This window comes from Calliopsis andreniformis, unplaced genomic scaffold (genome assembly GCF_051401765.1).
Source record: "Calliopsis andreniformis isolate RMS-2024a unplaced genomic scaffold, iyCalAndr_principal scaffold0001, whole genome shotgun sequence".
Taxonomy (NCBI): Eukaryota; Metazoa; Arthropoda; class Insecta; order Hymenoptera; family Andrenidae; genus Calliopsis; species Calliopsis andreniformis.
Genome location: NW_027480422.1, coordinates 40,404,386 through 40,476,474, shown reverse-complemented (window position 1 = coordinate 40,476,474; position 72,089 = coordinate 40,404,386).

Genomic DNA, 72,089 nt, shown 5'->3' with positions numbered 1-72,089 from the left:
TACACTAACATTGTCTTTTATTTTTTTACAACTTGGCTAATAATTTAAAAATCTGAAAAAATTCCACAATATGTGTCGCGATAGTTAGCGTGTCCCTAATTTTTTTCATAATTTTCCATCCAATACTTTAGGAGGAATTTGGCAATAACGTGTAAAGGTCTTCAGTTTCTTGTACAAGCCTCGAGCACGGTGAGTAGCAGACGCTCCGCGTAGCTTGTGACCTGTCGCTGGTCGGCCGAGCGCTCGCTATTCGTGCTCTCTGATTGGTCGGGGTTTTTCGTTAATAACTTGTTAACAAAGCTTCGGAGGACATTTTTGCAAAGGAAAATGTTGTTTAGAATCACCCCAGGAATCACCCATTTCCGGCTCCCGCACTTAGTTTGGGACACCCTGTATAACACTGTTCGACAAATTTAGACTTTTTTTCGATTTTGTAAACGTGAATAAACATTTCTTATAGATTTCGACGTGCTGATTACGAACCTGCAAACCGTTTGTTTCCAGAACGTACAGTTTTTGAAAAAATGACAAATTTTCAACTTTGAGATTTTTTTGTGCTTTTACCGTAGTAGTTATTTAGTTGCTCTTTGCACGAAATGATTCTGTGGACTCTCCCGAATAAAATAATATAAATAGTTATTAGATTATAGACGTCGAAAGAGGTTTACATAACAATTAAAGTGAAAAGGACACCCGAAACGCACCCATTTTTGCTGATATTTTTCACTTTATTTCAAAAAGTAGGGTTCTAGGAGAAAATTTGACTATACCACGCGATAGAGCAAACCTTTCTACGAAGGAAAGCATCAGGCGAATGTCTAAAATTGTTTTTGTTTTCAATATAGAAATAAAATAGTTTGGCGAAACGCGCGGCGGCGACAGTGGTACTCAATGACGGCGGCGCGCGCGGAGAACGTCTCGCCTACCGCCTGCCGTTCAGCAGTCCCTATACGCACACGGCACTCTTATCTTTTGGCAATATTACACTTAATTGACGTATTTATATGAATATATTATTTAATTATTTATAAATTATTGTCTCACAAATACAAAAACATTGACAATTAATCTACGTATCTAAATCTACTTTTTACTACAGCGAAAAGAGAATATGAAAGTGTATTACTTTCTTACGACGTTTACAAAGATTGGACTGACTTTAATATTTGTAGCTGTGTATGCTTTCTTAAACTAACAATGTTATAAAGATTTTTTACTATTTATATTAGATATCTGGACAACTTAGCGTTATTACCAAGCATCTATAAGATATACAGTCCTGAACGACCTTTCCCTATCTTCGCTTAGCATTTTTCCGCAGTATAGAAATAGCCCCTGCCGGAGTGTCATTACGAAGTTATATCGCAATACGTGCGTCTTGTGAATTGTATAGTGTTTTATATTATTATTATTGTTATTATTATTATTATTATTATTATAATTATACAATTAATATTTGGTGTGTATAGATTTTATTCGGAACATTTGTAGTGTTAGGTATTTTATAATTTAGTGGTAGTATTAACTTAAGTGCAATTAGGCATAGTGACAATGTCTCGTGCGTGTATAACTATAGCAGATAACTTTTGTTATGTGTGTGGTAAAGTAATTTTTAAGAACTCGCGAAGAACTATTACGAACTCCATCAAGGAAGCTTACGAAAAGTATTTTAATTGCAAACTTGGTGATCAAGACAAAGAATGGACACCTCAAGCAATCTGCTCCAGATGCGCTACAGCACTATTAAGCTATAAAAAAAAAAGGGAAAAAAACCATGCCTTTTGATACACCGATGGTTTGGATGGAACCAACAGACCATGCCTCAGATTGTTATTTCTGTCTCACAGACATACGTAGACACACTTTTAAAAACAGAGGAAGAATTTCATATCCGACTGTATCATCGGCTACACGACCAATGTCTGCAGAAGATAACACACCTTCAACACTTCCAGAAGCCACAACTGCCATTTCATCTTCGAATTCTGGTGAAAACACGGCTGATGAAGCCGATCATGAACTTTTAATGGATAACCGTATTCATTTAATTAATCAAACGAATTTAAATGACTTGGTACGTGATTTAAATCTACCAAAAAGTAAAGCAGAGCTTTTAGCCTCCAGATCGCAGCAATGGAATCTTCTCACACCAAAAACGTCCATTACTCACTTCCGAAAAAGGAACGAAGATTTTAAAGAATGTTTTCTTACACACGACAATATATGTTACTGTCCTGATGTCGAAATTGTATATGCCAATCTAGGTTACGTATATCAACCCAAAGAATGGAGACTCTTCATAGATTCTTCAAAAACAAGTTTAAAGGCAGTATTATTGCGCAATGGCAATTTATATCTTTTTGTACCAATTGCATATGGTGCGACAGTAAAAGAAACGTATGATACTTTTAAAACAATTCTACATAAAATTAATTACAAAAAGTATAATTGGCATATATGTGGAGATTTAAAAGTTATAGGCATATTAATGGGTTTACAAAGTGGGTACACAAAATACTGCTGTTTCTTGTGTGATTGGGATAGTCGAGCAAGGTCAGACCACTATGTCGTTAGAAAATGGCCAACAAGAAAAAGCTTCCGTCCCGGAAAAAAAATTTACAGAATATTAATGTAGTCAACAAAAAGAATATTTATTTGCCGCCGCTTCATATTAAACTGGGAATTATGAAAAATTTTGTAAAAGGTATGGACAAAAACGGAACAGCGTTCAAATATTTAAAACTGAAATTCCCAGCTTTGTCCGAAGCAAAAATAAAAGAAGAGCATTTTTATAGGGCCACAAAAATTCGAACATTAATGCTAGATGAAGAATTTACTGAAAAAATGTTACCTACAGAAAAAAAGTGTGGACAACGTTCAAAAATATCTGTAAGAACTTTCTTGGCGCATATCGATCACCAGATTATGAAAAAATTGTCGAAGAATTACTCCAGGCTTCCAGAGAATTCGGATGTAATATGTCTCTAAAAATGCATTTCCTACACTCGCATATGGACTCCTTTCCTGAAAATCTTGGAGATGTAAGTAACGAGCAAGATGAACGATTTCATCAGGACATTAGTGTGCTTGAAAAACGTTATACCGGCAAAAATAGTACTGCAATGCTGGCAGATTACTGTTGGCAATTACAAAGAGAATCAGGAGAATTACACAAACGTCAGTCGGGAAGAAACTGCTTTTAGGTACGTATATTAATTTTCACTGTTTTTGCATTTGTGAGAAAATAATTTATAAATAATTAAATAATATATTTATATAAATACGTCAATTAAGTATAATATTGCCAGAAGATAAGAGTGCCGTGTGCGTATAAGGACTGCTGAACGGCAGGCGGTAGGCGAGGCGTCCTCCGCGCGTGCCGCCGTCATTGAGTACCACTGTCGCCGCCGTGCGTTTTGCCAAACTATGTTATTTCTATATTGAAAACAAAAATAATTTTGGACATTCACTTGATGCTGTCCTTAGTAGAAAGGTTTGCTCTATCGCGTGGTATAGTCAAATTTTCTCCTAGACCCTTACTTTTTGAAATAAAGTGAAAAATATCAGCAAAAATGGGTGCGTTTCGGGTGTCCTTTTCACTTTAATTGTTATTTAAACCTCTTTCGATGTTTATAATCTAATAACTATTTATATTATTTTATTCGGGAGAGTCCACAGAATCATTTCGTGCAAAGAGCAACTAAATAACTACTACGGTAAAAGCACAAAAAATCCCAGAGTTGAAAATTTGTCATTTTTTCAAAATTGATTTTTTCAAAAACTGTACGTTCTGAAAACAAACGGTTTGCAGGTTCATAATCAGCACGTCGGAATCTATAAGAAATGTTTATTCCAGCTTACAAAATCAGACCCGTGTTGAACAGTGTAAGCGGCCTGAGTTCCACTAGATTATCTTTGACGGATATTGATTTGTATTGTTTCTTTAGTTTCTCGGCTATATTTTTATTTCATAGAAACATACAAATTCTTTTGTTTGAGATATGTGAGAGAAATCTAACGTCACTAGGTTCGATTATTTTGCTCATTACAATGATGTAATCTTTGATGATAATTCTGTCTTTTGAGTCTATTATAATGGCCTGGTCTCTTTGGGAGAATGAATGAGCTGCCGCAAACGCATATGTTTTGGCTGTAGACCCGTTTTTATTGAGATTAGGTGGAATATGTGAAACAATAAGTTCTTGACTTGTAGCGTTACTGATGCCTGGAGAACTCCTGTACTCAGAAGATTCTATATTTGCGGTTATACGCTGTTCTGAAGTCAGCGTAACACGCTGGTTGTCTCACTCATTCAATTATTGCTAAAACACTTTCTTATACTATCTCACTTTCTCACTTACTATGTCATATAACTGTACCGGACCGCCTCACCGTAGGGTTACAATGCCAGGCATTCCCACTACGGCATAGAACGAAATGATTGTAAATGAAGGGGCTATTCTTTCAGACAGTATTCCTTAGAATTCGTGCAGAGATGGGCAGCTTGACGAAATTCTGATTTGCCTTGGATATACTCGCGTACAGTTATTAATGACCGTCTCGAATCTGCCTTGATTTCGTGAGAACGGACAGTAGTCACTTCAAATTATGTCCACTGGAACCTCTTTCCAGCTGTTTTTCTAGGTACCCTTGCCATCGGGTAGCTGCTTGCTGAAACGCGTTTGTTGGTACAAATCTGCTCACAGCCGAACATAAACGCGCCTCAGGAGAAGACCATGAATGTCCTCCCACGATATGAGTTCTTGCCATCGATCAATTACACCAAGTCGTGTTACTTGGCACGAAGTTGCTCTATTCGTAGCATTTAACACGACTCTGAAATGTTCAACTACTGCCCACTTTCGAATCCCAACAAGAATTTTTACTTTCATCTTCCGGAGAGTTCCGTCAAACTACCTGTCGCTTCTTTCAACCGCAATGACCATATTCTGGCATTCTGGTCCAGCGGCGCGCTTTACTCTATTACCCTTACCGTGTCCTCCGCTTACCGCGTCGCCATACTTTGTTCAGACATCGCTAATACTACAACAATCATAGCACTCCAGGCGCAATCGCTGGAACAACTCAACGCAACAATAACTACAATAACAATGATGACAATATATGTAAGAACTATTGGAATTCACCGATAATATGCGGCCTGAGACGGAGCTTACAAGCGTGGACTACGGGACTTTTTATTGCACCCCCACTTAAAGAAGGGACCCAGATCACCTAGGGGCGTCACGAACCAACGAGTTTAGTTCGAGTTCGGATACAGCCGCCGTCAAGAGTCAAAAGTCAATAGACATTCTTGCTTTTTCTATAGTTTGTTCACTTCACGCTAGGATACGTGTATTATTATTATTATCATTAATAAAGTATATATATATATATATATATATATATAAGTATATATATATATATATATATATATATATATATCGAAAATCAGTAAACTTTTACGCGTAATATCTTAAAAACTATTTGAAAAAAGGTGTATACATTAATGTTTGCTGAATTCGTCTTGAAACGTACTATCTATTGATCAAAAAATGTATATATAATCCCATTTAAAAAACCAAACTCAACTTTCATATCTCTGTAAACAATAAGAATAAAAAAAAATTGTTACGGCCAATAAATCAGCCCCCTCTTGCCATTCAATTTCATATAAAAACTTTTTTCGTATCTTTAATAGGTTAGCAAATAATCGACTGTCCAGGATTTCGTGGGACATACTGTATATCCGATAATAACCCTTAGAACGGAAGTCAACAGCGATAGCTGTGTCTAAACACATTCGAACCGTATGAGAACTCGAGTAGGACTGTGTTGAAATCTTGATTGGTAGTTTCTAATACTATTATCTTCAAGTGTACATGCTGAATCTTTGACTATATAATTAATTTCTACATAGTGTTAAAAACATGTTAATTTTTTCTCGTTTCTCGACATCTTTTCTTCATAGTTTTAACATTTTATAACAAATTTACTTTTTTTCGAATTAGTACGTGCAACTGAAGTTATTCACTTATCGTTTGTGGATACTGATGTTAGATACAGACTTAACTTCAAACTAATTTTATCGTATGTTATAACGCTGGAACGACAGCCTTCTATTTTTCGAAGTAACACTGAGGTTGTGGACAATCCCCAGAAAATTTTATTATTTCTTTAAAAAAATTATTTTTTTATTTTCTTTGGGTATCTAAAAAAAAAGATAATTGCACGACCTCGTTTCTTTTTACAGAAAAGAAAGTTTTCAAGTTTAGCTTCAAAGTATATGTTAAATAGATTTTCCAGTTTAAATTTTGCGGTATCGCTAGCAATTATAGGGTGTCATTTTAAGGTTAAAAATACATTTATATTCGTTAAAAATACACTTATACGTGTTCTATCTGATGTACTATTTTAACGAGTGAGCGGATTATTTGCACATTGTGATAGGTCTGCTGATCTGCTATTGCTGTGACTGTGACGCATGTCGGTATTTATGCTTACAGTCTTCTTCAAAACATCATTTCCAGAGCATTCTTTGGCTCAACGAGTTAGTCCGTAATCATCGATGTTGCCATATTTTGTCTCGAATTTTCGACTGGCTTCATCTGACCACTGATCTCTATATCTGGATACGCAGTGCAGTTTAGCTCGATGAAAGCAATAAAGGTGCTGCTATGTTATTAGAATGTGGAGGATCCAAGATTTTCAATTCACTTATATGTTCATTTTTTTTGTACATTTTACATAATTCCGAAAATCTAGTATCTTGTGGATTATAGAAAATTTTTACGTAAAAATGACTACACTGAAACCGAATAGCTGTCGAATGACGTCGAACGGCGTCAGGTAGTATCGGATAGCGCTATAAGTGTACATGTAAGTTGGAAATCATAGTACAGTAATGTTGCGGACGAGAGCCGTTTTGTCTACACGGACGAGAGCCGCGGTCTATCTCCACTACCTCGTTTGATACGTGCCGCCGAGAAACCAATTCTTGGAACCATCGCGTTCGAGCTTAACGCCCGAGAATAAGGAGGCTATAAAAAACAAGAATAGCATTAGGAATTTAAATAGGAAAAATTGAAGTTTTGTTATTCGGAAACGGATTCTGATTATTTTCAACAAAGATACATAAAACTTGGTTTGTAGAAAGAAAGGTCATGCTCATCGCGTTATACAGTAATGTTACGAACGAGAGCCGCGACTAGATCCGAGCACGGTTCTCGTCCTGGTAGTCGATTCCATAGCCACGACCAGACACGAGCGTGGCTCTCGTCCATGACTGGTAGTCGATTCTATAGCCACGACCAGACCCGAGCACAGCTCTCGTCCGTGACTGGTAGTCGATTCGATACAGTCATGACCAGACCTGAGCGTGGCTCTTGTCCGTAACATTACTGTAGAATGCTACGAAAAGTTCTCCAATTCACTAACTCCCTATTATTCACTCATATTTTTGTGTTTAATTATTCAATGACTGAAACTATTAAGAAAAAGAAAGTGTAACACAAAAAGTATATAAGTTCCGTTTAAAATTTTTAGAAATTTTTATTTTTTTATTCTCAATATCTTCTTTTCGACATCGATTAAATATAATATACATAAATTCTGTTAACCAAATTTTCATTTACTGTCATTTTTAGCTCCGTCGCAAACAAAAAGAAATCGTGGATTGTCTATTAGTAATAGCTTATGCTGTAAAAAAGTAGCATTAAATAGTTCTTATTATTACAAGTAATACAGGATATACAGTATGTCCCACGAAATCCTGGACAGTCGATTATTTCGTAACCTATTAAAGATACGAAAAAAGTTTTTATATGAAATTGAATGGCAAGAGGGGGCTGATTTTGTTAGGTTTGAACGACCCGCGCATGGCGGTTTCTTTTGTTTCTATGTATCGTATTTGACTAGATTCATGTTGTTAACGATGGCGTGTGTGGTAATGCCTGGTGATGCTTGTTGTATCTCTAAGACATTATAATAAAAGAAAGGCAAATTAAGTGTAATGCTGGATGTGATATTCATTTACATTTGCGCACCCTAACTCTTGCTAAAAGGTTATGGGCCCAGAAGAAAGATCGCATTAACGTTTAAATCGAAATGAAACGTTAAAAATTGAACACGTGCTCGCGTAGAGGTTAAGTGACGAAACGTGAACAAAAATGATGTCGTCAAACATTGCACGCATAGAAGCGCTAACGAGAGAAAATTATGATACGTGGAAAATGCAAATGCGTGCATTATTAATTAAAAATGACGCGTGGTCATACGTTAGTGGTGAAATCCGGAAGCCGGAACGAAGGGAAGGAGACGAACAAGCGGTGGCAGCATACACAACTTGGAAGAAGAACGATGAAAAAGCTAAGTCTAATATTATATTGTCCATAAGTGCTTCGGAATTAAAACAAATTAAATTTTGTGAGACGTCGCACGAAATGTGGTCACGGCTGGAAGAAATTTATCAGTCGAGAGATCCAGCGAAGAAAGCAACGTTGCCGAAACGATTAATACTTCATAAAATGAAGGAAGACGATGATATTCATGTGCATTTAAATAAATTTTTTGATGCTGTTGATAAACTGCAAGAAATTAGCGTAGACATAAATCCAGATGTACAAGCGATTATGCTACTGTATAGTTTGCCGAACACGTTCGAGAATTTTCGATGCGCAATCGAATCAAGAGATGCGTTGCCAGAGCCGGAAGTGCTACGTGTGAAAATTGTTGAAGAATATGATGCACGGAAAAACCAAACGGTTGATGTTGTGCCGAACGCGATGATTGTTGGTAAATCGCGTGGAAAACCAAATTACTCGAATCGGAATAAAAACGTAAAATCGGAAAAAGAAGTTTTTAGATATAGATGTCATCGATGTCGACGAGTAGGACATAAAGCCTCGGAGTGTGATAGAAAGTTTGATAATGCGCGGCCGTTTACGAAAAACGAAAACATTACAAGTTTATATGCGGCGAATATTGTAGAAAAGGCTTTGCATACCGTAAATGTAAGTCGCGATAGTTGGTGTGTCGATAGTGGTTGCACGTCACATTTATGTAAAGATGCTGATGATTTGTCGAAATCGGTCGATTCTTATTGCCATAAACTTAACCTAGCGAATAATACGTCGACGAGTGTACGTGCGAGAGGAACGGTTTCGTTAAGCGCGTTAAATGAAGGGAAATGGAAACAGTTTAAATTAAATAACGTTCTACATGTTCCCGATCTTCGTACTAATTTATTATCCGTATCTAAAATAACTGATCACGGGTATGACGTGGTGTTCAAACGAGATCGCGCGATAGTGGTTGCTAAAGTAGGAAACGTTATCCTTACAGCCAATCGCAAAGATAATCTGTATTATCTTCGAGGGAAGAAGCAGAGCAGTTCTCATAACGTCACGGAAGAGGAACCATGGACAAAAATGGGCGCTCTGGAGGCTTGGCATTGTCGTCTGAGACATCTAAATGTTTGTGATATGAAGGAAGCAGCGCGAAAAGGTACAATTGTTGGATTAAACTCCAAGGATTTGCAAGGTGAATGGAATTGCGATATATGTATCCGCGGAAAAATGACCCACTTGCCCTTTCCTAAGGCTAGTAATAGAAAAACGGAAATGCTAGAGATAATTCATAGCGATGTGTGTGGTCCCATGCGCGTACCTTCGCATGGTGGTTCAAAATATTTTCTCACTTTTATAGATGACTGCACGAGATGATGCGAAATATACACACTACGGAGCAAGGATGAAGTTCTACGAGCATTTAAAGAGTTCATAGCCTACGCGGAGAATATTACAGGGCGTAAAATAAAATACTTACAGTCGGATAATGGGACAGAGTACAAAAATCGTGCATCTGACGATTCATGAAAGCTCATGGGATACAGAGAAGATTTTCTGTCGTATATTGTCCTCAACGAAATGGACTGGCTGAAAGAAAGAATCGGACTATCATTGAAATGACCAGGTGTTTACTTTTACGGTCTAATTTACCACCGTCTTTCTGGGCCGAAGCAGTATCTACGGCGAACTATGTGCGGAATAGGTGCCCTACCAAAAGCCTATCAGGAAGAACTCCATTTGAGGCATGGACCGGGAGAACACCGGATATCAGGAATTTAAAAATTTTTGGTTGTACCGTCTACTTTATGGATAGAAAGCCGAATAAGGGGAAGTTTGATCTAAGATCAAAGAAAGGTATCTTTATAGGATACTCCACTGACTCCAAGGCCTACAGAATTTGAGTTCCTGATGAAAGAAAAGTAAGGGTGAGTAGAGACGTGAAATTTGCTGAAAAATTCGATACACGCACAGAATATAATTATGATGAATTCTTCACGAAAAATCAGTACGAGTTCTGCACGAAAGATGAAGACACGACAGAACACAAGAAGCGTCAGGAAGTAGAAATTGAAATATCTCCTATTGAGGATAACCAAGATCAACAAGGACAAGATGTACAAGAAGATATTGAGGAAGACATATATCGGGAACAGGAAACTGCAAGAAGAGGTCGAGGAAGACCTAGAATTGTACGCACCGGATCAAGGGGAAGACCACGCAAATTATATGCTGAAGCTGAGACGAACTATGCTGACGAGGAATTTGAACTTGCCGCGGAAATCCCATTGAAACAGGCTCTATCTGGAGACAACAAAGAAGAGTGGTATCGAGCAATAGCTTCTGAAATTGTATCAATTTTGAAAAATGATACGTGGGATCTAGTTGATCGACCTACGGACAGGGACATAATTGGAAGCAGAGTGGTACTTACGAATAAATATGGAACGAACGGAGTACTAGAGCGAAGAAAGGCAAGGGTGGTTGCGAGAGGTTTCGCACAGCGTCCAGGCGTTGATTTTAATCAGACGTTTGCACCGGTCGCTAGACTCAGCTCTATCCGTGCAATGAGCGCTATAGCTACAGGGTATGAGATGGAAATGCACCAGATTGACATAACCACTGCATATTTGAATGGAAAAATTGAGGAAACAGTGTTTATGGAAGTGCCAGAACAATTGAAAGAGACGTTGGAATACATACTCAAAACGAGAAATTACGATATTGAAACGGAGAAGAAAATCCGGAAGATGCTCAAGGAATTAAAAGGTGGCAATAAAGTATGTCTCCTGAAACGCGCACTATATGGTTTGAAGCAGGCCGCACGGAATTGGCATAACAGGCTAATAAAGGAATTAAAGACGTTCGGAGCTGTACCATCTAGCGCAGACCCATGTATGTATTTTACTGGTCAAGGAGAAAATTTGTTAATTGTCCTGATCTATGTAGACGATTTACTTATTGCTTCTCGGAACCGAAACAAGATAGACAACTTTAAGAGATTTTTAGCCCGCTCATTTAAAATTAGAGATCTAAAAGAGGTAGACCATTGTCTCGGAATTGATTTTGTACGTGACAGAGAAAGTATCACCATGAAACAGAGTGGTTATATAAAGGGTTTACTTGAAAGATTTGGATTGTCTTCAGCAAATATGGTTTCTAGCCCTATGGACACAAACTTAAAGTTACCCAAATTGCAGGAATGCAAAGAAGAATTACCCTATAAAGAGTTAGTGAGATCACTAACATATTTATCTATAGCTACGAGACCAGATATAGCATATGCTGCGAACGTTCTTAGTCAGTATAACACGTGCTATGGAGAAATACACTGGATAGCGGCGAAGCGCGTCCTCCGATATTTAAAGGGAACAATGGATTTCGGAATTGTGTACAGTCGTAACAAGGAATCACTCATTGGATATGCGGATGCAGATTGGGCAGGTTGCACGCATGATAGGCGCTCTCATACTGGCTACGCGTTCATTCTTAGCGGTGGAGCGATTTCATGGGAGTCGCGCAAGCAGAAGACGGTTGCTTTATCCTCCACAGAAGCGGAGTATATGAGCTTGTCGGAAGCCACGAAGGAAGCGATATACTGGAGGAAATTATTGACAGATTTGAGACTCGCGGAACTATCGGATATCACGATTTTTGGAGACAATCAGGGTACTCTTCGATTAGCTGAAGACCCTGTATATCATAATCGGACTAAACATATAGATATCCGACACCACTTTGTATGCGATGCGGTAAGAAATAACCTAATAAGTTTGGAATACGTGTCAACTGATCGTATGGCAGCGGACGTTTTAACGAAGCCTCTGCCAGGAACTAAGCATAGTGAATGCGTTGGTTTGCTCGGTATGAAGGTAGTAAAAACTGGCGATTATGCACGTCTCGAGGGGAAGTGTTAGGTTTGAACGACCCGCGCATGGCGGTTTCTTTTGTTTCTATGCATCTTATTTGACTAGATTCATGTTGTTAACGATGGCGTGTGTGGTAATGCCTGGTGATGCTTGTTGTATCTCTAAGACATTATACTAAAAGAAAGGCAAATTAAGTGTAATACTGGATGTGATATTCATTTACATTTGCGCACCCTAACTCTTGCTAAAAGATTTATTGGCCGTAACAATTTTTTTTTATCATTATTGTTTACAGAGATATGAAAGTTAAGTTTGGTTTTTTAAATGGGATTATATATTTTCTGTTTGATTAATAGATAGTACGTTTTAAGACGAATTCAGCAAACATTAATGTATACACCTTTTTCAAATAGTTTTTAAGATATTACGCGTAAAAGTTTACTGAATTGAACAAGATTGCATACTGAGGAGCAATTTTAAATAAACAATGTTGATACCCCAAAGGCAATTTTGCCCACCCTTGACTTAACTATTCGTACGGAGTGGCGAAGACGTGGACCGTTCTGTAAAAAATGGTACATACATATTAATTACAAGTGTGAAAATTATGAAAGATTGCTGAACATTTTCAACAGCTGTTTTTTATCTTCGTTTAATCATTGAGGGGTTAGATCTGGGTTATATCCTGGGCAATAGTGGATGGACTGGCATTCTGTAATAAAATTTACGTAAATTAAGTGTAAAAATTTTAAAAGTTGCTGGACATTTTTAGAACGTGTATCTTACCTTGAAGTTTTATTGAAAACATTATTGCTTTTTGCAGTTTTGAGCAAGCAGTCAACTTCGAGCATTCTGTAAAAAAGTTCACACTAATTAATATTATGAAAATTGCAGGAACTTATTGCACATTTTTTAAATGTTTACTATACCTTCTTCTATTTTTTTATAATGTATGTTATCTTCCCTAACATCTTGGGTTTCCTCAAGTACTTTTATCATTTCTTCCCCTATTTTTTGTAATGACCCATTGCCTTTTGTAAGTAAATGTACTATATTTTGCATTAGATTTAGTAAATGCTGCCTTGTCTCCTTCGTCACGACTTTTCCTGTCTGATCCTCTATATCGGCTTCTGTTTGTTCCTTTTTCTGGGTTTCCATGGGTGTGTCTGCTTGTTCTGATTGTTCTTGCACTATTAGTGGACTTCTTTCTTCTGGTTCCAATTCCGGTTCCTCTTCGTCCGTGTCTTCTGTTTCTTGCATGCCAGTATTGCATAGCTCTTCTTCAATGCTGTTTAAGTCACGTAACATTTCAGACACCTCATTGACGTTAGACATTTTCCAGTGATACTATTTATAATTTCAGTTATCTCTGATTCAACAGTGTTATTTAAATCTTCGCTATCCTATGCCTTCTCATTGGGAAAAATTTTATTTCAACAATTCCTTATATCCGATGAAGTGATGGAGGTTCATGATGCATATACTAAATCCATGCATAATTTTATATTAAATTTAGAATAAAATTCAGAAACGCCCTCCGAATATTGTAGGACGTAGCGCAACATTTGATGACGATATTTGTTCTTAAATTTTGCAATAATGCCTTAGTCCACTGTTTACAAAATAGAAGTCGTGTTAGGCGGCAAATGAACAATTTCAAAGAAGTTATCATTACATTGTTCTTCAATCTTGTGCCCCTGATAACTGTCGACAAGTAATATTACTTTATCCTGGAAACCATTTTCTAACTGGAATTCTTTTTACTGATGGTTTAAAATGGTTTTCAAATCAATCTCTAAAAATGTCTTTTGTGACCCACGCCTGTTTCTGATCCTTATAAATTACAAGCAAGTTTGTGCAGTTTCTTAATGTACGTGGTTTTTTTATACTTGTGGATAAATAGAATGTCCAACTTATGGCTTCTGTTCACTTCTGTTGCGCATTGCAACAGAAACTTACTCTGACACGGTCCTTTTTAACTTTCATCCCACCGAGCTTTGTTCCTCCTTCACGAACCAAGGTTTTTGAAGGAATAGCCTTCCACATTAAGCCACTTTGTCAGCGCTGGCCTTTTCACGATACGCACGAAGTGGGCGAATGTTATGGCGCTGTTTAAAGTTTCGCACCTACCCCAAACTGGCTACAAATGATGCGGGAGCACCGAATTCATCCGCTATTTCTCTAGCCTTTTCCTGCAGCAAAAGATCCGTCAATGGATCACCCATCCTCCTCCGACGTACGAAACACTGGAATAAGCGTGATTCGATGCTGTCATAGATTGCTTTTTTTATTAGTTTCTTTTTTAAGGTCTGAGTGTTAGCGTTTGAATGTAACGCGTTCATGTTGTTGTGCGTCGCGGTCACGCTACAGCGCGGCGCCACTGGCGCTTATCATCTTTATTGCGGACTCGCCTCCGTTAAGTTTTGTCGGTTATAGTCGATGTCACCATGTGCTTCGATGATTGTACCTCTTATTCACGTCTTATAAGTTCTATCTTAATAAACAATGTGTTAGTCGATATCCGTGTTCGCCCTTATTTAAATCATGGCCTCCAACACTGAGTGCCCTTTTACTGCAGAGCTAATAAATCTTTGGTATCTCGACGAATACGGCGAATAGTAGTAACGGTAACATGATAGCACTACATGAAACACCATATTCCAATTGTTCCAATATTTTTAATTTGTCTTCGAAAAACAAAAAAACCTTAGTTTTAGTTTTTTGAACTTGTGCCATTGTAATAGATGTAGTCACAAATGTACACAAACACACAATGACACGATGATACGATAATACACAACAGTGGTACACTTCACCGATGTAGACGTTCCAAAAATTCCTGAAGAACTGATGGAAAAGTAACTTTAATGATTCTCCGTAACCGTCACAGGGTTCCAACCTTTATTATTTAAATATCTTTATTATAAATAATTGGAATCATGTCGTATTTGATATCATTTTTATCGGCAGAGCACAAGGAATCGATTGGTGTTACTTGCGTGAAAATCTGTTTGCAAATATGAAACTTCAATTTTTCCTATTTAAATCCCTAATGCTATCCTTGTCTTTTATTACGTCATTGATTTCGGGCATCGAGCTCGAGCATCGACGGTCGAGCGAGACCCTTTTTTTTTGCTTCTCCTGTTGTGTACCAATTATCTCAGCGACCGAGAACAAAGGAAGTCGAATCGACTACCAGTCACGGACGAGAGCCGGGCTTGAGTCTGGTATTCTCATAAGGTGGCGGTATTTCTATTGCTCTTATCAGCGGCCTATGCTCAGAAGCTCCATCTATCGTGTCCAGGTGCATAGAGCAGTGCGTCTGACGCGTACTGTGATCGTTTGCGAATTACCGCGAACTGTGATCCATTGATGTGTTAACAGTCCGTCAATGTCTACATGGATGTACAGGAAATTTTGATCGGTGGCTGGGAAGACTTATCGATGCTTAATGCGTCGTTGAATCTTGACTGGTTGACATCAGTTGATAATCATCTTGACGGTTACTTTGATGTCAAAGTAAAATAAATTGTTTCCGAAAAGCTTCCCCTCTCAAGGTATTGGGTAAGCACAAACGGATGTGACTGATAGACAGGTCGTAATGTATCTCCTTTTAAAGCTCTAATACTTTAATGCAGACCATAATATTGAGTCCTCCATTCCTCTGGAGTAATTTTAAGTCATCGTCTTTCTGTAATTTAGCCAGATTATTAAGAATTAATGAGAAAAAGTCTATTCTGTCTTCTACTGAAGGACGTTCGTTAGAAGCTTGTTATCCATGAAGATTGTAATTTCTCGTTCTTCTACCAATCATCTGAAGTGCTTGATTATTGTGTACACTGCAAATAGTTCACGACCACTGACCCAATATTTTTCTTGACTGCTGAAGAAAATTCCTATAATGCCGAAAAAAGTGGTGACAGTTGTCTTAAGTATGTTCGCTTGATATACAGATATTTCATGATAAGCATTGACGAGGTCGATGGTGGAAAATATTGTGCCCCAATGCAGCATAAAGGTGCAGTTCTGAACAAACGAAACGAGGTATTGGTCCAGTGTGGTGACTGCATTGAATTGTCGATAATCCTCGCACGGATTCTAGTCGTTATTTTTCTTCTGCACGAGGTGCAAGGAGCTGATCCATGGACTTTTCGATAAACGGCATAATCTCTGCTAGATCGTAAAGCGAAATTCTTCCTTAATCGCGCGTAGGCTAGCGATAGAAGTTCTCTTCGTATCAATGAAAATAAAACTCCTCATAATGGAGAAAAATTATACTAATAATTCTCAGATGTAACTGTTTTCTTAAATTTTAAGTATCTGTGGTGTAGGTTCTGAATATAACGCAACTGAAGTGATGAGGTGCATTGCTCCGTCCTTTAGCTGTTTGTATCGCAGGTTCACCATAAGTCCTGGTGTGTGAGGAAGTTAGTTTCGAGTATCCTTCTTCATACGCTAGCAATAATGAAGGGCCATTGAAATGCTTTTTTCAATCTTAAATTAATCTGTAGAAGTTTGCGTCTATAAGTCAGTACTGACGTGCCATTTGTAGGGAAAAAGGTAAGCTCGATCCAATTGTCTTTCTCCTTCTTTGTAGGTGTTATGATCGATAGATTTGCGCCCGTGTCGATGAGGAATTCCATTCCTGGATATTACTTCCCGGATATTTGCCGCTGACGCTCTCCAGGGACCTAGTTACTCGGTTGGTTATTACCTTTTCATTTTGCGTATACTGTCGAATGTGGCGTTGAAAGCATCTGCCGTACCGATAAAACCTAAAGTTTCGAGAAATAGATTGTGAACAGCTTCAGCTTCAACTCCGATTGCAAATTCTGCCAGTACCATCTTCTATTAATTGTAAGACGGGGTTGTAGCTTGTAAAGGGGTAATCGTAACTGTTGTGACAGTTCTGTTTGCCTGTGCTTACAGGTTCACTGGCAGTGACAAATGCTGCAGATTGCGGAAGCGTTTATTTTTACGATCCATTCCATTATCTATGCTAATTGGTTCAGGCTGTCACTGCTAGTATTGAAGATGATCTGCATTTACGTTGGAAGTCGCAAATAGAATGATTTCAGTACAGTACCAGACAGCTTCTTATCCACCACTTCGCGCATCTGCTGAAGTATTTGTGAGGGTCGTCAAGCTTCTAATTCCTGTTTCGTGAGAACATTTCTCAGCCTCTTCTCTTCGCTGTTAACAAATACTATTGTGCAACAGCTTTTCATCATTTCGTACTTGTTGTTAGTGCTTGCGCTACGAAATTGTACTTAGTTGTGTCGCCTGTAATCCCACTAGTTTTAAACTGTGTCTTCATCTGAGTAATACCACAAAACAGGTTTTGATTTCCAGGAGGAAGGAGTTTTGATTCCATCATTTGTCAGTACTGACATATCAGAACTTTTGCACGTATTACGTCATTATGTCGGTGTCATAAATGTCAGGTGTCAGGTACAGATTTGGTCTTGAACTAAGTTTATTTCATGCTTAAAATTATATTTACACTTACATTTTACGCTTATACATATTCTACCCTATGTGCTATTTTGATGGTTGAGCGAATTATTGGCGAGTCATGAAGACTCATCTAATCTATTGTTGCTGTGATTGTGACGCGTGTCGGTATTTATGTTTACGATCTTTTTCAAAACCTCAGTTCGGCAGCGTTCTTAGGCTGAACGAGCTAATCCATGATCATCAATGCTACCGTGTTTTATTTTGAATTTTCGGCCGACTTAGTATGGCGTATGAGCTGATCATTTGCAAATTGTCATGAAGTGAGATTCGCCATAAGATTAAGAAAATTTCCTCACTTCTCATTTTAGAATTTGCAGTGGAAAGTTACTGATTCGCCTGTATTCAACAAATCTGAAAACTCCTTGCACTGATTTTTAATATGACTAAAATAATGAATGTTTTTATATAAAATTTTTAGAAGAAGTAGCTCAAGAAATATTTGTTAAAAGCATAAAAAACTTTTCAAAAATAATTGAAAATTTACCCAAAAGATTCTTGAAGGTACTCTTCATAGTCTTTATATTATTTCTCTACAAGGATAAATTTTAGTAAATATTGCCTTGGGGGTAGATTAAAGCTTAGACATGTAGGCTCTATCTCTCCCCTTGCACCCCCACTCCGAAAAACATTTAGTCCATACCTAACCAAAATTTATTGCAGTGTTGAACTTTACATGGTTAGGGCTTTCATTTCATGTATGTAATGCTATAGGTATTGGCTGCCGGCTACCACAATGTACATAGAAACAGTAAATACGTGGCGGCGCGGCAATTGTCTCATGCTGATACATTCATTGCTACGGATGTGCATGTTTATACGCAGCGTCAGTGCAATAGTAGCAATGTGTGCAATAGTAGGAAAAAGTGGTTCAGAATATTGATCTTGACAAGATATTTTAAAATCAACGAAATTGGTGAAGACACAAAAATTCCAAATAATTATCGTAGTTTTATTTACTAACATAAATACCTATATGCTACATTAACAATCAGAGCAAAAGAGTTGTACTTTATTTTGTTGTATCCCTTACGCTTTAACTTTCGTAAAGCCTTGCTTATTAGTTTAGCATATAGCTATGTTAACTCTAACGTGTTATTGTTACAAAACAGAGGCAGATTGTACATTATGTCATAAGACATTTTGTATTCCAATTTTGATCCCATACTGTCCCTTAAAATATCGAAAGCTACATTTGCTATAGTTTGTATATCAGGCATAAGAAGAGTTGGAGACGCTTGTATATTGCAGATGCAAATATTTCTATATATTTTATATATATTCTATATATTACGTTATAAACTTTAATACATGAGTATCAACAATGATAATTGTTTTAATACAGGTCAGTGTTTAAATTTTAACTGCAGTTTCATCCTCGTTCTCATGTTGCGCCAATCTATTACATTCCTACGAACGCATGGTCTTAGTTTTGTATTACCACTGGATCAACACATTTATCTACATAAGATAACTGGGATTCTTATTGGAATTCTCAGCATAATGCATACCCTAATGCATCTTTTGAATTTTGGTATGTATTTAAATGTTCCAATTTTCTACACACTGAATTTTGTATAGCTTCTAATAAGCTATTACAATTATATATATGTAGGGTGTAACATTTTGTGATCCAATTGAAATACCCTACTGCCCCTTAAAATAAGAAACATTTATTTGTTACACCTTCTATAAAGATTGTCACAGTGCTGATGCTACAAACGAAAAGGTAATGATTCTACCAAAAAAACAGGTCCTAACGATAATAAATACAATTTTTCGAAATCGCGCTTCATTTTTAAAAACATTAATTTCGAATTTAAGCAGAGGACGAGAGTACCGAAATACAGTTTCAGACGTTTCAGAGATAAACAGAGAGAAAAGGAACTGTTTCTGGTTCGCAATAGAGGTCAGACCGTGCGGTGTCACCTTACCCCCCTACTTTTCAAACACCCAAAATTGTACTTCCGCATATATGTATCTTATCGAAATTCAAACTCAATGTTTTGGAAAATGATATACAATTTTTTACTTACTTATTCCCGTAGAATCACTAACTTTCTGGTTGTACAATCCGTTTTGGGACATCCTGTACAAAGATAAAATACTCATAGTAATAAATAACAAATAAGTGAAAAGAGCAAGCATTTAAATAATTTATATTGTACTGACTAATATGCATAAAATAACTGTAAAAATGCTGAGTTGAAATTATTAAATTGAATTGAACATTTCTAGGTTTAATTGTAGTAAACAATAGAGTACTTAATCGCAATAATTATACTCTATCTGAATGGTTATTTACGTCACAGCCTGGAATGTTTGGACTCATAGACGGATATGCAAATCCAACTGGAATTATACTTGTTATTCTTCTCATTATCATGACGATATGCTCAATGCCATTTGTTCGTCGTGGTGGATCTTTTGAGGTAACGCATAATACACTTGCCGTTTTCTTTTTATTAGAATAGCATTATATACAGTTTGATTAATTAATAAAGAAGTTGTGTATGGTGCCACCGTGGAGGAACGCAACAATGGAAGTAGGAGTCAGAGCAACCTATCGGTATTATTGCACATGTACAATTTATAATTTAGTACAATATATTGTACAATATGCACAACTATAATACTCTTCTATATTATTTTCTTACCTATAACCATAACCCATTCTATTTTTTTTTAATGTTTTATTCAAAACAAATACTTCTTGGCACACCCAGTTTCTTAATACCTAAGTTAATTCATTTTGGTTCATGGTGCTGATAGATTGAACAGACTACTCAAGACACAACGTAATAAGACATTTGTTTAAATGTTAGCGTGCTATCTTAATAGTTTGGCCAATTACTCTATTGCATTTTATTAGCGCAAATCGTATAGCAAGTATAACTTGTATATGGTCTTTTATTATTGGTTTCTAATTTATTTGAATAACTTTTTGTAACATTCTACAGGTATTTTATTGGTCACACTTACTATATGTACCTTTTTGGATACTACTAATATTACATGGACCTAATTTTTGGAAGTGGTTTATTGTACCTGGCGTCATATATTTAATCGAAAGATGTCGACGAATGGGCTGGTCTCGGTTCCAACGTGGCAAAACATACATATGTTCTGGTCTTATATTACCATCGAAAGTGACACATCTAGTTATTAAAAGACCTCTTCATTTTGATTTCCATCCCGGAGATTATGTTTTCGTAAAGATTCCTACCATAGCTCGCTATGAATGGCACCCCTTTACCATCAGTAGTGCTCCAGAACAAGAAGGTTAGAACACTTACGTATAGTATATATACATAATACATCGGATATCGTTAACACCATTAACATTGACATCTTATATATCGACATTAGCTTGTGCAAAATACACAAAAAAGTAATGTTTTGAAAACGCTTTGATGATAGCTACGATAATATCTAATACAAAAATATGGGGACCAATTTAAACAATTAAACATAATCTTCACAAGGCTTTTCAAGTTGAACTCAAGATCAAATTTGTATCATCATAATGTGTCTTCTTTGATGCAATACATCTGTCTGAAATATTTTTATGTATCATGCATCATTTTCAAAATATTCACACGTTTCCATATAAAATGGCCACACTGTAGAAGTACCAAAGGATGGAGGGAGGTAGAAAGAAGTAGAGAGTGGTAGTGGTCTAGGAAAAAGAGGAGCGTCATCGGCGCAACAACCAAGGATGTTACTCATAACCTGCTGTAACATAATCTTGCGTACAAGTATTAATTCAAATATCAGTTACTATGTATTACTTTTACGAAATTTTTTTGTGGTTTTTCAAATTAGATGAAGTTTTCTCAAATAAGTCATTATTGGCATACGTATATCAATCCTCAATCGCGGACCACACGAACGCCCATCTTTTTTTATGGATTGAAAAGCCGTTCTTCCATCAGACACATAGCTCCAATTCTCATAGTGCTTAGAATATGACAGGCTATGTATATTTTCTTGGTGACAGCGGTGGGATTATACACTAATAATATTCGGAAGAATAACAGCTATGCAGAAAATTTATTCCAATATTCAAGAACTGAGTACCATCAAGGTAGTAGGGACAATAAGAATTGAATTCTGAGCAGAAGCTGAAATATTTATTTTAAGTGGCAACGCCTAGTAAAATGAGTCCCGTATATAAAAGATTGAAGTAAATGTCACGTTTACTGCTGCTTTCTTTCTACATATTAACATTTAAAATGCCGTGAATACGGATCTTTTTTATGAAGGCAGGAATTTAGTATTACATTAATTCGGTAAAAACGATTAAAAAATTAATAGAAAGTCGTGGTACATGCCGGATAATTGCTCTAAATGCGAAACACGGACTTGGTTAATTGATAAACAATATATTTTTTATCAACTTAGAGAACACTATTAAATGGTGATCGTAATACAATTGACAATTTTGTTTCCATTGTTGCTCTATACTTTGCTTTGTTACATTTTTTGTTAGATTATATAATCAAGGAACAAAAACAAGTATCGAAAGTATCGAAGGATACAGAAAGTGTTCTGTCTTGTTTCTATGGTTTTTTTATTTACTTTTGAATATATTCATGTGAGATCAGATATCGTACAGACTTCTTCCGTGCGTTGAGTTAAAAAAATCAAATTTCTTTTTATTTAAAATTGTTCCATATTCCAACATTTTTCAACACGATTATGTGTACAGCTACATGTCGACAACAAAAGCTAATAGCAATTGTAATGAATTGCAGTAGGCACGTACCTAATCCCCACTAATTCTTGGAAATGGGGCCTCTGAGAAGGAAGTGTTTTTAGGTGTCCGCCTCCGATTGTTTTGATTTTCAGATACGTCATAGAGGACCAAAAACATAACAGATACGTGTTTTTTTATATTGGTCCGTTTTTATATTAATGGGATGAAACTACCACTCGAAGTTGATAAGTTGATAAATAGCTTAAGTTAGTTAAAAAATTATTATCAGGCTTGATATATATTTAATTTTGTGGCATATCTGGGTAAGTGCATAATTCCCTTGTTGTCAGTCACTCTTATTACGGGGTAAACTACCCCTAATTGTTTCAATGCACATTTAAGATTTGAAACCTGCGAGAAGATTTTTAAAATCTTTAAGAAACCTTGGATTTCAGACTAATAAATTATTACACGATAACAAATTACTGGTTCTTTTACCTCCGACCCTTACTGAAGGGTGCACCACCCCTGATTGATGAACTACGTTTGCCTTACTAGGAACCGATCAAATTCAAGTAAATATTATTTCTTGAAAATTGAATTCCAAATGATAATGATTGTTAGATACAGCATTGGTTATTGAGAAAATAACGCACAGTTACATAACTGTAAACAACAAACACCAATAAGTAATCTATTATATGTTTTATACTGAATTGTTTGCAAGATGTACGTATACAGTTTGTTGCGGATTGGCTGTGTGGGTCGGCGGCGGATGCGCACAAGGTTACTGCGCAACCGCGCGACCGGCAGCATTCGGTGGCGAATGAGCTCCCGAGTCGGCTGGCCCATCGCTGAGTCAGATGTCAGCACCGTCCGGCGGCGATTTGGGTATCGATAATCGATTCTGGAATTAACCAATCAAGTTCAAATAACGAGGCTTCCAGGTCGATATCCATCTCGCTCGCCCGTCCGGCGGACGAAGGGGGCCAGACGACTCGTGTCTCGTGAGTAGTGTGCTCTTTCTCTGCTGTACCGAATCCTTTTGTTTTCGCGACGTCGTGCGTCTCGTGACCGGTCGCAAGTAACGGTAACCGCAGCTGCGAAACCGATTAATCCACTTACGCGGGAAATAATAGTAAAAACAGTTCAAATCAGGTTATTGATCAAATCAATTTCTGTTCATACCGTGTTTTGCTCATGTATTTAAGTTTTTTTTTGTACAGTGACTTTAACAACGAACCCGTTGGGTAAAATAAATACTATTAAGTTTCAAAACTAATTTTCTCGAACTATTCGTACCGAACATTTTGGTCCTTCGAGCCGGATCCCGCGCTGCAGTCTTTCTGAATCTCCAAGGTGCAGTTCTTCGAACCGTTAGTGCTTCTAATCGCTCGTGTGAACAATGGCTGACCTTGTGGAAAACCAACGGCTTCTCGCGCAACGGATCTCCCGCGTTGTTCCAAATCTAAAGAAGCGAGGAAAGGCCAATCTCTCTCTTGGGATGCTGCGCACCGCTCACACTTCCATCTCTCAAATGTGGGCAGATTACACTCAGGGAGACGCTTCCATACTAACTGCTGCGAGAGCAGAACCCAAGTTGAGGGAGAGTTCCTACATTAAAAACGATGAATTCAGCGAAACGCAACTCATCTTTATGGAACAGGCCGGATCTCTCCTAGACATGATAGCCGCTCTCGAAGCCGGTCCGTCCGATGGGGAAAATTCAAATTCAACGTTGAAGGTCAGCGACGCCAGCTCCCTAAGGTCACGCGCGGTGCTGCCGAAAATAAATCTCCCAACGTTCGAGGGTCACTACAAGGACTGGCCATCGTTCCGAGACTTGTTTACATCTCTCATACGGAACGACCCAACTCTATCTAATGTGGAACGACTCCATTACCTAAAGAGTTGTTTGACAGGAGATGCAGCAGCCCTTCTCAAGAATGTCAAAACGACTTCGGACAACTTTGAGGTCGCCTGGAGCAAACTCGATAAGCGCTTCAGCAACCTCAGGCTCTTAGTACAGGCACAAATTCGCACTCTCAACAGCTTAGCTCCGCTGAAGAGGGAGTCGGCTTCCGGGATGCGACGGCTATTTGACGGCACGTTCGATGTCATTGATGCGCTCAGCAACCTGGGCAGACCCGTCACTAACGCGACCGACTGGATCGTGGAACTGACCGTCGAACGCAGGGATCGCCAATCCCGTCGTGAGTGGGAAGATTCTTTAAATCAGTCGACTCAACCTCCAACGTTGGAACAACTGAAAACGTTCATGGAGGGGCGCATTCGCACCTGCGATGCGCTGGAGTCACCGCAACACGACGAGCCCTCAGAGTCCAAGAAGTTGCCAGGCAAGTCGCTCAAGGTGCATCTGGTATCCAAGGCTGGCTCGCAGGCCAAGAGCTGCAGTCTTTGTCAAGGGAGACACTACGTCCTTTTCTGCAGTCTCTACAAGGAGAAGACTCCCGCTGATCGAAGGGAGTCTGTTCGATCGCTCGGTTTCGCAAGGGAGACACTACGTCCTTTTCTGCAGTCTCTACAAGGAGAAGACTCCCGCTGATCGAAGGGAGTCTGTTCGATCGCTCGGTTTGTGCTTTAATTGCCTAGGGAAACATTCTGTAAGCGAGTGCAAATCCAACAAGAGGTGTCAGAAGTGTGAAGGAAAACATCATACCACGCTTCATGATGCTGCCTCATCCTCCAAGGACCTCAATCGCGCCGGAGCGTCGGTTCAGCAAATCTCTACACGCGTGAGTCAACTCACATCAGCTCTTCTAGGCACTGCGCGCGTTAGGATTTTCGACGCACAGGGACAGAACTGCATCTCGCGCTCGCTCATCGACCCTGGAAGTGAGGTTTCGCTAATCTCGGAGGCGCTGGCTCAAAGACTTCGCGTCAAGAGAAGCCACGCTCGCATTCCTCTTCTCGGCGTTGGAGGCGCAAGGGCGAGATTTACACGGGGAAAGACTACTCTCCTCATCGCTCCTCATTTCGGAGGGGAAGTGAGGTTCGAGGTTCCGGTTTACATTATTCCTGAACTCTCCCAGTACGGACCTCGCAACCAGCCTTCTCCTGCAGTGTGGTCGCACGTTCAGGGTCTAGCACTTGCCGATCCGGCATGTCATTTGGCAGATCCCATCGACGTTCTTCTTGGAGCTGACGCTTACAGCCTCATCCTTCGGGAGGGCGTTAAACGTGGACCGCCTAACGCTCCGGTAGCTCAGGAGACCGCTCTCGGTTGGATCCTCACTGGAGGGACAGTCACAGAGGCCGTTGATGAGTCCGGAAATCCTGCAGCGGTGCAGGTTCGTCACTGCAGTGTGGACAAGGAGCTCCTCGAATTCTTGACTAGGTTCTGGGAGCAAGAAGAAATCGAAGTCAAGATACCTGAGACTGCGGACGATCGCCGGGCAGAGGAGCACTTTACTGAGACTCACCTGCGTCAGCCAGACGGCCGGTTTCTGGTACGACTGCCCTTCAGAAGCAACCCGGAGCTGGGAGACTCCCGTCGCATCGCGTGCAGAACACTGGAGTCCCTGAAGTCCAGGTTTCGTCGATCTGCAGGGTTCCAGCAAGCCTACTCAGAATTCATGGAGGCATATGAGAGTCTGGGGCACATGACGTCCTTGTCGCATCCTGTCTCAGGTAACGAATACTACCTTCCACACCACGGAGTATTTAGAGAAGCTAGCACTACGACCAAGTTGCGGGTGGTCTTCAATGGCTCAATGCCATCCTCCAACGGAAGATCGCTTAACGAGTTCCTCCTGCGGGGTCCGAATCTACTGCCAAATCTCGCTGACGTTCTTCTGCGCTGGAGACGGTATGTATTCGTCTTTTCTGCTGACATCGAAAAGATGTATCGGCAGATCGTGGTTCACCCTGAGGACAGGAAATGGCAGCGGATCGTTTGGAAACCTACTCCAGACAGCACCGTGGTGGACTACGAACTCAACACCGTCACTTACGGCCTGGCTTGCGCTCCCTACTTGGCTATCAGATGTCTGCGCCAGCTCGCGGAGATGGAGGAGCAACGCTACCCCCGGGGGGCACAGATCATCAGGAGCGACATCTACGTTGACGACGTTCTCACCGGCGCTGACACACTGCCGGAGGCCATGTTGAGGCAGCAGGAGCTGCGGGAACTCCTCACGGCGGGCGGATTTCCACTCCGCAAGTGGGCCTCCAATTCTAAGAGCCTCTTGGACGGACTCGCTTCTGACGAACGGAGAGGAGTTGTCGAATGGGACTCTCCGACTCTCCACAGTGTTCTCGGGATCAAATGGATCCCGTCTTCTGACTGCTTTCAGGTAACCACCACGTTGCCGCCCAGGAGCTCGGGATGTACTAAGCGCTCGGTCCTCAGCGGAACAGCTCAGCTATTCGACCCTCTCGGCTGGATGGCGCCTGTAACTATTGTGGCTAAGGTGCTCATTCAAACCTTGTGGCTGCTGAAGGCCGATTGGGACTCACCTCTGCCAGAAAGGGAGGCCTTACAGTGGCAACAGTTCCAGTGTCAGCTTCCTGCGCTGGAAAAACTTCAGGTCCCTCGATGGCTTGGCACGGGCCGCTTCTCACAATCCGTGGAGGTCCACGGGTTCGCTGACGCTTCGGAGCGCGCATACGCTGCTGTGGTCTACTCTCGCACCTTCAACAGCGAGGGAGCGGCAACGGTCTCCCTGATGGTCGCCAAGTCAAAGGTAGCTCCACTGAAGCGCGTTTCGCTGCCGAGACTGGAGCTCTGTGCAGCCCATTTGCTGGCCAAACTAGTAGAGCACACAACAAGAGTGCTCGAGTGGCAAGACGTGGACCTGCACCTGTGGTCGGATTCAACGGTGGCACTAAGCTGGATACAGGGGCACCCTTCTCGCTGGTCCACTTATGTCGCTAACAGAGTAGCGAAAATCCAAGAGCTGCTTCCGCGGGCCAGATGGCATCACGTCCGAGGTTCAGAGAATCCAGCTGACTGCGCTTCCAGAGGTTTACTCCCTGCCGAGCTGTCTGCCTTCCAACTGTGGTGGCGGGGACCTGAGTGGCTCTCTTCCTTGGATCAATTTCCAGAGTCAATTTCACAGGAGGAGCCCCGCTACGATCCTGAGGAGCTGAATGTGCATCACATGACTCAACCACGGGAAAGCTCATCCAGCTCATTAATTAGGCGCTTCTCTAGTCTCACACGCCTGTTCAGGGTCCTTGCTTGGTGTCGGCGATGGCTGCCTGGATCGGAAAGGGAAATGTCAGTAATAACGGCTTCAGAGGTACACACAGTAAAGCTCACCCTTCTTCGCCTGGAGCAAGCGGCGGCCTTTTCTAAAGACATCCTCAATCTACAAAGGAACCAGCCCGTGGCCGCCAAGAGTCGGCTGATCAAATTGAATCCATTCCTGGACACGAGCGGGGTGCTGCGAGTCGGAGGCCGCATACAAGCGGCTAATCTTCCCTACGATCAAACGCATCCTGCTATACTCCCAGATGAATCTCCTCTGGCTAAGTTGTGGGTCGAAGCTGCTCACAAACGATGCCTGCACGGGGGGACACAGCTTACACTAGCTACACTGCGCCAGGAGTGCTGGATTCTCAGAGGTCGTCCCACAGTGAAGTCATTTATTAGCAGATGTACAGTCTGTATTAGATGGAAAGGGCAAACTGCCCAGCCAAAAATGGGAAATCTCCCCGTGGCTCGAATAACTCCTTGTCGTCCCTTTTTCAGATCAGGAATTGATTATGCGGGACCTATACACCTCCGGGTCAGTCGGGGGCGTGGTCAGCAGAGTTCCAAGGGATACATCGCAGTCTTCATTTGTCTATCCACTAAAGCGGTGCATTTGGAGGCTGTGTCGGATGGGTCCACCGAAACCTTCTTGGCGGCTCTCAGACGGTTCATATCTCGGCGGGGTCGTTGTGCTGAGATCTACAGCGACTGTGGTCGAAATTTCGTGGGAGCCAATCATGAGCTGCGGGCCTTGCTCAGGCAATCTGTTGATCGAGGAGGTGGCCCATTCGCTGCAGCCTCTAGGGAGGGCATCTCCTGGAAATTCAATCCCCCTTCAGCTCCGCACTTTGGGGGTATCTGGGAGGCTGCTGTCAAATCTGTGAAGCATCACCTTCGCAGAATCATCGGGGAACAGCGTCTTTCTTTTGAGGAGCTGACCACGCTACTGACTGGCATCGAGGCTTGCCTCAATTCTCGACCTTTGCAGCCATTAACTGACGACCCTGGGGATCCAGCAGCCCTAACTCCAGGGCACTTTCTGATAGGCGAACCACTCACCGCTATACCAGAGCCCAGCCTCGAGGACCTACCAGCAGCCAGGTTATCCAGGTGGCAGCTCATTCAGCAGCTTCAGCAGCACTTTTGGAGGCGGTGGTCTCGGGAGTACTTGAACACACTTCAAACCAGGGGCAAATGGAAACAAAACAAGCACTTAATCAAGGCTGGATTTTTATGTCTTGTGAAAAACGAGCTTTTACCTCCCACTCAGTGGCCTCTTGCTCGTGTTGTTCGGGTGCACCCGGGACCAGACGGTTCCATTCGAGTAGCAACGGTGCGTACTTCTACTTCACATCTTCTCAGACCGGTGCACAAACTGATCCCTCTGTTTGCACCTGAAAACGAGGAGAAGAATGATGGAGGATCCTAGAGGCTGGACTCATTCTCTGCTCCTTGAATCGTAATATAAGTTCTTGTAGTCTTAAGAATCGTAGTATAAGTTTTCGTAGTCTTAAGAACATTAGTATTATTAATCTCATTCGCTTAGAAATTTACTTAACCTCGAACTTCTTGTGTCGCGTATCGTCAAAGATTCACGTCACGTAGCTGTTAGCCAGTCACTTTAGGCTTAGACGTGATCACTAATCACAATTTCATCACTAATACCACTACACTTTTGTTCACACTTGTAAATTTAGTTTTCTTTTGTAGCACCTCCAGGCGTGGGTTTAGGACTGCGTGGTGCGTCGCCGATTCATTCAGTCCGATCGCTGCAACCTTGTAACAACCATTCTGATTGGCCAGGACCAGGCACGATTTCGTCAATTGCTGACGAGGCGGGCGGGAATGTTGCGGATTGGCTGTGTGGGTCGGCGGCGGATGCGCACAAGGTTACTGCGCAACCGCGCGACCGGCAGCATTCGGTGGCGAATGAGCTCCCGAGTCGGCTGGCCCATCGCTGAGTCAGATGTCAGCACCGTCCGGCGGCGATTTGGGTATCGATAATCGATTCTGGAATTAACCAATCAAGTTCAAATAACGAGGCTTCCAGGTCGATATCCATCTCGCTCGCCCGTCCGGCGGACGAAGGGGGCCAGACGACTCGTGTCTCGTGAGTAGTGTGCTCTTTCTCTGCTGTACCGAATCCTTTTGTTTTCGCGACGTCGTGCGTCTCGTGACCGGTCGCAAGTAACGGTAACCGCAGCTGCGAAACCGATTAATCCACTTACGCGGGAAATAATAGTAAAAACAGTTCAAATCAGGTTATTGATCAAATCAATTTCTGTTCATACCGTGTTTTGCTCATGTATTTAAGTTTTTTTTTGTACAGTGACTTTAACAACGAACCCGTTGGGTAAAATAAATACTATTAAGTTTCAAAACTAATTTTCTCGAACTATTCGTACCGAACACAGTTCACGAAATGATTCATTTTAAGTGTATACTGGAAATCTTATGGTTTATATTTGTCATAGAAATAGTATTCATGATAAAAATGTTTAAAACAAAATGCTTGTTTACACCAGGAGCATCGAACTATCGGTGTATTATCACATAGTGCATATTTCATTTGCGTATTTTGTTCGCAAGCAAAATCTACAGGTTTCTCAAAATCTGCTAATTTATTTTCTATGTATCCACTTTTATACCAAGCATACTGAAATCTGTTTATTGAGCATACTGTCCCATCTCGCCTTGTCTCTACGAATACGTTGTTCTGATTCCCGCCTCCCCGTTTCTTCACCGTAGGCAGCTTGTCCCGCTTCCGTTATCCGCAGGTTGTCCAAGTGACTGGCTTGCGCAACTTCTCTGAGTACCCTTCCTTTTTCCGCGATATTTTCCCAAATATTTTCGTCGAACTGTTCCAATCGATTTATCAATTCGGCTTTAGTTCCTGCTGAAGTCAAGTCTCGAGCCCTTAAAAACTCCTTGAATTCGGCCACGGTATATGCCATTGTGGTTGCCGTGTTGCAAAATAGAAAAAAAAATTTTCCTTTTTTCCCCCTTTTCCCCACCAATGCGTTAAGATTCCAAGTTCGATACATTCCATGCCAATTACACGTCGTCCTCTTCCTCTTACACAATTCACGTTGGTCACAATATCCAAATAAAAAAAAACACAAAGCAGATTCTCTACAACAATTTCAACACAGTACACCGTTTTCTTGTCACTGTTCACAAAATTTTTAAAAGTTCCACTAACGCGTCCGTTTGTTTTCTGTTTTTTCAATCCCACTTCTGAATTGTAGGGATGAAGAGAGGTCCTTCGAAACTACAATTTTTTGAAGAAGATAGTATGAAAACAAAAAATATATTAAAATAGGGCGTACAGTGGTTACGGATCAAACTGTTGGACGCAACTCAACATACATTTGACTTATCGCGATACTTGGGAAAATTACTCCGATCGCCTCGTCGCCGACGAGCTACGGTTCTTATTCTCACTTTTCTGAAGGCGTTGTCTTTCCGGCACCCAATCAAATCTTTTTTTCTGGAAATATCCCCCCTCCGGAGTCGGTGGAGTGAAGGAACGTAGATCGCGTGGGGTACATCCACCCGAACTCCCGTCGGCTACTTAAGGCCCTGTGGCAGTTCGGCACTGCCACCACGGCCTTGTCGTTTTCTCTCAATTTCCATTTCCGGTTTCTGTTCTGACTTTCCCTTTGACTTTCGCTGTTCTTAACCTTTTCTTGTAATACTTTACAATTTCCAGCCTGTACTTTCTACATCCTGTCCCAAGGATTGGCACGGGTTTGGTCATCGTCAGTCACATCTTGCGGTCAGATTCGCGCGAGGCTCAGGACAATTTTCCCCTTTTTACTTTCTTCACTGTTTTCTCTGTTCTGTCCGCTTTGCTCTTCGTTTTCCAGCCCTCTTTCCATCCTTCTCTCTTCCTGTTACTATCTCTAGTTTGTAAGGCATAAGAAAGGATGATGTGAGGGCGCGAGGACAGTCGGAGTCGAACTTCTGTAGTTTACACATCATCTTGTTAATAAACCAGTTTTTAGTTAAACACGTTTATGTGTCTCCTGAATAATCACCTCAGCCCCATCTGGGGTGCAGATAAATTTGTCGGAAGTCACGTTCTGCTCATAAATTGACATCTGCTACCCAATCTGGCAATCACACCTCTGTCGTAGCGTAAGTTTCTCCTTACTTCTCTAAATTGCCTACACGTTCAACGATATATAACCGTAGTTGTATAACCCTGGTGTTATCGAGATAATTGATTGATAATTATATGTTACATGATAATCACGGTCACTATAACCTCACATTTATATAATCATATATAATATAACCTCATATCATCTTATGATTTTATTTAACCAGATTAGAATAGTTGTCAATGTTGTATTAACATTAGGATTAGAATAAGTATTATTGAATAAATTATTGTTAAGAGTGATATAAGCCTTGGATTTTAACTCCTCAACTGCACGCCACACGAACCCCCACTTTTTCGTCCATTGGAAGCCGCTCTTCCATGGAGAACATAGCATCGTTTCAGATATATGGTGGTGATAAGGTTGTGACTAATGATTGTTAGACAAAATGTTTTGTACGACAAAAAGTACTATTTATTTAAGCAAACAGATTCGACGACTCGGAGAGAATACTAACACGTCGTGTTCTCTTTTTTGGAAAACGTATCTTTTCTCTACGTTCTTTGCTTTTATAACACTGGTACATCTTCTTTCCCACCCTGATTGGCTAACTCCACTCATAGAGTATTTCCAATCAGGGTTGGTCGTTTTCTCAAAACACCGCCCTCAGTTTCACTGTCTTCAGGACAGCTGGTTTATCGGTGGGGGTGTCTCTGCCGTGTAACTTTTCTTCGCCCCGGGATTTCCTTCAGGCAACTCGTTCAAGGCCCACTTAGTCAAAAGACGATGGGACCGTACTGAGTGCCCTCTGGAAACCCCTAATTTATGACGCCCGCAGATTGCTATTGAGGACATCTGGACAAACTCTACTGGAACATACTTAAAAGAAACTCTGGGAATGTTTACTCAAAAATAGCTTCGTCGAAGAGAGAGTCATAAATTACGTTAGTCGTTTGCACGCTAGATAATTTACCTTTTTGGGCGTACGGCACGTCGCTATAGATACGTTACACTAGTAACAATACGCTTGTGGTTTCAGTTTTAGGAAAAAATACATCTTCCAAACAGATTTTGAAATGAGCTGCAATATTAAAATAATATCCGCATTAACTATGTATGTATTAATTATTAATAAAAAATATGCATAACACATTCTGCTTCTTTCACGCCTTCCAGTTGTAAGGTTCGTCCAGAATGTATTTCTAACTGAAATCCACTCTGATCTGAATTGTATACATTTTCTGATCCATATGTTGTGATTAGAGCCTTTAGCACATTAACAAAGTCTGCAGTCTTATTCTTCAAAGCTTCATCATCTTCTGTTGCCTTTCGCGTAACAAATTTAGTTACTGTTCGTGAAACAATGCGATGAGCTTTTTAAAATTAAAGAATGATGTTGTGGAAGCTACAAATTCTGTATTATTATTATTCTGCTCCGCGTATGGTTTTAGTATTCATTGTCAAATATTTCTGTCATGCAAAACATAACCGGCATCAATACCCTTCTTGAAATTTTCTGTTACATATTCGGAAACTTCTACTACTTTTTCTTGTTTGGTTACTCCTCCTTCGATTTAATTAGCCCATCAACGTAATTGCCGTCTGAAAGAAACAAATTTGAAATTATGTTGAACTGTATTAAGTTTATGTCTTTTTTCTCCACCTTTCAAGAATACACCAGTTTATAGTCAATATCAACATCTTGATCACGCTGTGAACAAACTTCTGCATATATTTCTTTAGACCAATTTTCATCGTTATCATTTTCATCAACACCTTCAACTTCACACTCTTTAAATTGATTCGGAAAATCCAATGAAGACTCTTCCGAAATTTCAATTACATTAAATTCAAATATGCTATCAAGCAAAAGCTTCTCTATAAACTCCTTCGATTGAATTTCTTCCCTTGTTATGGCAGTTTTTATCAAGTACACTGTTTTGAATGTTGCTAATAACAAATTCAACACGTTTATCGGATTAATAATCATTTTTAATCACTGGAATACCAGAATTACTTCTCAGAGATTTGAGACTGTTAGAATCGCTTAAAGGAAGTGATCTAACTGGGGTCCGGACAAGGTGAGACCGAGGGTATAGAAAGAAACAAGTACACTCGATTAAATTTGAGTCGGCCCTTACAAGGGCTTAGATACGACGTTTATTATTTTTTTTATACACCTGCGTCTTATACACCTTATAAAAAGGTTTACGTCGGGTGAATTCCTGCGATGGCAGAGATTCGCGAGCGGTGAGATGCACTGTTCCTAGCTGGTGCTAGGCTCAGAGGTTAGTGACGGCCAGAGGCTCTACGACGCCGTTCACCGCACCGTGTGCATCTATTCGTCACACGGGGGTTGCTTCTAAACGGGTAGTACAGCGCGAGTAACACAGAGGTGATAAGCACTTACGTTTACTCTATCTGGATTTACCCGTTAACTAATGCTTCTGAGTAGTGGACTCAATGCTCTACCGGCGATAAGCAAGCTCAAGGAATCGAGAAGATCACCGATTCCAAGAGAGTATTCAATCGCTACAGCAATCTCTTTTTTGCAAGCTGATTCGTCTGTCGCACGTATAATACGTGTTAACCGAACAGACGAATAGATTAAGCCGCAAGAGAAAATCGTTCGGTCAGTGAGGATTCTGTTCTTCGAGTACTTCGCGCTTGTTGGAAAAACCAAGAAGCTCTGTTCAAAGTAATCTCGAAATGGCTATACTTCTACTGATCGAACTGTTCCCTGTCAAAGACTGGAATAAGACTGACTGCGAGACTTGCACGTGTCTCCGCGAATGCGCGGAATACGCTAATTAGCCGCTACGCGCGCTCGCTAATAATATTGTGTCCTTTTCTAATATTCGACGACTTTCTTTCTCTTTCTTTCAGGCTCGACGCTCCCACTCGACGTCGGGCCTGAAATTCGAACAGCTGACACAGGTCGTTCACCTGTTCGAGTTCAACTGTAATTATCTAAAAACGAGTCCTTCTTCAAATTCACCGTGTTTGTTATTAGCGACACTGAATCTCCAACCGAAGGCGACCTTCGGTTGGGCACGTAGATCAACATACAACGGTTTTTCGCGAACGAGATAGATTTCCCATTATATTAACGCTTTTTTAAACTCAGACTTTCTCGGCCCGGCATCATACAGTTCTCACTGCTGAGGTTTTCGGGTGTAAGCCGTATCCTTGTGGAATTATTTTCCCGTTTCGCAAGTATTGCAGCTAGCTTCATTACAGGGTCAAAAGACACACTGATACTGGTGTGTGCCTTGTGGCTTTCTATTATTATACCGGTGCTTGTTCATGTTCCGGATCACTGCTTACCAATTAATCTGAACAATCTGGATTGCTGAACAATTAAAATGTCTTTTAATTAGTAAGCAGTGATTCGAAACATAAACAAGCTTCGATACAATAATAGAACGCCACAAGACACACACCAATATCGGTGTGTCTTTTGACCCCGTAATGAAGCTAGCTGCAATGCTTGCAAAACGTTGGAAAAATAATTCCACAAGTACAGGGCTTACACACGAAAGCCTCAACAATGAGAACTGTAGAATTACTTCTGTTAACAAGCTAGCATTCGGCTGTGATTAGAGAACGTGTTTTTGAGGAAGAGAACAACATCTTGCCGGAAAAAACTCGTATTTTGATACTGTTTCAAAAATAAAAAATATCCGGCTGATTACATTGTTCAACACGGGTCTGATTTTGTAAGCGTGAATAAACATTTCTTATAGATTTCGACGTGCTGATTACGAACCTGCAAACCGTTTGTTTCCAGAACGTACAGTTTTTGAAAAAATCAATTTTGAAAAAATGACAAATTTTCAACTTTGAGATTTTTTTGTGCTGTTACCGTAGTAGTTATTTAGTTGCTCTTTGCACGAAATGATTCTGTGGACTCTCCCGAATAAAATAATATAAATAGTTATTAGATTATAAACACCGAAAGAGGTTTAAATAACAATTAAAGTGAAAAGGACACCCGAAACGCACCCATTTTTGCTGATATTTTTCACTTTATTTCAAAAAGTAAGGTTCTAGGAGAAAATTTGACTATACCACGCGATAGAGCAAACCTTTCTACTAAGGAAAGCATCAGGCGAATGTCCAAAATTATTTTTGTTTTCAATATAGAAATAAAATAGTTTGGCGAAACGCGCGGCGGCGATAGTGGTACTCAATGACATCAATGCGTATAGGGACTGCTGAACGGCAGCCGGTAGACGAGGCGTCCTCCGCGCGCGCCGCCGTCATTGAGTACCACTGTCGCCGCCGCGCGTTTCGCCAAACTATTTTATTTCTATATTGAAAACAAAAATAATTTTGGACATTCGCCTGATGCTTTCCTTAGTAGAAAGGTTTGCTCTATCGCGTGGTATAGTCAAATTTTCTCCTAGAACCTTACTTTTTGAAATAAAGTGAAAAATATCAGCAAAAATGGGTGCGTTTCAGGTGTGCTTTTCACTTTAATTGTTATTTAAACCTCTTTCGATGTTTATAATCTAATAACTATTTATATTATTTTATTCGGGAGAGTCCACAGAATCATTTCGTGCAAAGAGCAACTGAATAACTACTACGGCAAAAGCAGAAAAAATCCCAAAGTTGAAAATTTGTCATTTTTTTCAAAATTCATTTTTTCAAAAACTGTACGTTCTGGAAAAAAAACGGTTCGCATATTCGTAATCAGCACGTCGAAATCTATAAGAAGTGTTTATTCATGTTTACAAAATCGAAAAAAAGTCAAAATTTGTCGAACAGTGTTATACAGGGTGTCCCAAAACTATGGGACAAGCCGAGACATGCATATTCTTCATGCAAATAGAAATCGAAAAGTCCTGTACCGTTTTGCAATCTGGAGCTTCATCTTCGAGATATCGGTGATTGAAATTCAGGTATTGGACTTCCGGGGCGCGCTGTTCAAATCCCAGTCAGCCGAACGTGTGACCACACACACGCGAGTTCAAACGCGAGAAGCACGCGTCGGTAAACATACACACGCGTATGCTGCTGATGTTACAGATGTTAATGCATTTCCATGGTATGAACTGAACAGTTACTTAACTTTTTCACTAATTGTAGGTCATAATTCACCTAATGCAAGCATCATATCGTAGTACTCTTCATTGGAGAACATTGTTTAACGTTCGAGTTTTTAATTCGACGTAAGTTCAAAACACTAATCTTAGTACACTACAACTTAGAAAATAACGCACTAAAACCTACACAATGACACACACTAAAATCCACACACTACTTTAAACTAAAGTCTAAACAATAATTAAGGGTAAAAACTAGATAATAACTAAGCTAATAGTTAGTTGGACACCAATAATGTCTGTCCTCAGAAATCTTTTTACGATGCTCTCGGTTTCGCTCAAAGAATGATTCTGACTGTTAGAATCCGCATGTTAACAGATCAAGTCAAGGGGATACCTCGAAAGAACATTATTGGTTCCTTTAACACTTAAGAAAGCTGGAAAATGAACGAAGATTGGTTGAGAAACTTGAAAAGAGCAGGCAGAGAAATGGTAAAAATACAGCATAGAAAGTATTAGCTGTTTGTGTGGAAAATTTACGACGGTGCCAAGTGTCTTGGTTCATAGAATCTAAGAAGGGTACGAGCGAGGTAAAGACCCACTTGTCTCACGACATGCAGTTATTTCTTCTCGAAGAGTGTCTGGAAAATATCAGCTTGCTTCATTTGGAAAAGCACCCCAAAAGGACACCTTTTAAGAGTTCAGACGTCTTCGTTCTGAACAATAAGCTATTTTTTTTTAATCTGTACGTTACTCCGGCGCGTCGGCGGCTAGTACACGTGGTGACCAGATTCTTATGTTAGCCCTGTCCACTGCCGAGGGACAATAGGCGCGTGTACAGTCGGCAGCCAGATACAGCGATTTCGGTAAAACAGCAGGATATCGGTTCTTCACACTTCTACAGCCAGCCAGGACGTACTTGGAGTTTTTACAAAATGAGCTGCCTTTGCTCTTGGAACATTTATTATGACTTACAATTAGTGAAAAAGTTAAGTAACTGTTCAGTTCATACCATGGAAGTGCATTAACATCTGTAACATCAGCAGTATACGCGTGTGTATGTTCACCGACGCGTGCTTCTCGCGTTCGAACTCACGTGTGTGTGGTCACACGTTCGGCTGACAGGGATTTGAACAGCGCGCCCCGGAAGTCCAATACCTGAATTTCAATCACCGATATCTCGAAGATGAAGCTCCAGATTGCAAAACGGTACAGGACTTTTCGATTTCTATTTGCATGAAAAATATGCATGTCTCGGCTTGTCCCATAGTTTTGGGACACCCTGTATGTATTCCGTACAAAAGAAAACAAGTGTTATTTCACAGACTCTTGATTACTTCACATTTTTTATTTCTTACAGTATTTTAATTTCAACTTACATTATTAACAATAATTTAATATAATTTTTTTAAAATAATATTATTTTTATTAATGACGTACTCATACAGAACTTGATTTTCAAGAAATAATCTTTACTTGAATTCGATCGGCTTCTAGTAAGACAAATGTAGTTCATCAATCAGGGGTGGTTCATCCTTCAGTAAGGGTCGGAGGTAATAGAACCAGTAATTTGTTATCATGCAGTAATTTATTAGTCTGAAATCCAAGGTTTCTTAAAAATTTTAAGAATCTTCTTGCAGGTTTCAAATCTTAAATGTGCATTTAAATGATTAAGGGTAATTTACTCCTAATAAGAGTGACTGACAACAAGGGAATTATTCACTCATCTAGATGATAATTTTAATAATTTTTAGTAATAATTTTTTAAGTAACTTAAACTATTTTTTGTAATTCATCTTATTAACTTCGAGTGGTAGTTTCAGCCCATAAATATGGAAACGGACCAATATAAAAAAACACATATTGTAACGAGACAGTATTAGCGTGTAAATAGTGATAAGTGAATTAGCGTAAAGTCGCGCGGCGATGCGACACGATAATGGGACAATTCAGGTAAAAAGGATCCGCTCGCGTACAAAGGTAGCGCGCTGCATCCTCATTGGTTGACGTTAGGTGCGAAAATAGGTATAAAAGGCGGCGATTAAGGCAAAAACAAGAGTCTTAACGGAGCAGACGTAGAGCACGGCACTCCGGTCAACTGAACATAGGAAAAAACCAATCCCCCTAGAGGCAGTACGCACGGCACCTCTAGGTTTCTGCAACCCCAAAACCGTTGAAGCAGACGTAGAGACGGCTCTTGTGCAATTTTTCCTTCCATAACCAACCTATCCTCAACCAAACTCGGGATCATACTTGTCGCGTCGCGGACGTTCTTTTTACCGGAAAAAGCGAAAGACTAACAATATTCTTTCTCGAATCGAACCCATAGAAATTATGTGATTTGTGTACTACCCAGTGTGAAATGTTTGTTTAGGTGTTTCTGTTTCTTTTTAATAAACTGTGTTAAAAAGTGTTTACAATATCTGTTATTTTTTTGGTCCTCTATAATATACCTGAAAACCAGAACAATCAGAGGCAGACATCTAAAAATCCTTCTTTATGAGTAAGCGTCGGGCAAAGGGCCTCTCAGTAAGCGTCAAGAGAGGGACGACTGACGGCCCCATCACTGTCAGAAGCTTTCAATAAACCATTTGGAGCACAAGTTTACATTCACACATGTCGGCTATCGATACCTGACTTAAGCACATTCCCACTCTGTCGTATCTGCTTAGACAAGTGTCCATATTCAGTCCGACCTGCGATTATTAGAGCACGCATTAATGTGAAAAATTGTAATGAAGCTGAGATTTCTTAGTACTCTCTATACTTCAACACAGTGTATGAATGTACATTCTTGTAACAATATACAAATTAAAAGAGTATTTGTTTTCCAGATTACATAGAGCTTCACATTCGAGCTGTGGGCGAATGGACAAATAGTCTTTATTCTTATTTTCAAAAAGAGCAAATTAAGCTCTGCAGCGACAAAGTGTCATCAGAAGGATGCAATGCTGTTGTTTTATCTGATAAAATGTGAGTCTCGTACTATAAGTTAACATTAAAGTGGCAAAAGGAGTGATTTGGATGGTAATGATAATTTCAGCCCAACTGACTTCATTCCGAATCTTTCTTCGTTTGTTGGACTACGAATTATCGAAACATTTAGTAAATACAAATTTTAAGTAAAATATTAAAACTACTTCAATGTTTATAATATCTATTATTGCATTATTATTGCTGCTTGTTCTTAATATTCCTATTACAGGATATTAAACAAACTATGTACATACCAAAAATTAGAAAAATATAGCAGTTTGTAATATACTATATGTTATGAGAATTCTCTAGGTGTTCAAAATCTTCCGTAAAGGAAGACTTCGTATGAATAGTCCAATCATAGCGTTGAAGGAAACTTTCTAAACTATTTCTATTGCCGACTCGACCTTATTTTTTGTTATACTATTTGAAAAATGAAGAAAATATTTATTACTAAATTAATCAATGATATCTTTATGTTGCATAAATTATCAAGTAAAAGGAAAAACATATTTCCAAATGAAACAGTATCACTGTCGTCGAAGGAACACTTTACTTTTTATAATCGTGCATTTGCTCCTGAATCTGCCAAAATAATTCAATCAGCACACTGCACAAACAGTAAGTTATTTTACGAATTTCACAAAATTATAAAACGTAAATATATTTATTCATAAGTATTTTTATTATCTCTATTGTTATCAAGTGTAAGTCAGTTAAATCTGGCAATTAATGTTAGTTCAATGTAGCATTGCCTAAGAAATAATTCATTTCTCAATATCTCAGCAAATTCGTCTCTACCTTCAATGTTTGAAAATTATTTCAAATACCCTTCGAATTAGAGGGAGCTCCCCTAGTACCGAGCACTTGAGGTTTTTTTAAATTGATTAAAAAAAGTAATATTTCATGTTTTGATTTTGCTTTATTTATAAGTAAACAATATCATAATTTACGATACAGCAACAAGATAACCAATATTGTCGGAATTGTTAATATATACCTTGGTTAAACATTAGTATAAAAGTCTGACGTACTATTAAGTGGCACCTAGCACCAGCAGAATGTTGTGACTCAGGTCGGTACCAATATAATTTGTAGCAGTTGCGAATGTAGTTATAAAATGTTAGCATTCAAGGGGGTTAGCACAAGCTTCAAGTGGAACAGCAGGGTGTTCCATAACATGTGAACCCCCTTCGAGAGTTGATTATTGTCTGAAGGGTATAATTGAGGTTACAAACATGTTCACAGGATTCATTCTTTATTAATGAATCAATTAAGCTCGAGTGTCATGCCTCAACTGATTCTCGCTCGGACATCAAACTTCGAGCAAAACTGCACACGGAAAACGTGCGCCCTCTTTTTTCATTTTCGCGCGCGGGTGCTGACCAATCAGTTTGCTTCAGCTCCGACATCCGCACCCTCTATTTTCTTACACGCTAAGCTTAAAACTAAGAATACGCGCACGACTTGTGGGGGTAAGCACCCTTATGGAAACTTTGGTGACTCATCGGAATTTCCTCCAGGCCCTCGCTTGCCTTTTAGAAATTCCGAGTTTATGATGCCTGCATTGCTATTGAGGCCCGAAACAAAACTCGACGAAAACATACATACAAAAGAGAAGCTAATAAAAATTTACGTGGCTTTCTCAAAAATAGCTTTCCGTAGTTGCAAGCGTCACAAACCTTGTCACCATCTGCACGCCAAATGTTTTATTTGTCCATGCAGATGAACGCCACATGTCTAAAAACAATGAAAAGAAGTCATATAAACATATGCCCTACCTGTCTTCGTTTATGAAATGTAATAAATTTTATTAGCAGAGCAAATTCTCTGTTCGGCCTTTCTTTTTATTGACCGCAATAGTTCGTAGCAAGAAATCACACTGTTTACACATATGTAACGTCCCTAAAACGATGCTACGTTGTCCATGGAAGAGCGGCTTTCCAATGGACGAAAATGTGGGGGTTCGTGCGGTTAAGTAGTTAAAATCCAAGGCTTATATTTCTCTTAACAATAATTTATTCAATAACACCTATTCTAATCCTAACGTTAATAGAACATTGATAACTATTCTAATCTAGTTAAATAAACTCGTAAGATAATATGAGGTTATATTATGTGTGATTATCTATATGTGAGGTTATATTATAATTCTCTATCAATTATCTCGATAACGCAAGAGTTATGCAAATACGATATATATGTCGTTGAACGAGAGTTAGGTTATTTGATTATTTATATTATTCGTGGTAGAGGATCCTCTATACAAGGTGAAATGTATTGTGTGCGTGTGTCTGCAATAGATCTTGTCTCACACGTCCTGGTCGCTGCCAAAGTTATAGGTAGCAATAACCTCAGAGCGGTCTCAAGGTTCCATGAAATATATAATCTTTGCCTTAATTGCCTAAGCATCCCTAAGCCCCTCGTTGTCTTTTCTACATCAGTCGCTACCCTGGAGAAAAGACTCTTCGGGAGCGGTCTTAAAAATGTGTCCGACTAGGAATGGCTTCTAGCACTTGTTGGCAGGCGATTCGTATGCTTCTGGCAAACACGAACTCTATATTAAAGGAGCATCAATTACTATTTGCTAGAACGGTCGCTTCCTCTAAAGGAGCGGTCTCGATCTTTTAGTATATCAGTTTCCTCCAAGATGTCGCCCGTACTGCACTTCACAGGAATCGTCGTAATCCACCTGTCATAAGGTTACTTCAGACTGAACCTGTAAAAGAGCATCAAATACTCTTGATCGCTGGAAAACGGTCACTACCTCTAGAGGAGCGGTCTCATCTCATCTGCCTTCAAGATCTTTGTCTGTTCGGAAGCCGATGCCAGGGAGAAGTGTGTCTCTTGCTGCTTTCGCAGCTCCTTATATACCCACTAGTCGGAGTTCACGCATGCGTAATGTCTTACTTTCTAATGGCGATTTTATTCTAATCGTAAATGAAATCGGACGATATACGTTGTGTTTATCTTAAAATATGATTGGAACTTATAATATATGATATAAAAATAAGGTACAGAAATATTAATTAGTATTAGGATAATAGAATACGCAGTAATATAATAATAAAGTATTAGAAAGATACAAATATAGAGAGAAATGGTGATAGATAGAGAGAGATAGTAATAGATAAAGTGAGATAGAAGACCGTGAGTCGTTACACATAATACTTACTTGATGTCTTTCTTGCGACTTTTTCATGATACAGCAAATGTCGAAATACTGTTTAAATTAGTTTAGTTCTTATTAATAATCGTAACACATGTCGTATAAGATCTTGTTTGAAATGGTAATAGAACGTTAGTTTAATTTAGAAATGACAGATATGCATTTGATCTATGGGCTGCCTATGGGTAATGCAAGTGAAGCAAGGCGTTTATACTCGAAATATTTTAGTAATCGACGTATACCAAAAAAAAAAAAACATTTCAAAGAATTCACGAATATCTACGAGAGACTGGTTGCTTCCAGAAAAGAAGTTCAAACACTAGTAGACCAATTAATAGAAACTGTGTGAAAATAATAAAAAGCGTATTCTCTGTTATGTTGAAAGGAATAATGAAGACATTACTCGCAAGAACGGGAAATAGTTATACGCGTATCATTTTCAGCGAGTACAAGGGCCTGTTGAAACTAATTTTCAAGCTAGGGTAGTTTTTTGTACTTGGTTCTTACAAATGTGTGAAAATGAAGATATTTTTACATATGCCATACTTTTTACCAATGAAGCTGGTTTTACTAGATATGGTATATTTATTTTTTATAATAATTGTTATTGGGATGAAATAAACTCACATGTTATTGTGCAGAAAAGACGTCAACAGCGTCTTAATTTCAGCGTATGCGTTTACACGAGATATCAGAGGAAGTTCCAGTCGATATTAGACATGCATAGACCACGTATATGGTTTATGCATAATGGAGTTCCACCGTATTTTAGTCGAGTAGGTAGGCAATTTTTAAAATAACATTTTGCAAATCAATGGATTGGTCGTAAAGGTCCTATTGCATGGCCTGCTCGTTCTCCGGATTTTAATCCATTAGGTTTGTATTTTTGGGGACATTTAAAATCTACTGTATACGCAACATCGACTGAAAATGCTAAAAAGCTTTCGAAAAATTCAAGAAACATCAGGAGTGGTAGAGAGAGTAAACAGATCTGTGACAAGACGAGTACAGACTTGTCTTTAAATACAAGGTGGTCATTTTGAGCATCTTCTGCAAAGGTAATCAAAACAGAAAATTCATTATATCTCATAAACGAAAACAGATAGGACATGTGTTTATATGCCATTTTTTCATTATTTTTAAATTGAAACAGTTATAATATCGGTTCTAGTTCTTGACACAGTTATGAAGAACTGAAATATTGTTATAACTGTTATGGATATATTGGTTCTGGTGTATATCGACTACGGTTCCGGTTCTCCAGAATCGATATCATATCGGTTCTATAGCTGTTATTTTTCGGTCCTTTAACAGTTATGGTTCAGTTCTGCATCAAATACTGTTCAATTCTGTATTACTTACAGTTCGATTATGCAAATATGTAATTCATACTATTTTGATTACTATTTGATATTGTAGGATGGGGGCCTCGTTCAATAAAACTCGGGTATAATGAAAGTAAAAATATGTTTATTCGATAGGCAGCGGCCGACCGACGACTAACGACTCAACGACCGACTGTCGATCCTTGACGAACGACGCTTTTTCCCAAAACAAGTGCGAGTCTACCGGCTCGCTACGGCTGGGCGATACACCTCTACTCGCTCCTTGCTCCTGATACTTCGCCGCGCTATGTTATGTTGTAAACATATTAATGGCATACATATTCCCTACAGCTCGGCCATTCTGACAGTGTGACCGTCCCGGTCATACAATATTAATACAATCGTTATCGGCAACGTAGAGATACAAAATGAACATATATACATACTTAATGTTAATATACAATTGAATATAATATAAACTAAACAATATGACAAAGCTACGACTAAAGTATTTTGCGTAAAGAAATGTATTATGTCAATCGGACTGATTGCCGATCCAAGGTTTCATGTGGTCGGCGCTTACGGTACCGGTATATGGTAAACGCGTTACTTGGAAATCTTCTATGTCAGAAACGACATATCTATCAAAACGAAGGATCTGTGGGATATTCGTGTCCCCTTTTTGTGCCTTTGAGAAGATTATTCAGAGGGTACAATATTTTCACTGCGCCAGGAATAAATCGGCGGTAGAAATTAAACATTCCTAAAAACCTCCTTAACTCTTTAATCGTTCCTGATTTCGGGTAATTAACAATAGCATCAATTCGCTCCGGTAGCGGTTTGACACCAAATTCATTTACTACGTACCCCAAGAATGTAATCTCCCTAACTCCGAAAATACATTTCGCGGGATTAATTACCACTCCGTAATCTTGTAGGCGTTTGAATAAAATGCCTAAATGCTTCGCATGCTGCTCTTCGTTTTCCGACGCTATTAAAAAATCGTCAATATACGCATAAACGAAATCTAAACCGCGCGTGATTTCGTCTACGAAACGCTGGCATGTCTGAGCAGCATTGCGTAACCCAAACATTGTATTCACCGCCTCAAAGAGACCAAAAGGGGTTGTAATTGCCGTTTTTTCTACATCTGCTGGCGCTATCGGTATTTGGTGGTAAGCGCGCACCAAATCGATCTTCGAAAATACCTTTTTCCCATATAATCGTTGCGCAAAATCTTCTATGTGTGGCGGAGAATACTTATCCGGCACCGTTCTAGCGTTAAGCGCCCTGTAATCTCCACACGGTCGCAGACTTCCATCCTTTTTTGGCACAACGTGCAAGGGGGAAGACCATGGACTCCTTGATGTCCTTATTACTCCTTGCTGCAGCATAAGCTCGAATTCCGCTTTCACCGCTTTGAGGCGATCTGGAGCAAGACGTCGAGGTTTGCTGCATACTGGTGGTCCAGGTGTTGTTTTTATGTAGTGCTGCACCTTGTGTTTGATCAATTCTCTCCGAAAAACTGGAGGACGGGTTAATTCGGGGTACTCGGCCAATAGTTTGTGGTACACCGAATCACCAAACACTGTTTTGATCGCGGTAACCTCAGCACTTACGCCACAGCCGTTTATTGTCAGTTTCGTGATGGAATCGACTAATTGTTTATTCCGCGGATCCACCAATAACCCATAATGGCACAAAAAATCTACGCCGATTATAGGGGAGTTCACGTCGGCTATCACGAAAGACCACGTAAAACTTCGTCGAAGCCCAAAGTCTAAATCGACCGCGATCGTGCCATACGTTGCGATGCACGTGCCGTTTGCCGCGAAAAGTTCATACACACTTTTTGGAGGCGATTCACGCAATAATCTTCGCGGGTATACACACAGATCGGCGCCTGTGTCTATGAGGAACGACAGTTTTGAACGTCTGTCTTTCACGAAAATGCGGCGTGAATTTAAACCGTCGTCGAGTGCCGCATTCACGGACGGCTTTTCTCGTTTCCCGAGATCCATTTACACGGTTCGCGACATTTCGTCGCGCGCTCCCCAAAACGAAAGTGGTACCAGCACAAATCCTTATCTTCAGGACGACGCGATGAACCAGCGCTGGGATGCCTGCGTCCTCGCGTTCGACTGGAACTGCGACCTCGTGGTCGCGAAGAAGATCGTCGTCGATCTCTTGCCAACTCGCTGATCTGGAGTCGAAGTTCACGCATTTCTTCCCGCATCTGCCTGATTTCTGAATCGCCTGACACCATTTCCATTCGACCACTCTCAGGTCGAATCTCGTGTATCCGGTCGGCCAACTCAGTCAATGCAGCGGCATTTGACTCCGGAACAGCTGCCAGGACCCTCTGTATATTCGCGGGCAATCGATTCTTCCATAGGGTGATTATGAAATCTTCCGGAATGGAAGACGTTGCCAATGACTTCAGGTGTCTGTAAAACTGGGAAGACGTGCGATCCCCGATCTGCTCGTTCTCCATCAACTTTCGCACTCGCGATCCATCCGATTCCGATAGTCTTTTCGTTAATTCACGTTTCAAGAATTCATACTGTCCGTTCTCGGAAGGATTTAAAATTACATCACCCACTTGCTCGGCGTACTTTTCGTCCAAGTGAGCAATCACTAAGCTGAACTTCACTTCGTCCCGTGTGATATGCGCGGAAGTAAACTGAGCTTCCACTAACCGAAACCATAATGCAACATTATGTGGCCAAAAACGTGGAAATCGTAACGTTTGCTGACTCACTATGCTACTTTCACTGCCTATAGTCGCGACGTTATCACTTAAATCACCCGCGGGATGCGCCATTATTAATTATCTTTCGTACACGAAATCCTCACTCACGTACGCGTCGTTACACCCTCAAATCACGTCGGGGTCACCAATGTGGGATATTCGTGTCAGGAAAAATAAAGCACGGACTTAAAAATCAATAAAATGGATTTATTTAAGTCGCGTAAAAATGTGAGACTTGCAAGACGTGTTGCTCAAGTCAATCCTCAAGTTCAACTCCTCGACAACACGATTCGCTTTTCCCTTCACCCTGCATGACCAGGTCAAATTTCTAAAAAGGCGTACTGGTGGGAGTAATGGTAGCCCTTAGCGACAACGCGAAGTTGGAAAAACCCAACGGTTCGCAGGCTCTGGGAAATCCCGTTCGAAGGTCGATCGCCAAAAGTCATAAAACATCTGCTTGGCAAATGTGACCATTGCCTGCGACGATGCACAAATTTTTCCGCTACGCTATTCACAGGTACCCCCACAGATCTTTTGACTATGTATGGGCCTTTGTATTTTGGAAGTAATTTCTTGTTTACACCCGCGGTAGTATCGTAATTACGTATCATCACGTAGTCGCCTTCTTTGTACGCGGAGACTGGTTTCCGTTTCTCGTCGTAGTTATTTTTATTTTCAATTTGTTGTTTCTCGATCCGTTTTGCCGCGCTATTTCGAATAGAACCAAGATCTCGATCTTCGTCTTTTTGTGATTCTAACATGAGGCGGATACTATCATTTAGTTCACCGGATTGATTTATGCCGAACAATAGTTTACTCGGCGTATTTCCAATACTACGGCAAATTGTATTATTTAAAGAAAACTCTATTCGATCGAGTACTTGATCCCATTTCTTCGGACATTCGGCAATTTTTGCTAACATCGGCGTTATAGTTCTATTAAAACGTTCAATCTGGCCATTGGCCCGTGGGGTACCGACGGCAACTAGTACATGTTCAACGGATTTTTCTTTTACAAATTCAGCGAACTGTGACGACGTAAAACAGGTACCGCGATCGCTTATTAGTCTCTTTGGGACACCGTACGCTCTAAAATAATCTGACAAATGTTTTAAGACCTCTTCGGTAGTGGTCGACTTGCATGGATACAATCGTATGAATTTTGTGAAACCATCAATGATAGAAAATATGTGTTTGTATCCCCGACTTGTTCGTTCAAGCGGACCATAATGATCGATATGGATAGTCTGAAACGGTATATTGCCCTTTGGAACGCAGTGCAAAAATCCTTCTCGCTTGCCACTAACTGGAGAGAATTCGACGCATTTTAGACAATTTGAAATATATCGCTTTACTTTGTCTCTCATCCGCGTAAACCAGTACACTCTGCTAATGTTTTCAATAACTTTTTCCGTGTCTACGTGGCCGATGTCGTCATGGCATATACGGATTATGTTATTTTCCATACACGACGGGACGTAAAACAATAGTTCGCGATTTTTGAATTTTCGATACACAAGACCATCACGAAGTTCGTAAAATTTGTCTTCTGCGGTTTCTAATTTTTCTCGTATTTCCCGAATCTCTCGGTCTTGATTTTGTTTGATCGCTAATGTTTGCTCGAAGGTGTTCGCTTCCAAAACCAAAATGCTGTGACAACGGCTAAGTGCGTCTACGTGACACAATTTTGTACCGGCACGATGTTCGATTTCATAATCGTATTGCTGTAAATACATAGCCCATCGAGATATCCGAGGATTTATACTTTGTTTACTCAATGTTAACCGAAGACTATCACAGTCCGTCACAATTTTGAAGTGTGTCCCGAATAAGTATATGTGGAATCGTTTAATGGCGTAGATTATGGCTAAACACTCGAGCTCGAAGCTGTGGTATATCGCTTCGCTGACGGTGGTTCTTTTACTAAAGTACGATACTGGGCGGCACGTTCCATCTAACTGTTTTTGCAAAAGGATCGCGCCGAAACCGCTTGCACTAGCGTCGCAATGTAACTCTGTTTTCAGCATCGGTGAATATATAGCTAACACTGGTCGGTACGATAAAACATTTTTCAACGTCTCGAATGCTTCTAGTTCCTCGGGACCAAATTTAAATGGAACGTTTTTTTTCAATAGGTCGTACAGTGGTTTGGCGATACCTGAAAAATTCGCAATAAATCGTCTGAAGTAACTAGCCAATCCCACGAAGCTATGTACCTCTTTTGTATTTCGCGGCAACGGATATCTCAATATTGCTTCTACGTTATCGTCACTAGGCTGAACACCATTCTTACTTATTCGGTAACCTAAGTAGGTAATTTCATCGTACAAAAATGAACATTTATCAGGTCGAAACTCTAACCGGTATTGTCGTGCCAACTTGAATATCTCGCCAAGTATCTCCAAGTGCTCCTCAATAGTTTCGGTAGCAATCAATATATCGTCAAGGTACAGAAGAACTTTGTTCATTTCTAATAACCGCAAGAAAATAGTATAAACATACCGCTGGAATACACGTGGCGCATTCGTAAGGCCGAATGGCATTCTAAGATATTCGTACTGTCCGAGTGGCGTCACAAACGACGTATACTTTATGGACGATTCTGCGACCTTAACATGGTGGAAGCCGTTACGTAGATCAAGTTTTGTGAAATACCTTTTATTTCGTAATCGGTCAATATTGTCGTCTATTACCGGCGTCGGAAAGTTGTCTTTTATTGTAATTTTATTCAGTTCGCGATAGTCAATACATAAGCGCAAATTTCCATCTTTCTTACGCACTAGCACGATGGGACTGGCGTAGGGAGAGTTACTCGGACGAATTATTTTTTCTTCTAACAATTGATCGATAATAACTTTCAACTTTTCCTTGTCGCTGAAGGCGAGCCTACGCGGACGAAAAGAGATGGGCTGGTCATGTTTTAACGCGATCGTCATTTCGACATTGCAATCACCAACAGGTTTTTCATTACCGGCAGACGTATATATTTTTTTATACAATTCGACAACCTTTTGAGCCGCTTTTGACTCTATGTTCGGATTGATGTCCAACGCTTCCGTAATGTTAGCTTCCATCTCGATACAATCAATTTGCATGACTTCGTTCTGTGAGACGAATAACGTGGTTTTTTCCGGTTCGATACTTTTAACTGTAACCGTACACTCATCTTCAAAAGACACTTTAATATTCGGTAACGATATGAAATCTCTTCCGAGCAGAGCGTCACATTGCATCGCGGCACTCGAAACGATTCCGAAAACTATATTTACCGGTATTTCATTAATAGTACAATTGAGTTCAAATACATTTAGTATGTCTAGCTTTGATCCATTTATACCTTGATACGCGTGGTCATGGTTTCCGACAGGTTCTCCTAAACAATTAGGTACACAAGTTTCTTTGATCAAGCTAATCGGCGAACCTGAATCTACTATCGCGCTAACGGAATAATTGTACTTGTTACCTCGATCGTTCACGACGGGATATTTCAATGTTACCATGTACGGTGGATTCGGCACCAGTTGCACCAGATGAGCGGTTCTTTCTGCAGCTTTCTTCGATAGTGGACGATTCTCAGGACAATCCTCGATGCGATGGGCAGCGCTTCCGCACTTGAAGCATGCGCCTCTTTGGCGCCTCGGCTGCGTACAATTTCTGGACAGATGACCTCGTTCATTGCAATTATAACACCGGGGCGATTGAACCGTATCCCTTGCAGCACGTCGGGGCGATCCCACTGGTTTCGCGATCGGATTTTCTTTCTTCTCTGGACGCGCATACGATAAATTCTTCTCCCTTCTGTCTTGTTTTCCACTGGGATGAAGCGATAATTTCTTGAAGGCCTCGAGCATCTCTCCTTTCGTTTTGAATCGTTGCATACGCGCTTGATCGCGCATACGCTCGTCCGGCACTCCATCAATCGCAAAATCGATAAATTCTTCGTCCTCAATGGCTATTCGGTTCGCTAAGATTATTTTGTCGTGGAAATAATCGCTGAAAGTCTCATCGGGCTGCCACATTCTCGTCTCGAACTTTTTCCTCAGTGTCGATCGTGAAACCCTTTCGCCGAACATTTCCTCAATTGCTTGGTACAAATCTTCGAGCCGCAACCGAACATGTTCTGCCCGCGAATGAAACCACGACAGCGCTTTACCTTTGAGTCGCATTGTTAGCAACACTTTCATGGTGTTTTCGTCCAAATGGTATGCCTCGCGCAAAAGTTCGGCTTGTCTTTTCCATTTCTGAAACCCACTGCTTTCTCCGCTGAATTCGCACAGCAAATCAGCGATCGCGCGAATACCGATTGAAGAGGAATGACTTTGGCTGACACTCGTTGACTCGGACGTAACACTTCTTTCTCTTTGTGTTAGTCGCAGTTCTCTTTGCAACAGATCACGTTTCTGCTTCAGCAATTCGTATTCTCGTCGGAACAAAGCTTCTTCACGCCCTTCAATATTGCCATACGCACCAATATCATCGCCATGGGGCAAAACCGGCAGCGCCGGCACGTCTTCTTCACCACTCACATTACCTGGTGCAATCTGGACAAAACTCGCCGGCACTGCGGACCATGCTTCCGGTTGTACCGAGTTTATCCGGTTCAACAATTCAACCTTCGTGCCGGTGGTCGACAATTGCATGTGCTTCAATATTTCCTTCAGCTGCGCTACTGTGAAACGCTGAAGTTCTTCCATAGGTAACACCGGTGACGATGACATGTTCGAGAACTATTCGATTCACTCGATCACAAACGATACACAGACGGATCGGCTCCCTGCGCGGAAAACCCAAAAATGCGACGTACCGCAACGTAAACGATTCGAAAACCAGGTACGATCTGTACAAGTTCACCACGAACGGCAATCCCACGAACGGTGATCCCACTTCTGAGGTTGTCGGATGGGGGCCTCGTTCAATAAAACTCGGGTATAATGAAAGTAAAAATATGTTTATTCGATAGGCAGCGGCCGACCGACGACTAACGACTCAACGACCGACTGTCGATCCTTGACGAACGACGCTTTTTCCCAAAACAAGTGCGAGTCTACCGGCTCGCTACGGCTGGGCGATACACCTCTACTCGCTCCTTGCTCCTGATACTTCGCCGCGCTATGTTATGTTGTAAACATATTAATGGCATACATATTCCCTACAATATACAGGGTGTAACAAAAATGTCGCAGTTCCTTAAAAGGGGTGATTCAGGGGGTGATTTGAAACAACTTTTTCCTTAGCGAAAATGTAAGATGAGGCTTGGTTAACGAGTTATTAAGGAAAAACACCGACCAATGAGAGCGCGAGTTTACCGCTGGAGCGGCCGCGGTAAAGTTGGGTACGCGCTAGGCGCTACGGTTGTACTCCGAACAAGAAAGTCGGCATGCATCGAAGGAAATAGCATTAATATGAAAACTGAAAGCAATATAACAAATAATACCGACTCCTTTTTTTATTTATTATATGAAGTGAATAATTAATTGAAATCGAGGAAAACTACGTGCAATGTAAAAACACGAATACACAATTGTTTTGTTTAAGGAGAATCGAGAATAATAATTACTTGATGTGAGAGAACAAGGAATACGTAAATTTTATATTCGCATAACAATGAAAAAGCAATGCAAGAAAAAAATGAACGGAAAATCGATTTAAAAAATAATAATGACTAATAAATGAAATGCAATTCACCTGTAGTTTGTAAAGCTGTGTTACTGGGTCACTGTACCGATCCTGGTCATCGACCGTCGAAATGGTTTATGGCAGGGTAGCGTCTAGTCCACAGCTGATCTTAGGTATACGACCACCACTGAGAGTGAAGGGTCGCAACGTCAGGTGCGTTCGGGTTAGTACACCGAATGCGTATTATTTACTTCACTGCACAGCCACTAATCACTTGTCACGACCTTTTTATGTTTGTTGCATGGAACGAATTGTTCCTACGTTATAGGAATTGGTGGCCCCGAAAGGGGCCGATTGTTGTCAATGCAATAAATGTTCGACGTAGCCACCGTCAGTGTCAATGCACGTTTCAGCACGCACAACTATTTGGCGCTGAACGTTTTGAAGCATTTGTGGCGAGATCTTAGCCAATGCGCCGTGGATACGTGCAATTGCCTGTTCAGGCGTCTCCACTGGCTGACGGTACACCTCATTCTGAAATGATTATCGTAAAACAAATGCAAAATGTAAGTAAAAAAATAATTATAACAGAAATAAGTAAAACAGAAATAAGTGAAATAAGTAAAATGGATAAATAAGTGAATTAAATTACCTTTAGGTAGCCCCAGAAGAAAAAATCCAGCGGAATCATGTCTGGTGAGCGTGGGGGCCACGCAACAGGACCGCCGCGGCCGATCCACCTGTCCTGGAAGGCTTGATCTAAATAGGCGCGGACATTTTGGCAGTAATGTGCAGGAGCACCGTCATGCTGGTAGAACATGTTCTGTCGAATCTCATATGGAATATCAGCCATGAGATCCGGCAGAACATGTTCTAAGAAAATTTTATACTTTGGGCCGTCCAGCCTGTCAGGCAGAATGTACGGCCCAACGAGGAAATCGCCACAAATGCCGGCTCATAGATTGATCGACCAGCGGACTTGTGCTGCTCGTGGACGCAGTGCTCGCGGATTCTCGTCACTCCACATATGCAGATTATGGGAGTTGAAGCACCCATCCCTTGTAAACAGGGCTTCATCTGTCCATAAAATGCATTTGCAGAATGACGGATTTCGCGTCACTTCTGCCAACAGCCACCTAGAATAATGAAGCCGCTGGTGGTAGTCTTCTGGGTGTAAATGCTGCACCCGTACATATCTGTACGGATGCAGCAAGTGCTCCCTCAGAATTCGGTGCACCGTCATGTGGCTGACACTAGAACAAAATACAGGAACATCAATTATTAGATAAAACTTTCCTTCCTTAATTAATAATTACTGCAATTATCTTGTTTTGTGACTTACTTTAAGCGGCGGCTCAAATCGCGTACACTGACGGTGGCATCTTCTTCAACTGCATCCAGGACACGGTCCGTAGTTGCAAGGCTCCGGCTGGACCTAGGCCTTCCAACCTCGCTGCCATGCGTTTCTGTCCTGCCCGTAGAAAAAAGTCGTGTCGCTAATCGACGTAGTGTTCCGGCGTCAGGTATTCTAAGATTAGGGAACTCCTGCTCAAGAGCCCTTATCGTTGCTGTTGCATCCCCGTTATTTTGGGCATAAACCCAAAACATAGAGTAATACTCTTGGGAGGTGTACATGACAAACCTGTGATGCTTGTAATGCTGAGCTTGTAAATGCTTAGACTGACAGAATTTTTCCAAAGAAGCTCCTTCTACCCCCACATAGTTTCCCATCGTTCTATTATGAGTTAACTCCCACTACGACAAGAAGTTTGAGAGAGAGAAAAATCAGTATTCCCCGAAAAAGCACGTGCTTTGCAGAAGTGCATAACGAACAGACCATCAAGCAGTTTTACAAAAGCGCTCACTCCACTCTTTTACTGTCTACGTATCCAATGCTTCGAGACAGAAAACAGACACATCGTGCATCGGTCCAAAAGGGTCCGCGAAGAAGAGAAAGTCTTTTCCGTCTCCGAAGAATAAGAGAAAAATTTTTAGCAACACGTGTCGAGTTGTCGCTGCTAACCGAGACACGGGGCACGTGTTTAGGTAATTTATGGCTTCATTGCTTTGGCTTCGAAGGAGACAACGGACTTGGACCGTCCGAAAAAGGAAGGTCTGGCATGCTTAGACTGGTCCTAGCAGCGACAACTCGACACGTGTTGCAATGCGACACGGCGCATTGGCTAAGATCTCGCCACAAATGCTTCAAAACGTTCAGCGCCAAATAGTTGTGCGTGCTGAAACGTGCATTGACACTGACGGTGGCTACGTCGAACATTTATTGCATTGACAACAATCGGCCCCTTTCGGGGCCACCAATTCCTATAACGTAGGAACAATTCGTTCCATGCAACAAACATAAAAAGGTCGTGACAAGTGATTAGTGGCTGTGCAGTGAAGTAAATAATACGCATTCGGTGTACTAACCCGAACGCACCTGACGTTGCGACCCTTCACTCTCAGTGGTGGTCGTATACCTAAGATCAGCTGTGGACTAGACGCTACCCTGCCATAAACCATTTCGACGGTCGATGACCAGAATCGGTACAGTGACCCAGTAACACAGCTTTACAAACTGCAGGTGAATTGCATTTCATTTATTAGTCATTATTATTTTTTAAATCGATTTTCCGTTCATTTTTTTCTTGCATTGCTTTTTCATTGTTATGCGAATATAAAATTTACGTATTCCTTGTTCTCTCACATCAAGTAATTATTATTCTCGATTCTCCTTAAACAAAACAATTGTGTACTCGTGTTTTTACATTGCACGTAGTTTTCCTCGATTTCAATTAATTATTCACTTCATATAATAAATAAAAAAAGGAGTCGGTATTATTTGTTATATCGCTTTCAGTTTTCATATTAATGCTATTTCCTTCGATGCATGCCGACTTTCTTGTTCGGAGTACAACCGTAGCGCCTAACGCGTACCCAACTCTACCGCGGCCGCTCCAGCGGTAAACTCGCGCTCTCATTGGTCGGTGTTTTTCCTTAATAACTCGTTAACCAAGCCTCATCTTACATTTTCGCTAAGGAAAAAGTTGTTTCAAATCACCCCCTGAATCACCCCTTTCAAGGAACTGCGACATTTTTGTTACACCCTGTATATATATTCGTCTAGCGTTCCAAGTGATTCCATTTGACAACAACGTTACGCGACGCGAACGTTTATCGATGTCGAGAACTATTGTAGACTAGAGAAAAATTATTTCTAGTTAGATCTCTGCAGAAAATGCAGCAGAAGTTCAGAACTGCGATACTACTCTAGTACTACCAATTTATTAATACCAAGTATTCGTCAATTACAATTTGATCTTTATTGTTGGAATCGCTTAAAATAAGAGATCCAACGGAGGTCCGGATAAGGTGAGAGTGAGGGTATTTGAAAGAAGCAAATACACAATTTTAATCTTTGTCGGCCCTTAAAAGGGCTTTTAAACGACTTTTATTTAAACTTTGGTTTTGTGTCGGGGCGGGGGCTCCTGGTCCTCTTCGGCTCCTGGGCTGTGCTGGAACGGGGGGCTTTGGAGGTGACGCCGGCCTGCCTCCTTCAGCGACGTTGGCGTCTGAAAAAAGAAACGCGGCGGAATCGCAGCGGTAAGCGAGAGTGTAAATCAAGCTGTACCGAAGATTCCCGACTCCAGGCTTCGCTCACGAGCCTATGTGGAGGGGATAGCAATACCTTGCCTGTAACACGAAGGTAATGCAGTGGACTGTATTATCAACTCTTCTTCTGGTGCGAAGAAGAAGTCGATGAGCGAGTGGCTTGAGATGAGGGGGGACCTCTTCTCTTCGCCTTGCACCTCATGGAAAGGCTCGTTTCGTACGAATCCCGATAACTTGGGGATTCGCGAGCGGAGGGACACGCTATAACTAGCGAATTGCTAGTCCTGGAGGCTGAGGACGGCCAGAGGCTCCGCGACTCCGTTCACCTCACCGTGTGCTTCTATTCGTCACACGGGGGTTGCTTCTAAACGGGGTGGCAGAACGCGAGTAACGCAGAGGTGATAGGCACGTACGTTAGCTCTCTCTGTTGGAACCCGTCTGTCAGGGATCCAACAGGCAGCGGCCTTTGTTGCTCCTAGACGAAGACGAAACTCAGAGAATCAGGGCAGGCCCCGATTCCAAGAGCGCAAATCTCGCTAAGTTGTCCCCTTGGACGAACTAGGTGCTCTGTCGTACGTATTATACGTATGAATCGAGCAGAGCAGATTCCTAGTTGTAGCTAATGAGATTTCAAATGTCTGGCAACCAAACTACTTGAAATCTGGAGACTGGCTGAACTGAGAAACGCTTGACGAACGGTCGCACTGACTGTTGCAAGCTAGGCTGTCGTAAGACGACTGGGGCGAGAGCCGCGCGTGTCTCCGCACAGCGGAGAACGTGTTAAATTTTACCACTACGCGGCGCTCACCAATTATCTTTTATTTCGTTCTAATGTAGTACGATGTACTCTCTCTCTCCTTCAGGCTTCGATGTCCCCACTCGACATCGGGCCTGGAGTTCAAAACCGTTGCTCGACAACGCTTACTTTGTTTGAACTTCAATTTTAACGATAAAAACAAGTCATACGACAGCTGACCGTGTTTTGCTGCTAGGACAACGGATTCTCCAACCGAAGGCAACCTTCGGTCGGTCACGTATACCAACAAATCACGAATCTCGCGGACGAGCCAAATGCCCGTTATATAACCGCTTTTTAAACATTTATAATTAGTAATAATAATTAATTGTAAAATTAATAGTTGGTGTTAATATTTGTATTAGTATTAATAATATACATAATATAAATATTATTAAATAACAATAACGCAATATGTAAAATTAGCAGGTAGTTAGTGTAAGTGTTTACGTGAGTGTTAATATTATTAATATTAGTGGTATTGGTATAACTGCTATTAATAATCATACTTGAATAAAAACTGACGACAACGATTACTGTCATGGGTAGAAGAAAGTGCAATATTGTCCGAAAATATTTTGAAGTTTGTGAGGATGGAAAAAAATTACGATGTTTGATTGAAAACTGTACACAGGGTACATCTCATGATATCCTTGAAGAAGATGAATTTGAATGTTTCCTCAAACGTACAGAAGCCATGTGTGCTCGAAAGAAATCAAAAAATAACACGACCCTTTGTTCAGTTGAAAACGAATTAGAAATCTTCTTAAAAGAACCACGATTAGCGTCGACAACTGATGTTTTATTATACTGGAATAGTAAACAAACTAGTCGCCCAGAATTATATAAAGTAGCAGAACTAGTATTAGTAATTTCACCAACACAAGTAAGCGTGGAACGTTTATTTTCAGCACTGAAATTTATTTGATCTCTTCACCGCTCGAAAATGACTGCGAAAATTATAAACGATATACTAATGTAGTATCAACGATTTGGAGTTCACGGTGTGAAGTGATGTGTTAGTGATCTTATTCTCAAAGCTATATTTAACAAAACGAAATCTTATAATTAGGACACGCTGCGCCCGTTTCACTCCTCGTTTCGCCTTTTCGACACAACGGTTGCGACCCGACTTCTCTCTTACGCTTTTTTCCGCCTCGCCTTCGCCGTGTCACGACTCGTTCGCGACTCGTCAACAGCGGGTTCAACGCACCGGCTTTTTTTTTCTAACCACGTACTGTTTACATATTTGGTTATTTCTTACGCTTTGTTATTATCCGTGTGCGCTGACCTCTCGCCTTGATCCGCTCGCACTCGCATTCGGACTCACATGTATATGCACTCTCCACGTACATTCACGCTCACATTCACGCTCGCACTTTTTTTCCTTTCGCTCCTACACTAATTGTAAGATTAAACTACAACAAATTGTGAATAATGAATATCAATAAAATAATTTATAAGATCCATTTATAGAAATCAATTCTTCAATGTAAATTATTAAACTCAGTACCTTATTTGATACGTATACTTATTCACAGGTATTCAGGGTTAGGTCCTATTATCTCACCCATTGCATATCTTTTTCGTCTTTGTCCTTTTGTTCTTCGTTCTATATTCTTTGTTTCGGTTCTGTTATAGACCTAATGCATGAGTTCTGTATTTGTTTCGTTTTTCTACAGTAAATACAACATTAATAATAATAATAGTAATAACAATAGTAACATTTTCGCAAAATCAGTAATCAATAAGAATAGTAATCAAAATAGTATGTATTACATATTACATATTTATTAACAGTTATAACAATATTTCGGTTCTCCATAACTGTTTCAGTAGGAACCGAAATACAGTCGGTCACGAAAATATTCGGACACCACTATAGTTTTGACTATTATATTCCGTGCTTCAGAAATGTAAACAATGAGAACAAAAAGAGGTTTCTCGTATGTTACTATGCAGTGTGTAGTTTATAAAAACGTAAGAAATATTTGTTTACGATACGCGATTACTTAACTAATAAAAGAAAAACGTAAAGTACGCTCATTTTCATGTCACGGAAATATTCGGACACTTGCTATACTTCTCAAGTTTCCAGGTTCCAGGAACTGACTGAATCAATGTTTGTAAACATATCATTCATACTATGTACAAAGTATGTTATAGATCGAATATTTGTCAGTCTTGTTCAAACTTTGTGCAAAATGGGTCGGAAAAATAAGAATACATCGTTTGATATGCGACAATTAGTAATTCTTCATCATGAAAAAGGGAAATCGATTCGCAAAATTGCTGATTTATTAAATATTAGTAAGAGCACGGTATGGGATATTGTTCGACGGTACAAGAACGAAGATAGAATTGAATCTATCCGTCAAAGCGGACGCAAACCGATCCTAGATATTCGCGATATACGTTCCATAATTAGGAGAATCAAATGTGATCCTCGGATAAGTGCTCCAAAGTTAGCAGCTGAATTAAATGAACACCGTGGAATATCAGTGCATCCGGAGAACATAAGAAGAGTGTTAAGATCAGAGGGCTATAATGGAAGAATAGCTCGAAAGAAGCCGTATATTAACGCGGCAAACAGGATGAAGAGACTGAAATTTGCAAAGGACTACATTGCAAAGGACAGTGAGTGGTTGGAGGACGTAATTTTCGCAGACGAGTCCAAATATAATATTTATGGAAGCGACGGAAGAATTAGGGTATGGCGGAAGTCGAAAGAAGAACTGAATCCGAGACATTTGCAGCCGACTGTGAAACACGGTGGTGGATCTGTGATGGTGTGGGGCTGTATTTCAGCCCATGGAGTAGGCGAATTAATTTTCATCGACGATATCCTTGATAAAAATAAATATCTACAGATTTTGCAGAATAATTTAAAGAAAAGTGCTAATAATATGGGACTTCAAAATGGAATAAAGTTTTATCAAGATAATGACCCAAAGCACAAATCGCGAATTGTGCAAGAATTCTTATTATACACTTGCAAGAATATCCTCCATCCACCACCGCAATCGCCAGACTTGAATCCCATTGAAAATTTATGGGATGAATTAGATCGCCGAATTCGGTCAACTACCATAAACACAAAAGAAGAGCTAAAAAGACGTCTGCAAGAAGAATGGCTACGTATTGGGCACGATTATTTAAAAAAAATAATTTGTAACATGCCAACGCGATTACGGCATGTCATAAAACATATGGGATATCCGACAAAATACTAATTAATAAAAACAAGATTTATATAGCGTGATATAAACTTAGTTTTGATAGTGTCCGAATATTTCCGTGACATGAAAATGGGCGTACTTTCCGTTTTTCTTTTATTAGTTAAGTAATCGCGTACTGTAAACAAATATTTCTTACGTTTTTATAAACTACACACTGCATAGTAACATACGTGAAACCTCTTTTTGTTCTCACTGTTTACATTTCTGAAGTACGGAATATAATAGTCAAAACTATAGTGGTGTCCGAATATTTTCGTGACCGACTGTATAACAGTTCGAAACAGTTATTTTCGGAACCGTTTCAACCTCTGCTTTAAGCATACAATCAACTCCCGAAGTGGGTTCCACATGTTATGAAACACACTGTATATTTCTTTAGGAGCATTAGATGCACGACTCGTCTCCATCGTAGATTTAATTTTAAAAATTCCTTATTTTCATTCCATGAATCTTTTTTCCTACTATTCATGCTGTTTAGGTATATCTTTGAACTACTGAAACTAAAATAATGAACACTAAAATAAATATGACCACACAAGATAGAGATTTCTACTGTCCAATAACAGGGAAAAGTATTCTGTCCGTTAACAACGCATAGTGAACTCAAAAAAAATGTTTTTCTGAAATTCAGTGCACTAGTCACCGCCGGGACGTGGAGAGGGGGGGGGTCTCTCGTTTGAGACATCTAGTGAATGATCCTATTGTAATTGCGCGGTTGGCAATACACCTCGCCTCATTATCGGTTGTGCCGAAACATCTAACAATTAAAATAAATTGTATAAACGTTGTAAATTGTTTCTTAAATTCGCCCGTAAAAACACTAGGTAACGTGAGGCGTGCCAGTTAGAGTTCCTAATTTGTGACACTTAAGTGACGACGGTTCGTTGTCAAATTAGCGTCAAAAGTGGGATCCAACCAGAGATACATTCTGCATCCGGGGTTGCTCTCCGCATGTTTTTCGGGGAATTGCAAGAAACAATTTCTAACCAATTTGAGAAACACTGAAGGATTTCCGAAGAGAGACGGCATGAGGACTAGCCTGTCTGGGAAGTGCGACTGACTGTCGAACGGGCCATACAAAAGAAGACTGTGACTGCGATGCAGACTCGCATAGATACTCTGAAACACTAACTCCAGATAATAAGGGCGTCATTCCGAACGATGAATAATGTAAATAGTGTCAAAAGTGAGACGCGTGGCGTGGGATGTGCAATATTCTGAGTGGTTGCACAGGGGACCGTTGTAAATACTGTTTCAAATAGTACTGTTGCGAGCACCGGGTACATCTCCATGGCCTGCTACGCTCGCAACGAAGAATTGGAGGACGTTCGAGGAACAACTGTCAGACAGAATTCTGACAGCTGTCAGGAAGCGAACACCACGAGTTAAAATACGAGTCGTTTACATTATATCTGAGATTAGTAATACTACGAATAGTAATAATATTTGTAAATAAACAAACTGTGATACAGTGTAGAATTGGTTACAATGCCGCGACGCGTTCGAGATTGCCGTGCGCGCGGGGAGCCGCCGGCGGCTCCCCAAAAACGCAACAGTACCTTAGATCCGCCTCTTTTGATTGTTCCGGGCAATTCGACTGCTTTAGCTTGCGTTCCCTTCCCGTGTCTGATTTTGCCCGTTGTGGAACAAGAACGGTCACCGCGTATCCCTGAACTTGGAATACATGGTAACTGATGAAGTACGACGAAGAAACGTAGTGAGAGGAGTACTTCATTCAGTTTGAGGCAGAAGTTGGACAAATAGATGAGACGAGGCGAGGAAGGCGATGGCTTTGATCGTCTCAATGGTCGGGCCGACGAGAGGAACTTTAACGGACTTCCTCCGTTCCCCGGCTCGCGGGGGGTCTTTCACCAAGCAAAAGGCTGGCCAACACCGCATTTACGAAATGCCGGGCAGGAGTGCAGGATAAGCTGGGCGCCTCTCAATTCACGTCAGAGCTAAGCAGCGACGAAACATCGGTTCCAATACCACCACCACTTACTGGTGTTCACAAGAAGAGGATGTATGACAATCAAGTTGTCACACTGTCAATCTACAACTATGGTAGAATTAATTTCAACAGCCGGCTCAGGGTCACTCAGCCCCTCACGCGCCTATCTGGTTGGACAGAGGAGTGAGCTCACGGATATTCCACACGCGCTAATATTTTTATAAAATGATTTAGTTATGTAAAATAAAATTTTATGTAATATAAAAATTAAATATTTTTATAAAAATATGCTGAACAGCATAGCTTACTTTAATGTATTATTTCTGTAAAATGGATATTAATTTCTTTATTATAATTTCTGAAAACATGTTTTCTACAACATGATATACAGTGTGTTTCTGAACAGCGCGGCATAACATTAAGGAGTGATTCCAGACATCAAAATAAGACCAAAATTAAAAATAACAGTTTTGCGTTCGAGACTTTGTTTGTTAATTGTAAACGTTTATGAATGTGGGGAAAATCACCAGAAATAAGCCCGCGCGGAAACCCCAAGCAGTAGTTGTCCGCACGCCAGTGTAGGTCACTCATCGTCGAACAGCTGATCCGTGCCCTCGCTTGCGTCAGAATTACATTGCCGTGCGGACAACCACTGCTGAAGGCCTCCGAGCGGGACTCATTTCTGATGATTTCCGCCAGATTTTTAGATGCTTATAACTAACAAACAAGGCGTCAAAACTGAAATCGTTATTATTGATTTTCGTTTTATTTTAGTATATAGAATTACACCTTAAAATTATGCAGCACTGTTCAGAAACACTCTGTACATATACATCGATGTATATGACATCACTATTCAATTTTCAAAAAATGACTGATGTTTATTCCTTTCTTTTTGCCTTCCTCGCTGAACATCGTGCACCATCCTTCCATGAATTTGATACTATTGATAGTTATATGATTTACATTGAATTTTATAAAACAGCAGCACCTCAAACAAGCACAAGGGAGCGTGCAAATCTATCAACCAATTTAATTACACTACAAATGGCAGAAGAGGAAAATGTATCTCACAAAAGCATCGAAGAAATGTTCAAAGGACAAACGGATGGTATGAAATCTGACGCTTCTCCTCATCTATCCATAAATTGCACCGTCGATAGACCATTGGAGGTAAAAATTTGTTCCAATTCGCAATTGTTGGCTTGATTTTGCCATTGCAAAATTTATACACTACTGCAATGTTTAATTACTACTAAAATACGAAATCGCAGGTTTGCCTAAACATTTCTTGCCACGACTATTTTTAATTACATTAATTGCAGGACTAAAATTATTACTTTTTACGTGACGAAACATCTTAGTGAAATTTATAGGGAGCTTAGGTAAATTTAAACAGTTTAAGAATTCATTGGTATGCCTAACATTAACTTGCCTAAACTAGTCGGTAAACTACTTTGAAGGGTGAACATCCCGGTATTTAACTTGTATTGTCGAACATCACGCTAAATACTTAACTTCTTAAGAGGATAGATTTATATATTTCAGGTTGATGACATTACCAACAAAGTTGGGCAAAAACATGGGATTACGCTCTCCGACTTTTCGTTTTTATATGAAAAAGTTTTGAGCTAGAAAAAGGTTTATTCGAAAAGAAAAAGTTCCACACAGCGTAGTTAGCTAATGATTTAACGAAATTCTGCTGCTATTTAGTGATGCGAGCATTAAAAAATAGTAACAAGTGGTACCAAATGGAATTCAAGTATCAAGAGTCTCGGTAAAGACTTGTGCCAAGTACATACGCACCACGAGTGGTGGGGATAACTGGCGAAAGGTCGCCGAGACTATCTATACACAAGGGTCTAGAGAGGAGACATTGGAATTTTTGAGCTTTTTAAAAGTATCTTAGAAGATGTTTTCTTCATGGGAGTTAATTAATTATAACTCTATGAACCTTCATCTACGTATTGATGCAATATTGATATTAATGATATTAGTGTATGCATTATCAAAAAAATAGCATATTACGCGGCTCGTGTGCCGGAAAATGGGTGATAATATTCTAGGAATATGTCTGTAAGAACCATATCACTAGCTGTGTTAGAGCGAGAAAGATAGACTTATGTAAATTTTTCCTGTCGTAAATTAATTTAAAAGTGTGTCGACATTGTTCGATTGAAGTCATTGGTAACATATCAGGAGTTTTAGCAAAGTTTCGCGCCAAATACGAATGAATAATATGAATAATATCGTGAAACTTCTTGTTAATAAATGTATTTTTATTCGGTCTATAAAAATGTTTCTAAACTAGCAGTGTTATTTTTAGTAATCGTGTACTGATTGCCGGTTTTTTTTAAATTGCTGTGATTATTATTTTAAATCAGATAAATTTGATAATTATATGATTTTCGTTTGACAGTTTGTTGAGATAGAGGTTATGTATCTGAGTTTTATTATCTCTATAACTGTGTACTTTAAATGAAAGGAATAAAGGAGTGTATATGTGTAGATGTTTCTAGGAGATTAATTTGATATCACGTTCTTCTTGATATAGTTTAATATAACTTGGAATTTATTGCGCAGTACAATCGTAGCCATCTTGGTGTTAGTCCACATCCATTAAACATACAATAACTTAGATATGAAAACTTACAGACTAAGGATATATAAAGTAACATAGATGGGCATTGTATCTCAACAATATGTTTTGAGTTTAATTTATTGATTAAAATTATTTTATGGTTTCTGTCCGAGAATGCGATTCAAAGTGCGCGGTCAAACATTGCGTGCAGGGGCATTGCGGACGGTCTTCTGTTTTTCCTGAGCTCTTCCGGTGTGGTTTCTCGTTCGAGTCGCATGACTCTCATAAAGTGTGTTTTATTTCTATATTTTTTTAACTGCAATACATTCCAGTTATATTCCAAAAGAGTTCACTCATTACCGCCTAAACCTCCCACAACCTCAACAGATTCAGTTATTTAGACTGTTGTTATATTGTTCTTAGCTTAAAAAAAGGACAACTTATTCTCCGGCACTAACAGTAAAGAAAAACTTAAGATTATACAGTCTGTTTTACAGTTTTGCGTGCACCTGCACTCTGCCTCCTTTTTCATGCCTCATTCCACACCGGAAGTTCCCGAACCGCCTTGCTCACTCATCACAGTGCGCTATCTTCATGGCAGAATAGCGGAATGTTTGAATTACTCTTTCCTCAACATAGACATTGTTACGTATGGAGAATATTTTCCGTCTATTCTCCCAAATATTCAAGTCTCTGCCTGTTAAGAGAAAACGCCCTAGCACTCTCGTTTTTTTCGTTATCTTAATGTAAGCGCGACCCTGAGCAGCTGGGTAGCAACCACGACGCTGTACCAACCGTGAGAAATTTCCTTATATGGAAATTTCTAACGAACCCCCACTCATTTTTCGGCCTATATAAACTCAGAGATTTTAGCCCTAACGGGTTCAGAACAGTACCGTCACGTTGATAGTCAAGTTCGTCAGAGTTGGTTGCTATCCAGTTAGATCGGGCTAAAGTTCCCTTTCGAGTCTACAGTTAACCTCATAGAATCCGCGAGTCGGCATAAATTCTATCTGGCAATTCCTACGACCACTCTGTAAGTCCCCGCATCGCCAGTGCGTTAACACCGTGCATTAAAATCATACACTTTACGCGACAACACTACACTGTACACTTGTACGTAAAGACTGATTTAGAATATATTCAAGTATTCATTGTAATTTTGCGTAGATTGCTTACAAACCTATAACTACCTTAAGCGATCCCATTCGAAGTTGACAGATCCACCACGATACAGCTTAACCGCTCAAGTTGTATCCATTAATAATTTAAAAAGTTACGAGGCTCACTAACATCTCCTGCGGCTCACTGATCTTACATCAGTTTCGTCCGTTTACCCTTACTTCCAAAGAAACTGTATTCAACCTAGTGGCTCCTCGATTTATTCGAGTTCGTCCACGAAAGCTAACCTATCCTGTAGCTAACTGATTTTTACATCAGTTTCGTCTACTTCCTACAGCTACCTGATACCAGGTTCGTCTGTACATTATCCAACTTCCTTACAGCACCCTGATTTCGCATCAGGCTCGTCTGTTCGAATTCGCCAACCTCCTTAACAGCACCTCAATTTAATTTGAGTTCGTCTGTAAAACTGATCCTAGTGACTCCCTGATTTCGCATCAGGTACGTTCACAAACTCACTCTCCTGCGGCTCACTGATCATCGATCAGTTTCGTCCGCAAGCACACCTATCCTCAGAGGCTACCTGATTTTACATCAGGTCCGTCCTCGTCTACAATAATCCTAACGGCTCACTGATCTCGCATCAGTTTCGTCCGTGTACCAACCAACACATCAACCACTATATTCTTTGGAATTATACCTATCTTCGACGGTCTCTCGCGCTGCTCGCCTCCCGTCTCGTAACAACATAAGCATTATTTATGCGCTTATCAGTTTTTATATTTATAGATACTTGAAGTAGCAATTTTTGTCAATCAAGCATCAATTAATAATCAAATTAGAAACATTTTGTGCTTAAAAGTATGTAACTTATATATAGTTACTAATTATTAAAATTCTTTTACTGAAATAGAAATATCGTACATACAGTCCGAATTAGAATAACAGCCTCAACTATCAGGGTTACAATAGCCATAATAAGTAGAAAGGACAGGAAAGGAAAATCATAAGTACACATATTTTACTAGTAAATATAATATTATAAAAGGGATACAAATAAAAACACAAAAAGTATCTTATTAATAAATTTATTAATTATAAAAGGTAATTATTACTTTTTGCAGCTACAGCCTGTTACGGCGGGCGACATAACATAATTATTTTATATGTGAGTTCGTTGACGCTTTAATTCGGAACTGGACCTGTATTAAAATTCTCGCGCTTGTCTTACTGTCTATTGGAATTCGAGGCTCGTCATAGAGAAATAAAGAAATTTAATTGCAAGTGATTGTGAATATATGTATATGTATTATAAGGAGTTCAAAATCCAATGACATTGTCTGTATACAGTATGAAGCAACAGAACAGAATCTTCAGTCAGGTAATCCAAAGTTAATAATAACTAGTGAAGATTACTATTGCCATTGATTATTATCGGACAGTAAAATAAAACCCATATCGGAAGATGATTGGAAGATGCTAAGATAAAAATAAAAATACTAACCTGAAATAAAAGGAAAATGAATTTTAAAGAAAAAAATATATGTATATAATAATGAATGAGTTTGCGGAAACTATAAACTAGGCTTTACGTGAGCTAAAGTCTTTTGCACTATCGTACAAACTCTAGCTTAACACAACTCACGGACCCATCGACACGCACCTCGCGATTATTCGTCAAAGAGTGTCGCAGCTTCGCGCGTCCGAAAGCGTCCAGAGTCGGACCGCTCTGATTTAGGCGTAACCGCATTGTTCTTTCTCATTAACTAATGAGAGTAAGATTTTCGGCACTCGACGACCCGTGATTTCCTAAAAACATACTATAAATATTATAAGCAATTTATATTCTTTATTTTTAGTTTATTATTGCATGTTGTTGGAATCGCTTAAAATAAGGGATCCAACGGAGGTCCGGATGAGGTGAGATTGAGGGGATACGAAAGAAAACGAAGACACAAGTTTACTCTTTGTCGGCCCTGAAAAGGGCTTGTAAGCGACGTTTATTTAAACTTTGGTTTTGGGGCTGGGTGCTGCTCCGGTCCTCGGCGGCTCGGGTGGACGGCGGTGGATCGGAGGGCCCTGTGGTCGTGGCGACGCCGGTGCTCCCCTTAGCGATGTTGGCGTCTGAAAAAGAGAGATAGCGGCGGAACCGCGGCGGTAAGCAAGAGTGGAAGTATAGCTATACCAAAGATTCCCAACTCCAGGCTGCGCTCGGGAGCCTATTTGGAGGGGATAGCAATACCTTGCCTGTAACGCAAAGGTAATGCAGTGGACTGTATTATCGACTCTTCTTCTGGTGCGAAGAAGAAGTCGATGAGCGAGTGGCTAGAGAGGAGGAGGGACCTCTTCTCTTCGCCTTGCACCTTTTGGAAAGGTTCGTTTCGTACGAATCCAAGTAACTTAGGGATTCGTGAGCGGAGGGACACGCTATAACCAGCGAATTGCTGGTCCTGGAGGCTGAGGACGGCCAGAGGCTCCGCGACTCCGTTCACCTTACCGTGTGCTTCTATTCGTCACACGGGGGTTGCTTCTAAACGGGGTGGCAGAGCACGAGTAACGCAGAGGTGATAGGCACGTACGTTATCTCTCTCTGTTGTAACCCGTCTCTCAGGGATCCAACAGGCAGCGGCCTTTGTTGCTCCGAGACGAAAACGAGACTCAGAGAATCAGGGCAGGCCCCGATTCCAAGAGTGCAAATCTCGATCAATTGTCTCCTAAGACAAACCAGGTGCTCTTTCGTACGTATTATACGTACGAATCGAGCAGAGCTTCCTAGTCTGTCGGCGACAGAGGTTCAGCTTTTGAGAGCTAGTGAGATTTCAAGTGTCTGGTAACCAAACTACTTGAAATCTGAAGACTTGCTAGCTGAGGTACGCTTGACGAACGGTCGCACTGACTGTTTCAAGCTTGGTTGTCGTAAGACGACTGGGGGGAGAGCCGCGCGTGTCTCCGCGAAGCGGAAGACGTGCTAAATTTTACCACTACGCGGCGCTCACAAATTATCTTTTATCTCGTGCTAATGTAGTACGATGTACTCTCTCTCTCCTTCAGGCTCCGATGTCCCCACTCGACATCGAGCCTGGAGTTCAAAACCGTTGCTCGACAACGCTTACTTTGTTTGAACTTCAATTTTGATGATAAAAACAAGTCATACGACAGCTGATCGTGTTTTGCTGCTAGGACAACGTATGCTCCAACCGAAGGCAACCTTCGGTCGGTCACGTATACCAACAAATTACGAATCTCGCGGACGAGCCAAATGCCCGTTATATAACCGCTTTTTAAACACATGTAGAATCGCTCTTTCTCGATTGTATCAGCTCGTACATAAACTTGTTTTAATTTAATTTTTCATACAAAATACACTGAAAATGTCATCGCTTGATCTTCAAACTCATCCCTCCAAATTTCATAAAAATTTTTGGAGATCTGACCGAAGAAACTCCTTCCGAGTCGAAACGTGAAAATATCTATAATAACAAAAAGACTGCGTGTGCCTCGTTGCGCTTGCCGGTAACTTGGATCTAAGCGTTTCAAGCTTCTTTCCGAATCTTTCCGAAGCCGTCCGAAGCGCCGAGCTCACTTTCTGTTCGAACCTTACAATGTCACTCGGAATGATTTTTCATGGGACCTCTTGTGGGACATGAACGAAACACGCAGCTCGTATAGTTGCATGTGTAGTGGTGCTTCAAATTCTCGAAACTCGCGTGCCAACTCAGGGCAGCACGGGCCTCCTGATTAGGCGCCGCCTGGTGTGTTCAGGCGGAACTAAACTTGTCACTTTTTACTCTGTTTTATCTCTAACCTCGCAAAAAGCACTACAAAATCGCGCTGACGCTTTACGCCCTTATATAGGAAGGTTTTGAGCTGGAAAAGGGCTCATTCGATAGAGGAAGGTTCAATCTAGCCCGCGCTGATCATGATTTCGCTCAGAACAATCTCTAAATTAGCTAAAAATGCTTAGATTTCATAGCTGTGAATTTGTCAATTTTTGCTTTACTTGGAACACCTATATTATTGAACATCAGCAGAATCTGATTAAATAATGACCAGTGCGGGCTAGATTGAACCTTCCTCTATCGAATGAGTCCTTTTCCATCTCAAAATCTTTCAATATAAGGACGTAAAGCGTCAGCGAGTAAACCTCTGTTTTTTCCTAATTTTGTCGGTAATGTCACCGCCCTGACATATCTGATCCTAGGCCCTTAATGCTCATCTTTATTTCAACTTTAGCACAAAAAAGTCACATTTATATTTTTAATAGAATTGTTTCTTGATTATGTGATATAATGTGTTCTATCAGTTATTACTTTGATTTTAACGTTTTTCTACACGATAGAGTGATAAATGTAACATAGAGAACAATAGGAAACAACTGCTGTATAGCGTGTCCCAGAACGGGTTGTACAATCTGAAAGGAGGTGATTGTACATAAAGAAAGTGGTCTGCTGGGTAGTTCTAGCAAATTGGTGATAGACACAATAACAAATTCTTCAATTGTTTAAATTCATCTACATTGTCTACAAACTTTTCTATACAAAGTAGTAATTTTAGTCCTTTAATTAATTAATTTCAAAATAGTCGCGGCAAGCGATACTTAAAGAAACCTGCGATTTCGAATTTAGTGTCAACTAGATTTTCATTTTTACATACAATCAAACGAATGTTTTGTAACGTACAGACTTTGCTATGGCCTCTTGGACTATGACTAGATGCAGAATTGAATTGAATTTGTAAGTCATATGATGCACGTTGTGTATTATTTCTGTAAAGTAGACTACACACATTGAAAATTGTTGTATTACACGAAGGTTTCATTGTATATTACATAGAGGGTGAACCAGCTAAATGGGATCACCTAAATATTTTTGTTATTCATGAGTTTATGAAGAAAATCCTTACGACAGAGTTAGACTATTTGAAGATACACATGTAACCGCGGTAAGAATTCCTCCTCAGGGTTAGTTTGTTCTTCATATTGTTATAAAGCGCGAGCAAACAAATTCAATAATTATGTTAAACATATCGTTACGATTATTTCTTCTTAAAATACATGTATCTGAAAATTAAAATTAAAAATTGGGTTCTATTATACATTCCATACATAACAAATCGTGTCATATATAGGGCATAACATACATGCATACGTTTCAATACTTTAAGGGGTAATAAGATACTTCAATTGGATCACAAAATATCCTATAACAGACCTGTGAATTTTAACTTGTCGGTATACTTTGATATACTGCTATACGCTACTCGAATCGTTTCGCAGTTGTTAGTTCCTCGTGGGGACGTAGGACAATCGGAGCTCAAGAGCGATTAGGTAAAAATTATATTGGTGACTTTTTCAGCACATAAAATAAGGGAAACAATTAAGTCATGTTTTCAAAAAAGTGCATAGATAGTAGTACCTGCAGAGTGATGCGGAAATATATTGCACTGAAGTGTAATATATATTGCCTGATCGTTTCTCGTATTTATGTGTGTCGGAAGACATCCATATGATTATTACCTAGTGGCCTTAAGCTTCGATCGTATTACACGTGGTGATAATAGGCTGTATTCTTGAAAGTACAGCAAAAAGTTGGAACTCTCCGCAGGCCTATCCTATAACACAGTATCCGATTTACTTTCATCTTGCAATAATAATATGCAGAAATCAGCACTATATTCTGAAGCAAACAGTAACTCGTGAATATCGATGAGAAATATACCAAAATATACCTTTTTCTTTTATTCCTCTGCTTTAATATTGTTGCGAGAATCTAGTACACCGCCATTGCCTACTGATGCTCACGAGAAGAAGACGATAGAAGATCGAAAGGAATCCATTGAAGCAATTATGAATGAACTGCTGTATGTAAATTGAACTTCATTTCTTGAGCCTCCTGCGAAACCAACACGTAGCGGCGAGCGTAATGGCAAGTAACGAAGTGCACGAAACTTGGGGGACGGCGCGGCGAGTCGGGTGCCGGCAGCTCGTCGTTGCAACATTGTTGTCCGAAATGGAATCCAACCGGGAATGAATGCCATTTTCAGGGACCCCCTACGCGTGTTTTTCTGTAAATTGAAGAAAACAGTGTCAAACAAATTCAAGAAACACTAAAGGTTGTCCGAAGAACGGGGAGATGTGAGGACCAGTCTCATT